This window comes from Leptosomus discolor, chromosome Z (genome assembly GCF_034619465.1).
Source record: "Leptosomus discolor isolate bLepDis1 chromosome Z, bLepDis1.hap2, whole genome shotgun sequence".
Classification (NCBI taxonomy): Eukaryota; Metazoa; Chordata; class Aves; order Leptosomiformes; family Leptosomidae; genus Leptosomus; species Leptosomus discolor.
The window spans coordinates 24,626,708-24,698,462 of NC_141419.1; the positions used below are offsets into that span (position 1 = coordinate 24,626,708).

The 71,755-nt window shown below is 40.3% G+C and overlaps 3 protein-coding genes across 10 annotated transcripts; 1 reads left to right on the forward strand and 2 right to left on the reverse strand.

Annotated features, from left to right (window-relative positions):
- Positions 1-7,061: 7,061 nt before the first annotated feature.
- Positions 7,062-17,005, reverse strand: CDO1 (cysteine dioxygenase type 1). Its single transcript, XM_086479692.1, has 5 exons — positions 16,824-17,005; positions 14,362-14,439; positions 12,202-12,359; positions 9,583-9,752; positions 7,062-7,438 (listed from the first exon to the last, which is right to left on the reverse strand). The coding sequence occupies exons 1-5, from the start codon at positions 17,003-17,005 to the stop codon at positions 7,409-7,411; spliced, it is 618 nt and encodes a 205-aa protein (XP_086335818.1). The 3' UTR covers positions 7,062-7,408.
- Positions 17,006-27,882: 10,877 nt separating this feature from the next.
- Positions 27,883-30,672, reverse strand: ATG12 (autophagy related 12). Its single transcript, XM_086480051.1, is given in 7 exon segments — positions 27,883-27,961; positions 28,321-28,383; positions 29,917-29,984; positions 29,987-30,052; positions 30,214-30,285; positions 30,288-30,330; positions 30,361-30,672. Coding segments are annotated over 7 exon segments (684 nt in total). The 3' UTR covers positions 27,883-27,901.
- Positions 30,665-59,942, forward strand: AP3S1 (adaptor related protein complex 3 subunit sigma 1). 8 transcript variants are annotated; one of them, XM_086479099.1, is made up of 7 exons: positions 30,665-30,739; positions 33,871-33,962; positions 36,400-36,511; positions 43,671-43,742; positions 49,322-49,429; positions 58,664-58,806; positions 59,502-59,942. In XM_086479099.1, exons 1-6 carry the CDS (start codon positions 30,671-30,673, stop codon positions 58,790-58,792), a joined length of 582 nt encoding a protein of 193 aa, XP_086335225.1. In that variant the 5' UTR covers positions 30,665-30,670; the 3' UTR covers positions 58,793-58,806; positions 59,502-59,942. The 8 variants fall into 8 exon arrangements, with proteins under 8 accessions (XP_086335225.1, XP_086335223.1, XP_086335227.1 ...); XM_086479097.1 differs by having other exon boundaries at positions 58,664-59,942; XM_086479101.1 differs by lacking the exons at positions 58,664-58,806; positions 59,502-59,942 and adding an exon at positions 52,414-52,449.
- The last annotated feature ends 11,813 nt before the right edge of the window (positions 59,943-71,755 follow it).

Below are 71,755 nucleotides of genomic sequence, written 5' to 3' on the forward strand. Positions count from 1 at the left end.
CAAATCACCAGCTTCTCCACAGGTGCAAAAAAGGGAATTCCAAAGGCAAGTCAATATTTGGGTCTTGTTTTGTATAGAACTAACTGATTTCCAAAACCCCACCTTTATTTTAGTATGAGTCTATGGAAAGAATTTTCATTTGTTTTGAATCATTTTCAGCTCTGTGGAAAAGACCTGCACAAGTGTTCGGGACTTTCTGATTATGAAAGATGCTTTTATTGAGTGTTATGACTCTGTGATTTCAGAGTTAAAGACTACTACAAAATATCTAGTGTTGATTCCTTTGGGAGGGGCTTTTTCTGTAAAGGAGCAGTTGATATTTCTGGGTCTTAGTTCAACTTTTTCGTCTTACAATAGAAGTGCAAGGTAACTGAATTATAGATGCTCTAGAAGAACATTTACTCTCCCTATATTTTAGCTTTCCATGGAAGATGAAATTTTTTTAGGCAGCAACAGAAGTATAGACTAGCTTAACGGATTGGAAGCTAGTATGGGATTTGCAACACTTTTGTAGAGCTAACTGTCCTGCCTGACAGAGGGTGACCAATTTCACTGTGCTTCAATTACCTTATTATTAAAGAATTTAATATTACTTGCCTGTCACAGGCTTGATACAGTAGGAATAAATATTTTTAGGAGCTCAGATGCTGCAGCAGTTGAAGCTATACAAGTTTCTTATGCATAATTTAGCTCATTTGGTGTGTGAGTGTCTAATTCTCTAACTCCTATAACATACTTCCACAGTCCATGGAGGAATGGCACTAGTGATACCACACCGTATATAAGAAGGCAACAATAATTTACATTCTTGTACCTTATGCATTTCATTTTCATTGAGAACCTTGAATAATTTTCCTGCCTGGTTTAAAAAAGCTTGCAATTGGAATATTGCGCTGCTTTGCAAAATGCCCGAGCCACTGCGTTAACAAAAATTCTGAGTCTGAGGAGTCTGCAGATGACTTAAGCTGTTTTTTCAAGTGCTTTGTGCCAACAGAGCAGGGGCCAGAATTCAGACCATGAACCTTAACCCAATGGTTTTATTTTTCCATGATATCAGAATCCTAAAGTAGGTACAACAAATGAAAGGACCTGCTTAATCTGAGTTTATGTTGCAGTAAAGCAGTGAAGTGAAGTGCAAAAGCAGAGATGTGCTATTTGGTTTAACTAATGCAATGATGTAGGAAGAGGCTTTTCCTCTCACACTTCCTTTTTTGTACAGAGACTCTAATTCTGAATACTCTTGGCCAACATGAAGCACTGGATGTTAAAACTTTTCACTTATAAGTAGCCATGTTCAGGGAGGGCCACAGTTTGAAGTTTCAGGTGATAAATGTAGACAGAATTAAGAACTCAGTCCCAGTAAAGGCTTAAAATAAGAGCCATTGTTTCAACCAATGCTTTTCCAACTTATATTGAATAAAGATCTAGCCAAAAAAAGGTGATAAGGCTTCCTGCAGCCTCTGAGTTTAAACAGGGCTATTTCACATGTTTCCTTTGAAGCGAGATTTTACAAATGCTGTTTTCTTCGCTGTGAATATGCTCAGTAAATATTCTCATACCAGCAATCCCAGGCCCATTCAGAGCCCTAGTTACAACAGAGGAATAGCTATATGCCACAGGTCTGAGTGCCTCCCGGCAGGTTTTTCATTATTTCAGAGAAAGGTTCAAACCATGGCTTCTATAACCATAGGTAACCAGACCTCAAATGAACTTGGTCTTTGCAGCAGCAATAGTCCCTCAGCATTTACAGAGTAGTTCTCTAATCTCCAGAGCTATTCCTCCTCCTCGGGGTTGCCTGTCCTTACACTTAGGACACACGCTTGCAGGGCCATCCTATCCTCTGAGTGAGTGATCAACAGGAGGTCTCTGCACCTAGCACCAAGTACTCACACAGCTGTTTTGCAATTCTCTTAAGGGCAAAGCTTTGTATCTACCTGCAGATAGAAACAAGGGAAGACATTTTTCAGCATACTTATTTGATCAGAGTGCTTATTGCAAACAGGTGACGTGTTGCAGGGGCATCTTTTTCAGCTAGGGAGAGAAGAGAAGGTCTGTTTTTCTGGCTGCTTGTCTCAGAGCTTCCTGAGACAGTGAGTTACAACGAAAATCAAGTACTTTGCATTCATGATGTGATTTAAAAAACAAACAAAAATGAAAAAACAGAGGTACTGAGGGTCTGAATACTGAGTGGGAGCAGAGAACAGGATGTAGCTGTCTTTTGGAGCAGAAGTTTTGCTTTCTGCTCAGGAAACATGTTTTGCTCATGGTAGCTTCATGATTCATATGGATCTCAGGGAAACTGGCCTGATCAGAGTAGCATGTGCCACACAATCCTCTTATGTAGTTTCTCTATGAATTATGAATTAAGGAAGCAGGCTAATGAAGTACCATCCCCTGAGAAATACATTGATTCACATTTAATCATCATGTTTTAAAATGTTCTTCACCACTGCTGGCCATAGGTCAGCCAGCTAGCTAAACTAAACCTGGGAGAGCACAAGGCCCTGAAAGAATATAAATCTAAAACAAACAGCAGGATAGGCATGAAAAATAAAGCAAAAGATGAGCCAGTGAATAGCATATGCACTTCATCTTTGTGGTTCAGAAAAGGATTTTTTTTTTTCTACTGGGAAGTGAAGTGCAAATAGAGTTGATTTTGACACTATGTGTTCCTCTGAACCTACAATGAGACAGGAAGGAGGCATATCTCAGGTGTCAAGAAGTTAGGCTTTAAAAGAAAATAATGTACTTATCTGTCTGTACTGAAGGTTTTTAGTGAATTGGAGAGTAAAAGCAAAGAGGAAACAGGTCTGGAAAAGACATAAAATGTTTCACTATTTGTTGAAAAAACATTTCTTGTGTATCACTCAGGAATGATCAATTAAGTCAGAAGAGTTTGTCTATCCCCATTTTGGGGGTCATTCATCACTGAAGAAATACAGTGTAGTGTAAAGTACCTACAGAATTCAGAGATTTGAGATGTCATTATTGAATAAAATTTCATATGAGCTACAAGTGTCAGAACTAGTCTTGAAGGCCTGTACAATTAGTCTGTGGTGGTTTTGCTTCCTTTAGCAGTCAGAGAGGCTGGAGCTACTGTCCATGCCTGGAATATAAGACTCTGACATTTAAGGACAGCAAAGTCTTTCATGAGTTAAACCTGCAAGAGCAGAATACATAGTATGGTTGAAAAGTTCTAAGCTTCACTCTTGTCTCTGCAGAGTCACTGTAGGCAGGTCACCTCTTTTAACCTTGGGAAGGCTATATTCTTGCAACACAGCTTTCTCTTGGCCAGGAGAGTAGTGTGAAAAAATAACTATAAGGGTTAGCTAGTGAATATCTCACCTTGTATCTACATGGTTTGGGGAAAAATCTTTGTAATGGAAGCAGGGTTACATACAGGGTGGATTTTGATTCTGTTGTGTTCCTCTATACATGAACAATGGAAGAAGATGAATAATGCTCAAACATCAAGAGACTTAACTGTGTGTCACCCAGGCTTAAATAACAAATTGAACTAATTTGTGTATGCCAAGATTTTGTAGTGAGTTAGACAGAAAGTAACTCTAGGCTGTTATTCACAAGAACATTAAGAAATTGTGTTTATGCAGCAAGGGACCCTCTCTGAGCAACCATTCCTGTTAGAGCCTTCAGAGCTCCCACACCTCAGCATGGGTAGAAAAAGAGCTGCTCACCTGCTAGTTATACATACGTGAAGCCCCCCAGAACAAGTCCGGAGTTTCTGTGAATCTAGTCCTCATCAGCCACAGCCGCACAGGCAGGGGTAGCATTTGCATTCCTGGAAGAGTCCCTGTTGTCAGTTTTTCCCTTGTATATGGCACATGCCTTTCCAGGGATTCTTTATTACAGACCCTTCCCATGTAAAACATGTCTGATAAACAACTTCTCTTTTTGCAAAATTTCTAATAGTGACTCTCCAAAGCAAACACTGAACCACCAAACACTTGCAATTTGCTGAATTCATGTAAATATTGCACTTCACTCCATTCTTGGCATTACTTTGCCTCCCTATGTCTTTCTGTCGAAACTTCATCGCTGAAATCTTCGTTAATGCACCAAATCCTAGTTAGTCTGAGTTACTCTTTCTGTTGCCAGCCTGAACGCTTTAGTAGAATTAATGGTTTAGGGCAGTACCTCTTACCACTTAAGGATCTTAGCTGTATCTCAGGTAAACATTAAACTCTCTTCAATTCACAGTGACACTGCTCAATAGCACCATCCCAGATGAAAGCGTATGAAATGCTAAACATCTGTTCATTGCACAATGAAAGCTAATTGTCGGCCTACATCGTATTGCTACCTCATCAGCTGGCCAGTTAGCACTACTACTCCAAAGCTCAAGTACTTTCATATGCCAGAAGGTTTAATACCTTGGCTGTTCAGCCACAATAATGTGCGAATCTATTTTGTTGTTACCGGTTTCTGTTTTAAACCAGCACAGGTTATGTGAACACATTTGTGGAAGCGAAAATGTGACTCTATTTCTCATTATATAGCTTGATATTTATTGATTAAATATTGCTTTCGATATTAGTTTTATGCTTGTGCCATATAGAGCACAAGATGCATAGCTAGTGCTTAGGAAGTAGTAAAGGTGGCAGCTGCGGTATGTGTTTTAAGGACTCTAGACCAAATTAATCATTTCTCTTGAGGTTTCTTGCATTTGTGCCCTTTACATAGGGTAGGCTACCCCCTTACGTTTCTGGTATGGCAGGCATAAGTACCTGGTTAAGTGTCTTGTTCTGAAACTCTGAAATTCCTGTATTATCCTATGCAAGGTATGATATCATGTTTAGTGTATTTGGGACAACTTGGGTAGGTAGTTATTTTCTCTATTTTCTCTGCCTCACTTGCTAGGCATGTGTGTGGCTAACTGGAGTACCGCCCGAGCTTCTGTATCAACGGATCTTGGTACAGCTAGCTGCTGTCATCACTGCTGTGCTTCTTCGCTGTCTCTCTGATCTTTCCAGTTCCCCTGACCCGACTGAACCTGTGATGTATAAGCTATTTGGTTTATCCTTTAATTTTACCTAGTAAGCAAAAGCATGATGAATATGCCATATTTGAAGTTAGTTAAGTGAAACTGATAATTTTCTGTGAGAAAGGGGAGGAGGACAAGAGGCAATGGGTGCAATACATTGTCTTGTATTGAAATACAAGACATTTTGTCTAAATATATGGCTTTGTCACTGTGAGGTGGTCAAACACTGGACGAGTTTGCCCAGGGAGGCTGTGGTGCCTCCATCCTTGGAAATACCCAAAACCCAACTGGACGTAGCCCTAAGCCACCTGCTCTAGGTGACCCTACATGAGCAGGGCAGATGCACTGCCAGTCTCAGCTCATCTCTGGTGCTGTGACACTCTCACAACAGCTTGAGCCATGCCAGATTAAGATGCTCAAGCCCATCTGGCTTGACAAGATTTTTCAGGAATTGGTTCATAGTGGATGGGAAAGAAACATAGAATCATAAAATCATTTAAGTTGGAAAAGACCTTTAAGATCATAGAGTCCAACCATTAACCCAGCACTGTCAAGTCCATCAATAAACCATGTCCCAAAGTGCCACACCTATACGACTTTTAAATACCTCCAGGGATGGTGATTCAACCACTTCCCTGGGCAGCGTGGTCCAATGCTTGACAGTCCTTTCGGTGAAGAAATTTTTCCTAATGTCAAACCTAAACCTCCCCTGGCACAACTTGAGGATATTTCCTCTTGTCCTATCGCTTGTTACTTGGGAGAAGAGAAACATGCTAAACAGTAGGGTACGCTGGAACCCAGAAAACGCACAGGGGATTCTTTATGCCTGTGGTGTCATTGCTCCTAATGCTTCTTCCAGTTTTGGGCTGTGTGTTCCCTTGACCTCTCTTTGGCACAGCCTACAGGTCCACCTCATGCAGAGAGTCCTCATCTACTGCTGATGCTTATCCCTGTTCTTTTGCCTTTAGGCCTTCTTTATCTTTTCATTTTTCTTCTACTCGTTTCATGCCCCCTTTCTTCCCCACCACCTCCATACAAAAAAAAAATTGCAACGCACCTGCTGTTTTCCCACTGGCCTTCAAGGATTTATTTCAGCCCAAGGGCATAGGTGCATTTAAAACCTGCTCAAACATTTTTTGAAAATTTGACACAGCCTTCCTGGAAACAGGGTGTCATAAAGTAAGTATTTTCTGGGATTTTCAATATGGAGGGAAATGTGTGACTCATTTAAAAAAGATACCGTTAAAACTTAAACTGCTGCCTGAGTAACCAGCAGTCACCTACAAGACTAGGAGACTTGCTACACATTCTCTACTTGTCTTATGTTATCAGCTGCATTAAATGGATGGGGTAGCCTCAGTGCAGGCAGCTTTGCTGATTTTCATATATTTAATTAGTGTTAAGATTTTTCAAGGTGGTTCTTTCTTTGTATCTAAATCTGGAGGATAAATCTAAGCATCAGTGAACTCAATGGCATAACTCTCACCGACTTAATTGGGATTGGGATTCTTCTCATGTTTGAAATACTTTGAACTTTTTAAAGCCTTTTCTAATAGTCTGTTACTTGGAAAAAGATTTAGATGTTCATGAGAAACGTGGATTTTGGTAAAGCATGATGAATATTTTAGTTACCAGGAGAAAAAGGCTGAAAATTTGAAATCTGTGCACAAATCCAGTTTTATTTCAGTTACCTTCTTCAGAAGCTATACAGAATACATTGGAAACTGGACATTAGCTGAATTAAGTATGATTAGTCTTATTAAAAACCCAAATCTCTGCCCAATCACTTTTGAAAATCATTGTGCATGAAGCATTTTGTTGCTCCTATTTGAAACAAGATCTGACAAATGAAATTATAAAAAACCAAAAAGTAAAAAATGCACAAAACTATCAAAATGGCCTGGAGCATTAAAACCTAAAAGACTTAATTAAAAAAAAAAAAAAAAACACAACAAAGCTGCTGTTAGTTGTATCTAGTGTACTACACATAGGTACAAGTGACTGGAAGCTTAGAAGTTTATATAGTTATTAATTACATTGAGAGCATACATACGTGTAGGCCTATTAGGTAGTGTCAGATGATGTTTAAAAACCCTATTTCTGATATTCTCAGTGTGGTATCAGAAGTGGAATTAAAAGGAGGCTAGAATCAGAAAACAAACTACTTAATTCTGACAGGAGCCTAAGAAAAGGCATCTAACCTCTGAAGTAGTTTATGGCACTAGTTAGCTTAATGTCCCATAATTGGCATTCGCTCGGGGGAACTGCGGGTGGCCTGGACGCTGCCCTAGTGTACTCCTATGTACAAGGTATAGAAATAGAGGTGGCTGTCTGCCTTAGCCATGCAAGTCTTCTGTCCCTGGTTAAACATTCAGCAGGTCTTATGCAAATGCATGGTGGTGCTTCTCAGTTGTTCTCCTGTGGCACTGCTGTCGCCTAAAAGAGAAGAGAAGAGGTTGCTGTTTTAAGGAAAGAGACAGTCACCACCTACTTCATGTTCACAGTGTGGACCTTTATTCCTGGAGTAGCTCAGCACCCTAAAATACTTAGTACATTTATCTTCAGTACTCCTTGCCAGAGTTTTATAGAGGGCACTGTGCACATGACAAAATCACCCTGAGAAAGCCCACGGCAGAAGGGACAGCTGAGGAGTAATTCCTCCTTTGGGCCATCATCTGTCCCCAATACCCTGCTCTACTTTTGACAGAAAGTCCCTGGAAGACAGGCTACAAAAAGAAATCATCTCCCCCAGCAAAATTTTTGGCAGCAGGAACTGATGTGCTGCGACATCCAAGACAAAATCAGTTTTCCCTCAGTGGATTTTCGCATCGGTATTCTCATGATTTGTACCTGAACCGTGTGAATAGTTACTTCCACAGGCAAGTCCTTGGACATACCACACACTATTTTAATTATTAACTTATATTTAGTTATCTAACTTATTACGTAGTTACTGGAGAGTTAGGTTATTGAGACTTCATCATGGACAGAAGCCACTAGGGATTTACTTGTGTATTTTACCCATGGAGAATTTTAAGACAAAGAGGAAGCACTGAATATGCTTTAGATAGGCAGATCTGCTCACTTATAAAAGATACACAAGTATATATTTGTCTCTTCGTATTTTTAACTTATAACTCTCTGTTTTCCTACGTTGTTCCGAAATCTGGTAGGCAGAAGAAAGTTTCATTTTCCAGTCAGCTTTCCAGAAACCCTCACTGAGACCAGAAGGTTTTTGTAGCGTGAAGTCATTTCAGGCAGCTGGATGGCCCAGACTCACTACCACTTTTCCCCTTACCGGAATTCCATTTAGAGGAATTTGTGAAAGAGACCCAATGATTAAGATTTACCTCTCTCCTGGAAGTTAGATCCAGTTTCCCACAGAATGTAAAAGCACTGCCAGAAGGTTACAGATCAAAAGTAGGAAAATAGTCCAAGTCAAAACACCTAGTCTCACTCGTTAACTTACATACTTCAATGAACACTTAAAACAAAAAGAAAGCAAGCAAACACTGAATTCTTGCATTAACTGTCAACATTTTTCCATGTTAATTTCCCTTTAAAATCTGAAGTATAAATTTGAGTTTACTTTCTCAAGGACATTTCAAACTTGACAAGGTCAAAGTTTGTGTTTCAGCTGTTTCGTAAAGTTGTAATCATGTAATGTGACAAGCTTCAAAGAAATAATTTACATGGTACTTGTCAATTACATGACTTGAACTGGATTTAACTAAGGGCTTACTCTGGGAAACTCCTGAGCACTGAATTTCTGGCTTCAGTGAAAGGTGAAAAGTGTTCTGTATCTAACAAAACCAAACAGTCTTTGAACCTCTACGGCTGAACACCAAGAATCTGTCTTTTCTCCCTGTATTAGTTGTTATGTTTCCCAATGCATCAAAGAGCACTAAAAGGAACCCTGTTAAACTCTCCCAGATGTCCTAGCTTGGTCGCCCAGTATGGATCTTAAGATTCCTTTTCTATCCAAATATAATCTTGTGCCACTGCTCAAGAATGCAGACAGCCAACAGCCTACTCTCACCCTCAGAGAAAGTCCTTCTGTGTCAAAGTTTTGATTTTAAAGAATTAAATTAAAGTCATTAAAGTATTCTTTACAGTAAGCTACAAGGTTTGAAACAACTGACTCGAAATGTGATGCTTTTTGGCAGAACAGTTTAGGCAGGAAATGTTACACATGACTTAAGTTGGACAAAACAATGTAGCTGCTTCACAGTTTTCCATTGACTGGGTGGCATTTACCATCATTTGCTGCCTGAAGATGCTTAGCTAGTAGCAAAATTCTTGTTAATCCTCCTCTCTGCTCCGAACTAATCCCTTGCTGATGAAGGGGAGGCAAGCTACAAAGCAGGGAACTCCACATGAGAGAAGTGCCAGTCGAGTAGTATTTGGAAACAGGTTTTATGCTGGTCCTAGACAGGGATGGCCCAGGAAATACTGGCCGTCCTGCCTGTCCTGGGGCACTGGTGCTCTGCCCTGTACAGGCAAGAGGGCAGCCCCTCATGCCCATCCCCTCTGGGCTCAGAGCCTAGGGCCGGGCGGCGAGCACGTTATCTTGTACTTACGCAGAGAGTCCTCTCTCCAAACTGGCTGTAGAAGGTCATCTTGACTTTGTGCTTGTGTCCAGTCCTCTGATCAAAGGTGTTACAGCTGTCAAAGGGCGGGCTGTACAAATGCAGGCTAACAGCAGTCTCTGTGTGGCTTATGTTCTCCACGCGGTGCAGGCCAATGGAGTCTACACCAGCAAGGGCATGAAACAAGAGATTATGCTAGCAGGAAGATTTAATAAGATCCCAGATGCCTGGAAAAATGCTTTCTAAACTGAAACTCATGAAGAAGCCAGATAGGCATGTCCACACTTTCATGGGCAACCAGCAACTCAGTACAGGGATTTTGACCGCTGTTCTCTAGCACAGATTCCTAAACTCACTGGTAATTCAAAACACCTTATAGCCTTCCACACTTCACATAACTTCTGGACTATCTGCTACAGAATAAAGGCCAATAAAAATCCAGAGAAACTTAAGGAAGGCCATGCTGTCAGTAATTTTCTAGCTATTATTCCCAAAGGACATCAAGGTTATTTACTCTCCTAGGAGATGCTGTTGTTACAGATGCTCCAGAAGCAGCAAGGTTTGTATTTCTAAAAAATTAGCAAGGCATTTTACAGATAATTTTTGTATTGCTAATTCTTAACCCAGTAACAAGAATATCAGTCACATTAAAAGTCAGATATGTGTACTTGGAGCATGGACTTATGGACAGAGACACAGTTGTCTTCTATTGCAGGCATCTGTTTTCTAATTAATCCTTTCAGTTTATTAGTTAGGCTTTTCTTTTGTCTGCTCTTTTGACTAAGGTCACAAATTAGTAGTGACTGGCATACTTCCAGCCTTAACTGAATAGTAAGCATAATTGAACACGTAATAAAACAAGGCACTGTCTGTTGTGTGGCTACTAACAAAGTAATGGCACTTTCTGTGACGGTGGAGTAGAAATCAAAGTACTACATAAAAACTTAAGGTATAAAGAAATACATCCACAAAACAAAATATTTCCATTCTACACTAAAGCACAGTTTTTGAGTTACTTAAAAGAGACCTTGAGTCTAAATTTATGACCCTGTTGTAAAAAACAACTCAGGCCTTTGTAGTTGAATTAATACGTTATATAATACCCAAGACTTAGGTTGTGCATAGAGTACTCTCTTAACTATGATACACTTCAAGTGTAAGCCTTAAGTGTCAGTAACATAGTTTATCTAAATAGAGGATGTAGGGAAAAGAACTCCAACTAAATCTGTGTCTATCTAACGGGAAACTCAAATAAATACTGTTTAGTGTCTTCTAACCTCAAAAATAAAGTACAAGAGCAACCAAGAAGCACGCAATAGAAATACGAAGGTCACTCACTACTGAAGCAGTTAGAGCCATCACCACACTGTCAGTGTTTTCCCTCTACTTGTTTTACCCATTTCTTTTAAACCAAAACATCTGTTATGAAACATGGCAGAGACCCAAACTGCCTCAGCAAATCGGATACCAAATTTGCTTAAAACAACCAAGGAAGTTTTGGATCAGATGCACACAGGGTGCAATTGCTTGCATTGGAAAGAACCACATAGGTAGGAAAACCTGGCTGAGTCTGAGAACCCACATCCCTGGCATAGGAGCATCAGCAGACATGCCAAGCTCCTTCTTGCATGTCCTGTCCTACGGATTTTGTGTTTTCACTCAATGTGGCATACCTTCAACACAGGGCCACAGAGCACTAGCCTTTCATTCCCAACGCCCTCACCCTGGCTTAGTTCACAACACAACATGAGGCTCCCTCCAACTGGGGAGCTCCCAAGCTCAGCCCAAGGTGAGTGCTCCAGCTATTAGCTCATCACATAAAAGGCAGATAGCCCCCTTCTCTGACACTTTGCCTTTGTTCTGCTGAACCCAATGCTGTTCAGCATGATGTGCAATGTCTTACATAGCATCAGAATATGTTACAGCCAGATGGCCACTCGAGGATGGCCTTCCACATAGCAAAAGGTGGTGATAGTTACAGATACGTGTAATGGCATGGATTTAGGTACCCAGTGAGCCTTACTGGTGGACACTCAGCTGTCTCTCAGCACCTGTGGAGTCAGGCATTTTTTTTGGTAGACTGGGTAGACCTGAGCATTTCAATTCTGCTGATGCTGCACTTCAGCACTACAGTATGTTGTTGATTTGGACAAGAAGTAGCACTGAGAATCAAGGCCTCTGCTCCTGGTGGGTCAATTTATTCCATAGACAGCTTTTACATTTTTGACCTAGGAATTTGACCAAAATTATTATTTCTTTGAAAAAAATAGAGGTGTATATAAAAAGTAGAGTATAAACTTTGCTTCCTTTATTTCTCACAAAATACTATTCAAAGTCTGTTTATAAGCAACTTCAGATAGTCATTACGGATACAGTGCTGAAGGCTGCTTAGTCTAGAGGAGATATCCAGCGAATCTAAGTATCAAGCAATAGCTGCAATGTCTTAAGAGTGAGTTAAAAAGACATTTTTTGTTGTTTGTTTTACTGAATGTACAGCTTTGTGCAGAATCTAGAGGTGCCATGTTCTTAAACTCTTCATAAAGCCATTAGTATGATGTTAGGAATAAGACTCATGGATAGGTAGTTGTCAAAACAAGCTTAATAGCTTACCATTAATATAGGCACATTGATTTTCCCTCAAAACTCGTTCTGATTTCTTGGCCATTTCACCATTCCCTTTCTTCTCAGGCCACTCAAACAGAGTCTCCTTTAGATTTCCCTGGAGGATCTTCATAAAGCAGTGTGAATCAGTGTGATCATGGATGCTGCTATATATGTAAAAGGAATAACCAAACTTAGCGTGATACACGTATTTAATTTCAGCACAGCAAACAGGTCAGATGGCATAGCACATTGTATCTGGACACAGCCCAAAAATTAAATGCTATTGCACATGGGTCATGCACAAAAGTCTTAGGAAAAAAACATTTGCTGTGACTAAGGTATACTTACTTAAAACTGCTACTTTAGAAATGCGTTGAGATAAGCTCACATAGAGCAGGACTTGGAGAAGAGTCAGATATTGATCAACCTATGACTTTGCCACAGAGAGATACAAAGGAAGTCTGGAGGAGGGAGGAGGACACACAAATTCTTCAGAACACAAAACCTCTTGTGGGCCAAGAAGGAAAACAACACTTTCCACAGTGGCCCCAGGCAGAGGCTAGTAGAAACCTGCAAGTATACCTGGTATTTGCAGATCCACCATGCTCACTCCCAAAACATGGGAGAAATGAGCTACTTCTGCTTAATTTCTGTGGTCTCTTTACTGCTGGGGTACACAGGCATTTGTTGAAGTAAAAATGCTGTACCTCTCACTCCAATAGTACTAAGTACAAATGGCAACAGTAAGCTGTTAATTTCAGCAGCCTGGCAAGACATGAACAAAACAGTAGGATCCAGTATGATTTCTCTGCTTGCTTGATCTGTCTCCTTGCTCCAAAGCACGTTTTAATTGCTACATTTGGAGACATATGGGCTAGATATATAGTTTAGTTTTGGTGTGGGTTTTTTTTTAAATAAAGGAATAGCTGTCAATAGGTTTAGGACAAAGGGAGAGCTCCCCACTCATCAGGGGTGAGGGAGAAGGGGAAATTTGATCCTCCCAGAAGTACAGTGCTAATGAGCTTCAATCAAAAACATGGTACTTGTACGTTACTGTTTTCAGTAAACAAATGTCATGGTTTCTCACAAACTGAGATGCCAAGAGAGCAGAGCTTGCTTCAGGCACAGAACAGTTCACAAGTACCACATTGTCACGCTCCTTCCACAAGCCATGAGAACAATCTGATCCTCCTCATACAGGAAGCAAAACCAACTTGTGGTCTCAGTCTAGCTCTAGCAAATGCTCATCCAACTCAAACACAATTTGACATAAATTACAGGCTTTGTGGGAATAGCCTGGAAGGAGTAGAGCTGGTGGGCTTGGTTCCTACATCCCTCTGAATATAATGGCATGGCCTCCCCTAAGGAATACTGTAATGTTCAATTGCATGCTCAATTAAAGCAAACAAAAAACTACTCCAGCATCTTCTTAGGTTTTCTATTTATATGCGAGAACAATCAGGCAAAACCTGCAGGTTTTGTTATTTCATGATTTGTTTTAGCCAATATTTTGCAAGAGACCCTCTAAGGGACAGATCCTGCCCTCACATTTGTAGGACTACACAACTCAGTGGTCAGTCTGTGCACACAACTCAGGAGGCCACATCAGCAGCATGGCCCATTTTCAGGGAGGAGATGGGATGCATGAACCTAAAGAAAGACAAATACTCCTGAAAAGGGGCTCCCTCCTCACAGCCTGCAGTCCTAACCCAAATCTACTTTTCTCATCTTGTTACAGAGGCGATATTTAAACACCATGAGAGAACAAAGACTATTTAAACTGCATCAAGTCCTGTTTCTGCAACCAAGTGTTGTATGGGTCTGATGTATGGGACAGGTTGCACAGGGTCTGTTCAACCTGTCCTGCTCACAGGACCTGCTGTACGTCTGGGACTAAAAACTTCGTCTGGCAGAAGGGAAGCTTAGATTTGGTAGAAAACCAGAGCATCTTTAAAAGAGTGCTCTAAAAATGTCCATGAGGTATGAACTTGCAAAAGATACAGCAAATACGCAGGACTGCTATATGAATAGGAGCTCTGCACTTAGTTTCCAGACTCTTTCTGATAGCTATTCACATAGGGATGATATTTTTCTCTTTTTATACGACAATGAAAGATATGGTGGCTTTACATCTGTTTGCTAAACCCATGGACTTTGGATACAAACCTGCCATGCCCTTCACCCCAGCACAAGATCATCAAGTTGAACTTTCCATTTCCATTGTCCACAAGATTTCTTGTATACCTGAAATACAAAGTGTTTGCTTTTTAATGTACTAGTATGCCTATAAAAGACAACACTATACAAACATGTTTACGAGGAAGGTTGTGACATAAAAATCCTTTTTGTTCTTTTTCTTGAAAGCCAAGTTTTACTTGGAAAAAATGAAACTGTATTTTTAAGCTTCTTTTTTTTTGCAAGTTCTTTTTCTGGGAAGAAAAGATGGACACATTTAATATTTTATAATCATATTGCTTTTGAATTACATAGATGATTGGAGCTGGGGAACTGTGAGTCTGAGACTGGAGTGGTAGACAGGATCAAATCCAAATAGTTATTGAATGAAGTCACTTCAGCAGCTGGCTTATAATTAGAAACAGGGGACTGCAATGAAACTAGAAAAATACATGGTTACATTCTTCTGCAGCTCCTTTTCAGATATTCTTGGCTTTCCTTCTGTTACACAGCACCCATTTGTACAAAGCCAAAAGACCCAAAGAAATAAAATGTCAGGCTTTCCATACACGGTCCTCCTACTCTGTTCCCAAAATTTCTATGTCTTGTACTGTAGCATTTGTGTGTGAATAAAACACCTGTGGGGTAACTTCTGCCAGCACCTACTTCTAAACAAAGTTTATCAAAGAGTGACATTTCTGAAAAAGATTTTTTGTGTGCTAACTTATAGGTGGCACAAAATAAGCTTGCTTCTAAAAGGCTTTTTATCGATATGCATGTTCTAGACTGTGATTTGCTCTCAGTGCTTGAAAACACCTTTAATAGCAACATCTTGATGTTTGTTTCCATGTATTCTCCTGCAAGCCACCCCTGGGCTGCCACTCGTCTCATTCTATGGAAAAGTTCACTAGAGAAGCAACTGAGATTTTGTTCTATACATTGCGTTCCATAGTGGGGCTGTTCTGATTTGGGACTGGTGCTTCTAGCTCTTATGGAGCAAGTACCCCTGTGGGACCTTTTCATTTCATTTTAGCTTTAGTCATGGCTATTCACACTTTATTTATTTACTTTGCGAAGTACAGCAAATATTTATGCCGGTGACAGGATGCCTCACTCTCGCCTAAAAGATGCAAGCAGGGGCACAGAGGAAGTGCACTGATGTCAACCGAATGTTTTTTAGTTTCCCCATAATACCAGTTTATTTCACTCAGGATAGGATGCTCATAACGAATTACTTCCAAAGCATAGCTTGTGTATCTACACACTGCCTCTCACTGCATCCATAATTTCTGCATACATTAGGTAGACATATCTTTACTATGATATCAGAACATAAGTAATCAATGATGGCATTTGAACTTTTCAAGTGCTGGTATTTTTGTACAGCAGGTCTGGCTGGCCAGAAAAAAAAACACAAAAAAACAAAAAACCAAAAAAACCCCAAAAGGCTGGCACGCATACTTCTAATGTTAGCACAGTTTGGTTTTCCAGTTCTTAGTTCCCTATGCTGTTACAAATTTCGTGATTTGTTCCGAATGGAAGACAGTCAACGCGAGGTGAAAGGAGGCTAGGAAAAGTCAAGCCATGCTTTCATGATAGCAAGGGTAAAAGGAAAAGTTTTGGGGTTTGGGTTTTTTTTTTGGGTTTTAGTGCTCAAATAAATGAAGTATTGAAATCTAAGACAAGGAAGCCACCAATGGCAGGAATAAGTCAGCCGTTAGCAAAATAGGAGCAACTCAAAACCCTAACAGGTATTTTCCTTCCTCCTTGCAAGCAGCAAAAAGCCTCGATCTCCACACCCCGCAGGAGGAAGGGACTGAGGCGGGGGGTTGCAGACAGCCCCCGACCCACCGGTAAGGCCGGGAATACACGCACCGGCTCCTCTAGACACCCATTTTGGAGAGGTCTGCTCCGTCACACCAGCACGCCGCGCAAACCCCGCGCAACCCACGCGCGGCGGTTTCTGCTGCCGACATGCTTCTTTTGGGCCTTTTTTTTAAAAAAAAAATAAATAAAATTGTTTGTTTATTTGTTTGTTTCAGCAGTTTTCGATGTACTTCGCGGGTTATTCCCGCCGACAGGAGCAGCAGCACCACGACCCAGCGGTCCCCCGGACGCGGTCCGGCCCGCAGGACCGCGTCCGGGGGACCGCCGGTACGGGGCCACCGCCCGCCGGTGCCCGCCGGTGCCGCCATTGGCCGCCGCCGCCCCGCCCGCTCCCCGCCCCCGCCCGGCCCTGCCGCGGGGCACAGCAGTTGTGTCCCCCCCGGGGGGCCTTTACCCTTCGGCCCCCTCCTCGTCGCGCTGCCGGAGGGGCTGTCGTTTGGGTCGGGGGGGGGATGTGTGTGTGTCAAGTGTGGTGTGTCCCGGCGGTCCCCGGTTCTGCCCCGCTTTGCACGGTGACGGGCGCGACGCTGCAGGAGTGGTGTCGCGGCTTGCGGGTTGTTTTGTACCTGTACTGGTCGAATTTGGCGTACTGCTGCCACTCCTCGGGGTTGCTCTCGTACGACTCCATCAGCGCCTGCACTTCCTCCACGCTGACTTTGTCCTCGGCGAATATCCGATGAAGGATGCGGACCAGCTCCTCCAGGCTCCTCGCCTTCCACGTCTCCGTCTGCACCGGCTGCTCCATCATCGCCGCCAGCCGCTACCCCCGCCCGGCCCCCTCCGCCTGCCTTTATGCGCCGGGAGGCACGGCGGGAGCCTACCACCGCCCCGCCGGGCGGAGGGGCCGGGAGGCGGCGGCGGCGGGCGGGCCCGTGGCCAGCCGTGCCCGTCCCCGGGAGCGGGGCCACCGACCCCGGCGGGCGGGGGCAGCCAGAGCCTCGCACCGCCTGCCTCTGCCTCCCCGCCGGGCGCCCTCAGGCCATGGGCGGTGCAGGGCAGGTCTCGCTTTAACGCCTCGGGCCGGCGTCTGGTCTCTCCCTGGTAGCCCCGGCGTAGACGACATGAAGAGAAGAAGCGGCGGCGGCCCCGGCCGCCGGGCCGAAAGCGTCCCTCCTGGCAGCAGCCTCCACGCAGCTCCCCTCTGCCTGCCAGGCCTCTTTGTGCGCCCATCATCATCCCTTTGGGGTAAGGACTGCAGCTCGCAGAGCGTGGCCAGACGCTGCCGCCGTTATTTGTAAGGCAGAGGAAGAAGCTTCCAGGCAGATGAGCTGCAGCAAAGAAGCGTTTTGAGGCTGGCCTTACAAAAATGCATCTATAAGCTTTATTTAAAAGCAAACCAAAACACACCGGTATCTAAGTCACACAGAAAATTGCTGCTGGATGTCACATTAATACAGCCCATGTGGTGAAAGTGCGGTTCCTTGAAAACCGCACACTCTGCAGTCACGTTTAGGGCTGCTGTGTCCATTAGCACTTGGCATGACACCTAGGAACATAATGAATGGGACAAAGGAGGCCAGGCTAAGATGACAGACCATCCTCGTGCTCCTCAGTCTGTCAAACCTATGTGCTGGCTGCAGAGCAAGCAGGTGCCATGCAAGCCACCTTCGTTGCCAGCTCAGCTGTTACTAGGATGTTCATTAGTCATGAATTCTGGCAACAAAATTCACTATGCGTCATAGAATTGTGCTTTAAAAAAAAATCCACCTCTTCTTTCTAAAAAAAGGAGTTCAGCTATTTAGGTCTGCCTGATGATTGTGGGACTGGAAGTAAGCGGATTGGTGGTGTGGTCTGCCGTAGCTCCGAGGCTTAAAGGTGCTCACAATGCTGGCAGCTTGCCATTTCCCTTAGAGACAGTTATGCTGAGGGATTTCTACCGTCCCTGCTTTCTCTTCCCTCTTCCTGACCTGTGCATCAAGCAGGTGTGAGAAAAAGAAGGATTATTAATACAGCAGCTACAACTTGAGAGGCTGGATGCATTTCTTCTTCCACTGCAGTTGGGAATACATTCCCACAGCCTTAAATGGGGCTGGGGTCTAGTGCATTGGAGCGAAAAACGAATGAATGTTCTGAATAGGTGCATCGTCAGGCAACAGTCCAGCATCTCTCCTAGCACGCAGCAAGCAGACCCAACATTATGACTATTTTTTAAACAACTTAAGGTTGTGCGTGAGAGAGAACTGTGATGATTTCAAGCAGACTTTTGGTTTGTTTGTTTGTGGTTTGTTTTTTTTTTTTTCCCTTGAATCCCTAAAATGCAACCCCGGCACTGGTATCAACAACCACTGCACAGTTAAAGAAGAAAACATACAGTCTTCCTGGGAGAACTGAAGGTAACGAACTAACACATCACCTCCCTTGGTAACTTGGTCAAACTCACAGTTAAAAACGAGTGTCTTATTTCTTAACGAAATTTGCCACAGGTCCATTTTAGCTATTGGCTGGCGTCAAAAGATCATATAAGCAAGTAACACTTTTTTCACTGCTTGCTCGAGTATTCCCATATAGGCACCATTAAAACTGCTGTAGGTTGCAAAAAGTTCGAATCAGTGTGAAACACTCTATGCCATTTATTTGAAAGGCAGAATTCACATTATTTCAGAGGTTGTCTGAAATATTGCCCAAAGGAATAATATATCTTACAAGAACCAGTTGTTTTAAGAATCACCAAAATGGGTTGTGAAATGACCAGTGAAATGAGCTTTCAAACTTGTTTTATTCTGATATTCTCAGGATCTAATTTAAATTATTTTCCAGCAGTTAGAATGTCTCTCTGCTTGTTTGTACACCTATGTGTTTGGTGATGTTCTGTTATTTAAATACAGAAAAAAAATTGAATTATGTTTCTCTGTTAATCCCAGAAACCTCAGAACTTTGATTCCTTTGCCACAGTGTTGATGGGATCATTCGTGGTACCTTTAAATACTGCTCGTAAAAGCAAAAGGATATTTTACACCTTCCTCTGTTACAACTACGGGATCAGGCTGGACCTACCTATTGCAGTTTCAAACTGCTGTTGTGTTTGTTTTAGCTCACCTATATTGCTGTACCAATTTGTCAAAGTTTTTTCCTTGGTCATCAAAAACTTAAATTTCTCTAGTAGTAATAGAATATCTTAGACCTTTATTTGCTCCTATTCAAAAGTGTTTACACAGGTTTTAATTTTGAATAATTCAACATTATTTCTTGATCCTGAAAACTTCTATAGGAGTGGACTGCTTGACTGCATGAAAATCACTAGGAACAGTATTTATGGCTCTCCAGCTTGTGTTTTTGGTAATACCCCATTGACAGAAATGGCACAAGGACCTGAGCACATACAGCAGTTAACAGATTCTAGTCTCAGGCACTGAGCATACCTGTCACAGAAAACTAAAAAAACAGAAGACAGACCATTGTAATCCACACAGCATGGGAACAGTCTTTACATTCTCAGTTGTGTTTCTTACAAAGGAGCGTACAGTATTTTACATATTTCTTTTTATTTCTGGAAATCATATATTTATAGCCCTGCAGAAATAAACTATTGCATATATTTTTCAACTGTCCTATTATTATAATAAAATAATATTCAGTCTTGGGAGGCTTTATTCCAACAAGTGTAAGAGATGTTGCAACTTTCAATTCTATAGGAAAAATCTTAGGTCCCTTTCAAGACCAATTACTTAAAGCTTGTTTGAAAAATGAGTCCAAAGTTGAGGCAAATGGGACAGTGATTCACATCTAGGCATCTTACAACGCAGTGTGCAACACTGCAGCTAGTGTTCAGTTCCTCAGGAGTTGGACTGCACCCACGGTAATGGTATCATAGTCACGCATCGAAGGTTAAAAAGCTACAGAAACAGTAATTTTTTATTAGAATTCTACTGTACCAGCATACCTTACAAATGTGGTCTCTCACTCTGTCTTTGGGTAGCCTCAGTTCTCTCAGGCCTTGGCTTTTCATGATTAGCAGGTAGTGCTATATTCCCACGAGATAATTCTGCAAGAATTACACTTTGCTTGTTCCTGTAGTCAGGGTCTTGTTCCCTGATAAATGAGCTATCGAGCTTTGCTTAATGGTGGAGGAGATAGGTAATCACAATTGGTTCTCCTGAATCTGTATGACGCTATGGCATCCGCAGGATGACACATGGATACTTCATACTCACGTGTTCGAACACCACAGTCCCTAAAGTGGATAAGTATTTTTTGGGCTACAGAGAAAGAGCAAGCATGTAGCTTCTGGGAAGAAGTCTAAAGACTTCTCCTGTATTTCACACTATGCAGCCCTTGTGAAAAGCACAGAACCTGAGAGGGTTCACACAGAAAGTGAATCCTTCTTGCATTCTTCATAACTTTATTGAGAGGTAGAGTGGAAACCAGTTCTTCCCAATACCCTGACAGTTAAAACCTTGTCTTGGAAAATGGGAGTTTGGGCTTTAACCACAGAAACTTTACAGACAAATGCCCAACCACTCATCTGTTATCCAAAGGACAGGTGTAAGCACTTCAAGCAATCATTGGACATGACTCCTAACTCCAAGAGAGACTTACTAGCTGAAATGCCTGAGCATACATTGGCACCTCATCTTCTACTGGGATGCAACTCACAGGGTTTTTCTCCTGACTTACTGAAGAAAGTCTTCAGGTAAGATTGGTGGAATTAATGAACTCCAGTGTGGCACTTTGAGTCACATATTGGGTCTGAATATGTAGCTTGGGACCGAAGATTTTCTGATGCATCTTGTCATTCCAAATAAAGATTGTGGGCAAGTCGAAAGTGGGATCCAAGGTGTCTGAACCCCCAGACTGTTGTGGCAAACAACTACACTGTATCTCTTTGGTCTGTTAGCCCAGACAGATAATAGCGCTTCAACCAATAATGAGCATTTACATCTCCTCTTCCAGATACTACGACTTTCACCCCTTTACCAATGGCATTAAGTCCCTGTTCACCTAAGTTTCTCTATGCTTGTAGGGACGGCTTTTAAAAGAGAAAATCTGAATCTGTAGCTGTAGTGCAAGTTTTGAGGCTACGTGACTCAATGAGAATACCTCTCTGAGGAGGCTTGAGAGAATGCTTTGTCACAAAGACTGTAATACAGATAAAAAGTTAATAACCTGTGCCAAGGAAGCTCACCTCACTGAAATACAACACTGTGATGTGTAGTCCCAAAGCATTACAAAATGGGTTACTGCCTTTTCCTTTAAGCTTTGTATGATTTAAGAAGGACTGCATCCCGCATCTGAAAACCTGCAGTGCCTCGGTCTATGACACCTAGTGTTCTGTCTCTTTTATTTCACATGAAGGTCTTTGAACTCTTGGAAGGATACCAATTGCACGGAAGAGACCTTTCTGGTAATAATCAGGAGGAAATGTAAGTAAATGTTTGTTGCAGACGTCACTCAGATTGCCCTGGGAACTACTGACCTGTCAGCCTCACCTCTGTGCCTGGGAAAATCATGGAACGGATCCTCCTAGGTGCCATGCTAAGGACATGGAAGACAGGGTGGTGATTCAAGACAGCAGCTTCACCAAGGGCAAGTCCTGCCTGACCAACCTAATGGCCTTCTGTGGTGGAGCGACTACAGCAGTGGACACAGAAGAGCCACAGATGTCATCTATCTGGTCTTCTGTAAGGCCTTTGATATGGTCCCCCACAACATCCTTCTCTCTAAATTGGAGAGACAAGGATTTGATGAGTGAGCTGTTCGGTGGATGAGGAATTGGTTGGCTGGTCACATCCAGAGGGTAGTGGTCAATGGCTCGATGTCCAGTTGGAGATCAGTGACAAGTGGCATCCCTCAGGGGTCGATATTGGGACCAGTGCTGTTTAATATCGTCATCAATGACATAGACAGTGGGATTGAGTGCACCCTCAGCAAGTTTGCAGATGACACCAAGCTGAGTGGTGCAGTTGACATGCCTGAGGGACATGATGCCATCCAGAGGGCATCACATGTGAACGTCATAAGATTCAACAAGGCCAAGTGCAAGGTTCTGTCCCCGAGTTGGGGCAACCCCCAGTATCAATACAGGTTGGGGGATGGAGGGATTGAGAGCAGCCCCGCTGAGAAGGACTTGAGAGTGCTGGTGGATGAAAAGCTGGACATGAGCCAGCAGTGTGCACTCACAGCTCAGAAAGCCAACCACACCCTGGGCTGCATCAAAAGAAGTATGGCCAGCAGGTCGAGGGAGGGGATTCTCCCCCTCTTCTCTGCTCTGGTGAGACTCCACCTGCAGTACTGCGTCCAGCTTTGGGGCCCTCAGCACAGGAAAGACATGGACTTGTTGGAGTGAGTCCAGAGGAGGGCCACGAAGATGATCAGGGGGCTGGAGCACCTCCCCTACAAGGACAGGCTGAGAGAGTTGGGGCTGTTCAGTCTGGAGAAGAGAAGGCTCTGGAGAGACCTTACAGCAGCCTTCCAGTACTTAAAGGGGGCCTACAGGAAAGGTGGGGTCAATCTTTTTAGCAGGATCTGTTGAGATAGGACAAGGACTAATGATTTCAAACTAAATGAGGGTAGATTTAGATTACATAAAAGGAAGGAATCTTTTACAATGAGGGTGGTAAAACACTAGAACAGCGCCTAGAGGTTGCCCAGGGACATGGTAGAAGCCCCATCCCTGGAAACATTCAAGGTCAGGCTGGATGGGGCTCTGAGCAACCTGATCCAGCTCAAGGTGCCCCTGCTGCCTCCAGGGTGGCTGGACTAGATGGCCTTTAAAGGTCCCTTTCAAGCCAAACTATTCTATGATTCTATTTGGAAGCAATGCACCATCTAAAGCAGCAGTTCCCAAACTCTGATCTGGAAGACCAAGCTAAATGGTTATGGAGGCCTATATCCAAGTGGGATGACTCCTTCTGGGGCTGTGGAGCAGCACTGGAGATGTTTCTCAGTCATATATATAACCTGCAGTCATATATATAACCTGCAAAGTCAGACTGATCCCTCATTACAAAACAGAACCTGCTGCTTGCATAGTGATTCACAAAAAAAGCCTGAGAACAAATCCTATCAAACATAGCTCATGCAGTGAAACATCTTTAGACTACAAAATGCAGAAATGACAGCAACACATAATAAGTCATACCATACATTGACAATACTAACAACTACTAAACAGCATGTGTACTGCTGAAGGAAAAAATAAACCGCACTGAAGAGCTGTGAGGCATTAAACTACACAGCACAGAAAGGACTCTTGGAAGAAATCAGTTTTGTACACTTTCAATGGGAGGTTAGTACACACTGCATGTGTTATAAATAAAATATAAAATATTGACATTTCCCTTGTGAGAAAAACACTTTAAAATAACTTTCTGTTTCTTTCAGTTTGTGGTATTTATACGAGAAAGCTAAAATGCTGGCTAGTCTCTGCACTGACAATATTTACTGTGTAATTTTCTGTTGGGAGCCCTTCTCTTCGTTGAGGTTTCCTGTTTCAGAGCTGAAGACCTCTTAATGTGTGACTGTTCACTAGCCAGAGGTAGCCCCATTCACTACCACCTTTTGAGTCCTGCTCTTCACCCACCGCAAGTAAACCTCCTCATCCAGCAGCTGGACAACTCGTCCAGAAGGATACTGAGGGTCAAAAGTCTTACTAAAACCCAGAGAAACTACATCCACCACCTTCCCTTCATCCGCGAGGTGGGTGACCTTATCGTAGAAGGATATCAAATTAGTTCGGCAGGACTTTCCCTTTGTGAACCCATGTTGACTGGGCCTCATCATAAGAGTATCTTGAGTTGGAAGGGACCCATAAGGATCATCGAGTCCAACTCCCTGCTCCTCGCAGGAGTACCTAAAACTGAACCATATCACTTAAGTGTTGTCCAGATACCCCTTGAACCCGTGGCAGGCCTGGTGCCATGACCGCTTCCCTGGGGAGCCTGATCCAGTGACCGACCACCCTCTCAGTGAAGAACCTTTTCCTAATGTCCAGCCTAAAGTTCCCCTGATGCAGCTTCCTTCCATTTCCTCCTGTCCTGTCGCTGGTCACCAGAGAGAGGAGATCAGCACCTTCCCCTCCACTGCTCCCCTGGAGGAAGTAGAAGACTGCCATGAGGTCACCCTCAGCCTTCTCTTCTCCCAGCTGGGCAAGCCAAGTGACCTCATCTGCTCCTCTTAAGTCTTGCCTGCGAAGCCTTTCACCATCTTGGTTGCCCTCCTCTGGACACGCTCTTCTAGTTTGATGTCCTACTCATATTGAGGCACCCAAAAGTGTGTGCAGTCTTCAAGGGCGGGCCACACCGCTTTAGTGTAGAGTGGGACCTCTACGAGAAGCATGGAGAACTTGGTAAGCAGAGAGGGACCTGGCACTGTGGGTGAGTGCCAGCAGGACTGGATGGGGCTGGAGCCAAATCCCCCCTGCTGATGAGGGGGATGACCCAGCCAGGTGGGAGACTCTCACCCAGGGCTGGCTACTGACCACCCAGGTCCTCCCTGCAAAGCCCAGCATCGCACAGGGAAAGGCAGGCAGCTGGGGAAGGCATCATCCAGCCGCGGGCAGCCCACTCTGATGGCTCCCACCCTGCTCTCCCTCACAGGAGACCTCTGCAAGGCATCAGGACTGGGGAGGGACATGCAGTCACGGGCATGTGTTGCAGGTGTCCAAGCCAGAGCAACAGGGAAATGTAGAAGCTGAAAATAAGTATTTTCTGTTTTCTCCTGATGCCATGGGCCTGCAGGAGAGAAGTCCTGCTGTGACATCACCAGATATACAGCTTAGTAATGTAGTATCTTTGGGTGGTATACACTACTCTTCTAAGTAAGTCTACATTTTTTTTTCCTCTTGTACAGCTCTCTCAGACTTACCTAAAAGGTCAGCCCTTACTTTCATACACTTTTTCCTCCCAATGTAGCAACTGAAGTCACTTAAACTGTATAGTCAACACCTTTGCTCAAGACATACTTAATACAGAGAACATATTACACGTTCTACTTACTTAAGCTTCTGATGCTTCCAATTTACCGGAATTATTCTTTTTGAAGAGATAAATACATACATTTTAAAGCATTTCAGGGTCATCTATGATTTTAGATTTTAAAATATGAGATTTAACATGTCTTTTGCAATTTCTTTTTTTTTTGTAAAGCAAGCAACATGCTGCTCGTCATTTACGTGTTCACCCAATACATTATCTACTTGACATGTTTGCAGTCTAGTCTGTTATTTAAGAATACACACAAGGAAAAGTTTCTGCCACTTAAACAGTCACATCCTGACTCCAGACAGAGAGAGCCCATGGTCCTTAAGGAGTTACCAGAGATAAACAGGCACCAGAGAGAAGGTAGAATACTACAGGGAAAAGTGGCAAAAAGGAGGACTCTCTCCATAAAGAAAGTATAGAAGCTACAGAAGGGATTTATTAGAATTGGAACTGGCAGTCATTAAAAGGAAAGGCACAGAATGAATGCAGCCACTTAGAGCATTCAGAAAACAGAAAGCAAGAGCTGGATCAGGTGAGTAGGGGCCAAGAAATAATTAGTTGGGGTTGGAGAATTCAAAAATGCATGTGGTGAACAAAAGAAATCCAAACCATTACTGTAGGTTTTACGTTACTGGACTACTGCCTTTGAAGGGATCAAGGCAAACAATTTCTTTTTTCTTTTTTTTTTCCTCCCATCTTCAGAGGATAAAAATTATCTATAGATTCAACACAAAGGACAACCTTCTACCATTAGCTGGCAAGATACAATGACCTACAGTCCTCCTTCACCTCGACATCCTAGTGGGTTTGCTGTTTTTTTTTAAAAGCAAAACACAAAACCCCCCAAAAATTGCAAACACACAAACCAATCTTGCATCACTTCTGAAGAGCACATTTGGCATGCATCTGTAGTTTCATTTGTTAAGATCAAATGAGGTGAAAGGCACCAATAGAACATTCTTTAAAGAGAGCCAGACTAGTAGCTTATCTTAGGTAAACATACTGCCACGCAGGAGAACAAACTACTTATATTTGTAAGTCCGGCAAGTGGACACATTACGAAAAAGACTGGGGGGAAAAAGAAAAAGCCTAGGAAAAATTATGCAAATACCTTTGTCCTTGCGTACCCTCTAGCGGCTGTGCAAGGTTACACTGGCGCCACAGTAACCGAGCAGGCAATTTGTTCAAGAAGACGGAATCAGAGCACTTACCTCTGCAATAGGTCTCTTAAATAGGCAAAGATTCATGAGATCAGGGTTCTAAGCAGGCAAATGCATGGATTATTTAAAGTGTTTAAGTTTACAAGCAATTCTGCTTTGTTAGCTTAATCCAATGAATCCACTTAAAAAGTGGTAAAATATATCAGGCTATTCACATAGGAAGCATTCAGGGCGTGTGCCCGTGTTACTGTGCCATATATGCAGGCCACATGCAAACTGCAGCAACATCAGTAAGTTAAGCTCAGTATTAGTTCTCCAGAAGTCCTCTAAGGGTGGAAACAATCTGATACAGCAGAGACCACATAAGAGCCACTTACACATGATACACGAAACAGCAACAAACGGCTCAAGACTATCACACAAGCACGCTTGAAACTAGAACAGGCTGTTTTGCCTGCATGTGCTGAAGAAGTGGATTATGTTAGGGACCAAAACTCATCCAGTGTAAGAACACTCTGCAAGCAAACAGCTAACGTTTAGTTTAGTTCAGTTTAAACAAACATAAAAGATTGTACAGCAGACACTTAAACCCCCCCTCCAATAAGTAACAGCACCGGTCACTACTCCAGGTTCCACATCCTCTGTGGGATGAAAAATAATCCTTATTATTTTAAGACTTAGCAAATGGCTATAAAGCGCATTCTAATTTGCTGATAGAACATGCAGCTGGTGAAACAGGAAAACAACAGCAGCCAAAAGTAGAATATATAGAGTAGGTTTTTACCACCTCACGTCTATTTCTCCATTAACTGAAGATGCAACATTCAATTAACGATGCTAGTCATTAACCAGTGCCAGAACAAACACCTTGGCAACTGCTGAAGTGTTCAGCCTTCAACAAATCACTACACAATCTGGGTGGGAGGAAAGTATTTCTGAGGCCTACCACTGTGCTGTGCCATATAAATGAGGTACTTGCACTATCAACACAATGAAGGCACAGGGTGAAGTAATTAGATTATATACCAATACCTACATATTAATTATGAGGAAAAAAAATCAAAATACTGTCTTGAAACGACACGATATAATGTATATTCAAGACGAAGACTTCATAAAAACTATAACACACATAACAGATGTACAACATGTCAGAAGTAAACCTAATCCCAGGGTGCGTGTACAATAAACCTCCCTTTTAATAAAAAGGCACTTTTATCTTCAGTACAGCATGTAGTGTGACAGAGCTGTCCAGTCAGTCCTCCACACAACTATGAAATATCTTGCCTTCAGATACAGCAACTGAGAACTCAGCAGCAAGCCAGCTGGCTCTACTCTATAGATGGCATATTTTTGCTGTACCTCAGATGCACATCGGAAAAAAATGTACATGATCAGATAGCCTAGGGAGCTTTTCTTCTATACTATTCACCTGCATTGTTTTTATAAATGTACAGTCATAAGCAGAAATGCAAAAATCCTTATTTCTGCGTGTTTACAGGTTAAGAAAGTTAGTCTATTTTCCATTTTTGAAGACAACACCTGAACAACTGTAATGCTTGTCATTCATCCCCATGCCTGAGTTTTGCAATAATGCAGCACGAGCTTGCCATCACTTCCAAAACACTGCAAGAAAAAAAAGCAAAACAAAACAAGAACCATTAGATTGTTCATGAGCTAGCATACACATGAAGCAAAACAACGAAAAAAGTCCCTCACCTGATAACTGTGTCATGGAATATTGTTACTGATAATAAAGCTCTCCATCATAATGGGAGGCATGACAACATACTGCACTGTGAAGGAATGCATTTCCAGAGACTGTATGAAGTCACATCTGTCTAAATCATATCCATACAGATCCATGAATATCAACTACATTACATTAAATGCAAGATGCTAGAGGCAGCAGCATATTGCAAGTGCCAGAAGTGTACTGACAAATTCTAAGCACATTTGGAAAGGATGTTTAAGATGAAAGTCACCTCATAGAGGGTCTCAACCTCTCGGTCTGGAGATGGAGCGAAAGACTGGTTTACATAAATGAACTGCATGAAGAGAAAACAGAAGATGGAGATCTCCTGAAGAGCTCATAGAGGAACCATTTGGCAGCCAGAGGCGAGTAAATCTGTCCTCTGTTCACCATTTGTTTTGCAATCTTTACAGTTCACACTAAAATAGCAGAAATTAAGTGTTTTCACTTCAGTATGGAAGGGCAACATGACTTCCAGGAGTCACTTCTGACTGGCCAACCAGAACAAGCCAAAGCAAGCATGCCAAATTTCTTCTCCTGCAAGTTGACCCATTCATTAGTCTCCCATAAACAGCACAAAGTGAACTTGCTGGTTTAGTTCTTGCTCTTACTTCAAGCATCCAAACCATTCCCACTATTCCAAATTAGAGTAGGAGTCACAGAAATTAGAATTATTTTGTTCTTTTTTAAAGTCATGCTCATTTCCTGCTCCGAATGTAGGATATATATCTATGCATATAGCAGTTAGTTTAGAACATCAAAGAGGGACTTAGGATCTGCAATGCAAGATGGCAATGTGTGGTAGGGTATCCTGTGCTATTTCCAAAGAAGAGTTATAAAATTCCTAGGGCTTTGTTCCTGAAGGATGGCTTTAAGCTTAAACCACACTGTAAGGCTCCACGCTTCTGTATTTTTTTCCTGAGACCACAAGATGGCACTTAATGAAATAAATTGTTGAGAATATCCACAAAGAGTAAAGACCTGAACTATTACTCTTTGAGATATTAAGCCTTGGGAAAAAGAAACCCTTCATGGCTTGCAGGTGAAAGAGGCAGCTAGTGAAACAGTTTATGACTATATGCTTAAATAAGAGCCTCCAGATCAAGAGTAGTGATTTTATCTATACTTTAGCTATCCATTTGACTATTTAATGAGTTGAGCTTTAACTTTGTATCTGAAGTGAAAACTCTCAAGTGTATGTCTGTTAAGAGTTTACTGCTAATTGCAAAATTAGTTCAGTCATATTTCTGAATCTGTTCCATCTCTTCCAAAATTATCAGACCACTGGGGCTTCACAGGAAGGAACACACAAACAATACCGGTAACGTGCTGCCTAACTAGGAACATTTCCAAGCTACCCGTTTTGAAAGACCAATCAGTCCTGAGACAGTAATTAAAGTGTTTGAAAAGTAACTTCTGAAGGAAAGAGCAATATTCAGGAAGTCAACCCCAAACACTTTAGACTTTTTCCCACACATGCCTTCCGTATACCCAAACTCTACAGGTACACTGTGCACACGAACGTTTCTCTGAGCGGCACTGCTGCACAGCACGCACACAGCTCTGCGCGTCAGCATCAGCCGAACGAAATGGAGCCACTGCAAACAGCCCAGGGGTTGGAGCCGAGCGCCCACGCACATCCAAACAGCACCGCTACGGCTCAGCTCCGCTCGGCGTTACACTCAGTTTCACTGGCGCCTCCACGCCCCGTTCCCTGCTCGTCCCGTAGCCCAGGTCCGAACATCCGCCCTGCGAGGCGTGACGGCCCGGAGGCAGGGGGAGCGGAGTCCTCCGCCACGGCAACCTCCGGGCCTCCGCCCGCCCCTACCACCTGCTGGGACGCCATCAGCTTGAGGAACTTCTGGATGACGTCAACGAGGCCCTGGGCGGTCCGGTCCGCTCCACGGCCCACTTCTCGCTTTTCGCGATGGAGGTGCCGCCCCCCGCCTTCAGCAGGACGCCAACTGCAGGGGAGGGGCGCGCGCTGACGCCGACGGCCGCGGACCCGCCCCCCATATCCTCATTGGCCGGAACCACCCGTTCTCGTCGCCGATTGGCCCGCCCACCTGCCCGTCACTGCACAAGCCCACCCGCCCGCCCCGGCGGTGCGTTCTCTCCCCTTTACGTTTCCTTTTCGCGTCGCCGGCGGGCTCCCCAGTGCCCGGCGAGCCGGCCGGACGGGGGGCCGCGTCAGCAGCCCCGCTGCAGCTCCGCCTTCTGGGGTCCCCTCTCCGCCCTCGCTCTAGGGCGAGGCAGGCGCCGGCTCCTCCGCTTCCGCCATGCCGTTCCCCGGACGGCGGAAGTGACGCCACGTGAGGCCGCTCCGCAAGCCGTTTTGTCCCTTGCGGGACGCGGCTTTCCCGTCAGGTGACGGGGAGGAGTGCGTCACGTGCGGCAGGAGCCGTTCCGCTGCTGACGGCTGCGGATCGCCGGCGACGTGGTGCGCGCGACCCGCTGCCGCCACCGCCCCGCCACCGGGGGGAAGGGCGGGAAGGGGTGGGGGGGGGCGGAGGAGCAGGAAGGCAGCGACCCGGAACGCAGCGACCCCGGCGGCCGCCGCCGGCCCCCGCCGCCGCCCCGCCATGATCAAAGCCATCCTCATCTTCAACAACCACGGCAAGCCGCGGCTCTCCAAGTTCTACCAGCGCTATGTACGGGCGGGCGGGGGGCGCTGCGCGGGGCCGGGCTCCCGGGGCGGAGGGCGGGGAAGGGCGGCCCGTCCTCCTGAGAACCCGGGTGATCCCGACGTGCGGGTCCCGAGTGATCCACTGTGGTTGTCACTGGCGGCGGCCCTTGGGTAGTGCCTAAGGCGGGGGAAGGGAGCCTTGTCCAACGGCGGGCTCGGCTGTCCGGGCTCACCTGTGGAAGGAAGCGCTGCTCTGAACTCTGCCGTGCGTTTTAGGCGTCTCCGGTGTAGCGCTGCCCGTCTGCATGCTGTGGCAGAGGTGTTCGAATTGGGAAGATGAGTTTTGAGGGGCTCGTAGCTTCAATAAGCAGAGAGCCTTTTCCCTTGGAAACTTTCAGACTACTATAAAAATACAGTTAACATTAAAAAGAAATGTAATGAAATAGAAAAGTGTATTGTTTTACATGGGAGAAGGTGAGTAGCAAAGCAGCTCTGAAAATGCAGCACAAGCACTTGATCTGAATTAAAAGAAAGTGCAGCTACAGGGAGTTCAGAAGCAATGTGGAACCTTGATTAAATTCAAGGATAGGACATCCTAAGGTGATGCTTTGATCATGTACTGTATTCCCTAGCAAATGGGCTAAGCTCTGCTTGGGCTGACCTTGGGCATTAAAACACAAGAAAACAGTAGTGCTGTTACTTACTTGGGTTTGTGGCTGCTTACTTGCAATTCTCGCTATTACAGAAGCAATTTTTAACTTTATTGGAAGGAATGTGTCTTCTGCATCTCAGAGCAAAAATGATGACTGTGACAGTTCAGTTTGCACTGTCAGCTTTTCATTAAAGGAGTATAACTGATACAGGTCATCGCTATGGATGACTGAATTTGATCCCTTCTCCTTAGAAAGGCAATGTTGAGAAATTCTGTTATATGTTTGTGAACCTGTTTTCTTCTTTCTCATCAGTTCTGGGTTCCCAAACAGATGTTTTTCATTTACCATTTCTAATGTAAAAGTTTAGATGGAATATTCTCACCTACTTATAATGATAAGAGTTCCCCTTGTGTGCATCCCCACTCTGTTCTTGATAACTTCCATTGCAGAGCTACAGTAACTTAATAAAGAAGTTTCTCTTTTTTTCCCTTTTTTTTTTTACCCCCAAGATGAAAGACTTTGGGAAGATATAAAAAAATTTCGTTAATGTATAAAGTTAACTTATATTCTCATTTTCTATTCAAATGTAATTATCTTTTTGTGTCTTCTGTTATTGTTGTGTAATCAAAGTCCTGGGAGGGAGAAGAAGCAGGGCAAGGAGAGGAGTGAATGGCAGGAGGACACCATAATTTCTTGTCAGCTCCACTCTGCTCTGCCACACTCAAAGCTGGAATTAGAACAAATCCTCAATGCTTAAAGTAGAGTAATATGTCTGTGTATATTCCTTGTATTTTTGAAAACATGAATAGCAAATGAAACTAAGAAATTAGGTGGTTAGGTGGTTTCCCTAAACCTTTGTGGCGCACAGAAGCGGGTCAATTGTCCTGATTGTTTTTTTTTGTGTGACTTCAATAAGACAGATTTATTTATGGTCTTTTTGAATACTTTAGTTTTGATTGAACTGGTACTGGAGGTGTATCTGATTTTTTTTTACAAGTGGAAGCATCTCCTGCTTTCTAGAGAGATTAATTTGATCAGATCTGTGAAACGGGTATATGTTTGCTTCCTGATACCAAAACTTATGAAACACCTGTCATTTTTTTCCCTGACACATATGAGAATGGAAAGAGTTTCTACTGCATAAAATGGAAGTTAGTAATATTTTGCAGTTAGGTAGCAATGGAATAATTAATGGCAGTTAAATAGGAAGACATAAGTGGCATGGTTTTATCTTTCAGAATATAGACCTGTGGCTGTAATTTCAAAGTTAAAAATAAATTTCTGAACAACTTTGTGAATAAGGGCAGATTCTGAATACCAGTGTTATTTTAAAAATTCAGTGTCTCAGTTTCTTAAGGAAAAAATAAACATTGTCTCTTTCCTGCTACCATAGAAGATATGGGGGAAGTAACTGAGATAACTGCAGCAGAGTAAGGCAGGCACAATTTGAGGAACACAAACTACAGACATGGAGGAACCTACACTTTCTTGTCCTCTGTTTTATGGAGCAACTTACTTTTGCTGGAGCTTTTTGCTGATGTCTTTGTGGATTCTAGAGGTTTGTTGTAAAATGACACATGAATTTAAGGTGAAGAATGCAAACCGTGCTGATGCTAGGCTTTGTTTGCTTAGCAGTCATGCAAGGTACTGTACTGTTTTAGCTGAAATCAGTTTTAAGATACATGCACCAGTTTTGCTTAGAGTGTTTGTTCAGATAATGGTTTAAAATGCTGACTTATGTGCTTGGACAGGGGCGGGGCTATCTATGCTTGTTAACCTTAGGGTTCTGTGCTATAAAACAAATGCAGGAGTTTAGAGATTGTACGTATTTTTTTTAGCAATGGAAGTACAGACTTGTTAAAATTTATGCACTCTTACAGAAGGGTAGCAAAGGCAAGTGTGCAGGAATAATGGAGCCACAGTGGGGACTCAAGAAGTCTCAAGTGAATTCAGACTCGGAAGTGATGTTTCTGATCTGTTAGAATGAAAGTTAACAGCTTAGGAGAACCTGTTGCTCATGATGCTCTTTTGAAAGAGCTGTGTATTGTGGGATTTTCAGCTTTCCCAAATAACTGAAGCTTTTGAGACATTTTTCCCCCCTGTTCACGGGTGAAAGTAGTTTCCAAACACGTCTGTAGCTTTTCAGTTTACGGTGGAGATACAAAAAATTCAGAATACTTGAGAAGACTTTCTCTTTACTTGAATAAACTATTTTTAGATGTTTGGGGTTTTTTTTAAGAAGTTTCTTAAAAACAATCACTTTTTTCATATTTTTTTTTCTCAGCCATGTATTCTTCTGCAACTTAACTTGTAAAAATGTCTTTTTGTGTTGATATGACAAAACCAATATGCAACATTTTAACAGATTTAGATAGGTAAGATTTAGATTCAGAAGTAGATAGTTTGAGGGTGCTGGTATACTTTGTGTTCAATTTCTTAGCTGTGTGTGCTGTGCATTGTTAATCCGTTTTAGCTTGATAGCAAAATATGTTTTCTTTCATAGAGTGAAGATACGCAGCAACAAATTATCAGAGAAACTTTCCATCTAGTATCGAAACGTGATGAAAATGTCTGTAATTTCCTAGAAGGAGGATTGTAAGTATCAGGTTTGAAATAAATGCCAAATACTTACCTGCTAGCAAATCCTACTGCTGATCGTACTGTAACTTTTTGCACTTGTAATGTAAATGCAATATCACTTGAGGTATTTTAATACACAAAGGGCAGTATCATGTTGCACCAGGTACGCATATTCTTTACTGACTGAAGCATATATATGTATCAAAATGAATTGGGCAACAAAACTAATTTTTTCTAATGCTGTAACTGGCACAGAGCCATATCTATATGTGTTTCAGACACAAGATGGGGAAGAAATAGGCAGGTGATACCTAACCAGTTTCCCTATAATCAAGCTAAAGATTTCTGGTCTCATTTGAAGAGGCGTTGGCATTTGCCATACCCATTGAGAAAATGAAAATGTTTTGTAGCTGGTGCTTTGACTGGAGCTCCTAAAATTTGGGTAGACAGCCTCTGATAATAGGATTCCTCAGCCTTTTTATTAGGGTTCAGGCTTGCTGTATAAACTAAGAGGAAAAAAATAGGTTTTAAATATGCCAACTAATGCAGTTTCAACCAAGATTTTTTTTATTAATATATGTAGAGCAAGGTAGGAGGAAAGCCAGACTTAATGTCTTCTGTCTAGAAGACACACACAAAATATTATTTCTTGAATCATCTCAGTTTTTTTAATGTGGTCTTGCTTTAGTTGAAGAGAAGAAATTCTGAAATGGAAAAGTGTTTTGTTTTGAGATAACAATCATCAAGAGTAAATAGTTTCAAAGCCACCTTCAGGAAAAGGTGTCATAATTCATGGAGTAAGTTCATGATCTCCACTCTGAACATAGAGATTGTCATAGCCTGTTAAATATTATAATTGTGGAAATATTTGGTCACTGAAAGTTAGTGTGTTAATGCTAAATTTTCTGTGTGCAGAGTCATTTAAATGCTTAGCTATACCATGTCAGCTATGATGTCTTTTTCCTGATCAAGGTCGTTACTGGGGTTTTTTTAATTATTTTTTAAACTAAAATTGTTCTTTTTCAACTACTTAACTGGTTGTTCTATCATTAGGTTCTTAGAGATGATTTCAAGCTGGAATCATGCTGGCTTGAATTCTGTAAAAGACAGAAGCCATTTGGAGCCTTTTGAAAAAAAAAAACAGCTGTGCAACGAAAAGAAACTAAGAGAACATAATTCTGCTTTCCTCCTACTGTTCAATTCCAGACTTAGCATTTCAGTATATTTTTTCTCCATTTTTTTTTTTTGTTTTCAGGGCAGGGATCACTTTAAAGTTTGCAATTTACCCAAAGGCCTCAACAACTAATGTATACTAAAGTATTTGAAAGAATTGGGTAAATAAAGCACAAAAGAGGAAACTTTAATTGCCATTTCTTTTTACTTCTACATTTGTTTGTAATATTTTTGTCTGATACGTCTTAAAGGTAGCTCCTGCTCTTCAGGAGCAAAGGATTCCCCCTCCCCCCCACCCCAGCATTAATGCAAGGCAATGTTCTTAAGGAAAAGTGACCTAAAAGATTTCTTGTTCTTTTTATTTATTTACATATTCTCTCCCTACGATAAAGGCAGAAACTAAAGGGATGACCAAACATGTGATTCGGTTCTGGTACAGAATTAAGGGAGAATTACGATGTTTATAGCCAAGTAGGTTCAGGCTACAAAATATTTTAATTTCTATTTGAGCAGGCTTCCTACTGCTCAAAGCAAATGTCAGTGATCTGAAGAACAGCTCTTCTTACGATTTATGTACCTTCTTTGCGAAGGCTGTAGCAGAAGGATGGAAGGAAATGCCTGTTTAGAACTTTCTGTTCTTGTTCAGTAGCTTGATGATTAGTGAGTCAATAAAAATGTAATTGCTTCTGTGACTTCAACATGGCATCGCAAACTACTGGTTATAGTACAGTCTTGTTTCTGAAGATATCAAACATTTTGTAGCACAAGTGTTACATGTTCTTGGTCATTAAGTGGACTGTAAACCTGACTTAGGGCTCTTTCTGTAATCCAAATGCTAGTCTGCTTTATAATTTTCTGGTGATGCTTCTCTGAGAAGGGCAGGGAAGGATTCATAGGCATATGCTCCATTAAATCTGTAACACAGATTAATCCCTGTACAGTGCCCACTAGTGTGTAATGGAAGTGCATTTAATACCCAGTTTTTATGAAACATCATGATCTGTTTGAATTGATTTTAGTAAAAAGGTGCATATGTTGATATCATAATTATCATATGGATAACAGTAACTGTGCTTGTGTGGTAGATGTAACTTGGGCTGTCTTGGTACTTAGTATTCTTCCATTGTAGTTATATCACAAAATAAAAGTTGTGATACAGTTGGATTTGGAAAAGCTTCAGCCAGCCATTAACAATAGGACTACTATTAACTGAAATAACTGTGAGGATTTGCCCAGCTTATCCTGAGATACTAACTTTCCTGTTTTCTTTCCTGTTTAGATTAATAGGTGGATCTGATAACAAGCTAATTTACCGCCACTATGCCACCTTGTATTTTGTCTTCTGTGTGGATTCTTCAGAAAGTGAGCTTGGCATTTTAGACCTCATACAAGTAAGTTTTTTTCACTGCTGTGTTTTTTTTAATAAGTGAAATTCTACTTCTAAGTACCTTAGAATGTACTTAGAAGTACTTTAGTTATATCTTTTTGTGTAATATTTGGAAGTGAAGGTGGCTTTCATAATGTGAACCAACCCGAAGTGCTGAGTATTACTTTCAGATTGTTTGCAGTTTTCTGAACTGTCTTTGAAGAAGTTGTTTCCAAAGTTGATGAGAAAATAAGGAGACTGTTTGGAACATACTGAATAGTCAGCAGCGACTTTTTGCTGCAGCTTTTCAAGGCCTCGTTTTGGCTGCAGGTAGAAATGGTGAAGTTCAAACATTCACTAGACTAATTTAGATTGTGAGAACCTTGATACATAAAGCTCTGTGTGTGTATGTCTGTGCTCTGTGTATGTGTATATATATATGTATTTCACTACAAATATATGATGGATTAACACACCCAAAACCGCTTTGGATGAAACTTTCCTTGTGGCTTATGAGCTTTGGGTCAGATGTACCTTAGAAAATGAGTGGAAATGCTGCCCTGGGCCTGTGTTCTGCACCAGGGGGTGTGGGGTGGTTAAGGAGAGGTGAGGAGAAAGAGAGCTGGGACAGTTTCTTTCTGGGTTTCCATAAGAAAGGCTCGACGACAAAATGGCTTAGTAGGATAACTGTTTAATAAAACGGAGTAAGAAGAGGAATGTAGATAGTAAATCTTACACCCCTTTAGGTGGCGGACATCCCCTGTTTGTGCAGCATCCAGTGGAGCTCAGGTGGATTTTCCCACAGTGTGCTGTGCAGAGTAGATCGTGTTCATGGAGAGAACTCCCTTTTTTGGAGCTTTGAGCTATTATATAATTTCCTCTCAAGACAACAACTCTATTCCTAAAGGATGTTCCCTTGAGAACTTCTTGCTGCACTCTGAGGCACAGGCAAGACCACGCAGGTGGTGTAATCACCAGCAGGGTACCAAGTGCGAGCTGCCTGCAGGCTCCTCTGTTACAGTGTGCTGGCTGAGTTTGTCGTGCAGTCGAGGAGTTTGAGCAGCACAGCACAGGCCTGTGCCTACTCGTGTTGTTACGTGGATCACTAACTCCTAAACGTGCAACAGTCCCTTGGTCAGGATCAATACATTACACTCCTCGGTCCACCTACAGTTTACCTTTCCCAAAGGCATTATGAGTTATAGATTACATTAGTAAGATGCAGGCTTCTCAAGCCCAGTAGGGCAGACGTGGGCTGTTCAAGATCACTAACTCCTCAAATACAATGTGTTCTGCAAGGCTTCCAATACAGCGTGTGTGATTTAAACTGTTAAATGTATCTGTATCAACTCAGCAACAAAAGTAATGTCTGGTAATACACTCTTATGTCAAGAGAACTGACTACACCAGTGATTTTTCAACTTAAAAACTGCACATAAAGAATTTAACTGATGATTGTTGGTGCAGTCAGATGTGGCAAAGAATAGTTTCATGCCACGAAGTGCTGTGTGTCATTACATAAAATGGGTCTTGGAGATATGTATAGAGAGAGATATATATGTATATATGTATGATTCACTTACTGTTAAGCCTTTCAAAAGCTTGCACGTCAGGATAATGAATTTATTACATAAGTAAAATTGTGATATCCTGAGACATGGGCCTGTATCTATTGATTATTTCACTGCAGAAGATACTGTAAGCCTTAAAGGTCTGACAATTCCCTGCAGACTTTTCCTGGTGATAAATAGCTTCTTATAGTCACCTATTAGTGTTCAGAACAGCACTTCAGTGTTTAATGCTTTTCTGGAGAGTAGATCCAAATTGTCTTTCCTAGTGGCTGTGTGGGTAGCAGGGAAGGAAACTCTTTTTCTAAAGGCTTAGGTCATCGTAGGTCGTAGAAACATTCTGCAGTGGTCTTACGTGTTATTAGCAGTTAGTTGTACAGAGTGGCTTAGTCGCTTGTTGCGTAGTGTGTTTTCTTACTTGCAAGTGCTAAAATATTTATGAACTGAGAAAAGAAGCATGTTAATGTTTCATGTGTCTTACGTATGGTTTTCACATAAAGTGGATATTACAGATGCCTTCTGTTTAGTCAGATAGTAAGGTTAGGAAAGACTATCTAGGTCAACCCATCTCATCTGTTATATTTTGCAGCGCCGCTATGCAAATTTGATTAAGATCTTATTTATTATGGTATATTAAAAATGTCACATCAGTAGCTTTCAGTTATTTCCAATTACAGAGTGTAAACAAAAATTTACTTTAAGGTGTTGAAGCAAATTGCTTGAGCTTGCTCTGACCTATATTTATATAGCCCTTAAACTCTCTGAATTAGAGAGATCTTAAACTTTTCTCTAAATTATGTCGCTTCTTGTGCCAGAAGTACTTTGATAGATTTGAATCTTTCTGTTTATGTTTCAGATCTTGCCACTACACCTTGGTGTTTAATTACATGCCAGTATAATTACTTGAAGGAAGCAGAAATAATAGAAATGCTGTTTCTATTTATAGAAATACTTTACTTTTTTTCTGATGGTTTTGTTTGTAAATGCAGTCTCACTGCAGTACCTGCAGCTGTTCACTATTCCTGTTTCTCTAGATCATTTGATTATAGGAGAAAGTATACAGAGATTAATTAAACATTTTTAATTTCCAGTCTGGCTCACAAGAAGGATCTGTTTAATCCTTTTAGCCATAGCAAACAGAAGTAAATGCATCTTACACTGGAAAAGCAGCCTCAGAAAGTTTATTGCTATGTCTCAACCCTGCATGCAACAGACTGGCAGTATATACACACCCATATCTACTCAAGCGAATAAGCTTCGTCTATTTTTTGTTGAGAATTGTTGAACCAGTTTCATATATTTTTGTTTACTATAGTTCAGCGACAACACAGGTGAGAGTAAGCCACCTGGAGTTTGTTGTGAATCATAAATATACTGAATTGTTTAAATAACTAGTTTTGTAGAGGGCCAGTTTGATCTCATGAGAATAATCTGATGAAATGAACCTAGAACTCAGAGTAGCACTTAAGAGTTTTCGATCTTGTAAACTGAATAAATCTATGGCGGATTAGACTATATATGGCAGTCTGCAGTTCTTTTCAGCCTGAAGTTCTTGTAATACTTAAGATACTTCTGTGAAGGTCACTTATATCACCCTTAGGTCAGAGCTGTTTCACAGGCAAGTCTTCTTGGCTTAGGCTTAATGAATGCACTGTTTATGTTGCAAATCAGACTCTCCCTCAGATTTTATACTGTGTTCAAACTAGATGTGTTTGGACACCTTAGGCAAATTCATACTGTTATTTATTGTCCATTTTCTTTCTTTCTTTTTTTTTTTTTTTTTTAAATACAAGGACAAGATTTTGTTTATTGTTTTCGGTTAATTGTATGAGCGATAGGGCAACATCTGTGCTGTGGCTGGTAGGTTTTGGATTCAGTGTAAATTGTGTCATCCCTTGTAGCTATTTCAGGGTCTTCTCCTTAGCCTGTGAAGTGTAAGGTTATAGTGCATGGAAATAAAGTACATAACAAAATATAACTAGCTGTAGACTGCCAAGAGGAAAAATTGAGTGACATTTACAATGGTACCTATGTTCTACACTAGTTGGAGTGTCAAGTAGCATTTGAACAGTCAAAATCAGTGAAGAGAGGACTCTCCATGGGCACACTGAATTAATTTTGTCTTAAGATTTACCATTGCTGTTTAGCCTAGGAAGAAGGATGGGATATTCTTTATATGAGTTACTTCATTTTTCATACCTGCTTTTGTTAGTATTTAACTTTATCTGGCATTAGGTGCATTTAATTGATTAAGTATTCTGATTTTTCTGCTAGTCCTGTTATCTTCGCAATATTAATGTATGTCTTATCCCTTTGTTGTCTTTTTTGCATAATTAAAAATGAGCTCTTTATGGTAAAAGTGTTTTTTTATGTTTTGACACATGGCTGAGTATAGGGAGCCCCTGGCTTGTAAATATCCAATAACAATTTGGTATTTTGGTTCATATACTTTACTCTCCAGGTGTGTATCTGACTTTATTAAAGCATATTTACTACAAAAGAGAGGTGTGGGGATTTTTTTTTTCCTTCTTCCTGTCGACTTGCATAGAGATGTGCATGGGTTCTTCTTTGAACTGTAAAAGATGATGATTTCAAAAACGAAGCACAAGGAGGAGCTAGTAGTTCACTTTACATGCATCCTTATTTTACTGCTATTCGACTCATTTATTAATGTTTCTTTTCCAGTAACATTATAAGGTGTGTTTGAACTGGTGTGTATGTGTGTGTTTCCTGAAACAATTGGTGTGTTTTCTGTTCTGGTTATTTTGATCTACAAGTCTGCAGCTTCTGAAGTAATTACTGAAGTACTTAAATTGTAGCACTGCTTGCCGTCGCGTGCAATTTATTTGACTCTCAACTACAATTATGATGAAAGTGGCTCTAATTTTATTTACTGTATTGATTATTTGAAATCGTCTTAAAATAAGTCAAGGAATGTTAGTGTAAGAAATCTGGTTTACCTTTGCTTTTAAAGACCAATTATTCGCAACGTGTAACTTGTATAACTTGCCAGTGCTGGCATTCCTCTGAGTGAACTCTCCATCACAAGTGGAACATTGAGGAAGTTTCTAAAGTTTTCATGAAAAATCCTTAGTTGGTAAAAAATCTCTCTGAAGAGTACTTAGTGCCAGTTGATTTCCCTTAGATTAAGAACTGTTTGGTGTGCATTACTGGTCATGCGTTGCAAGCGGAGATCTGTGAGTTCATTCAGTGTGTGGTGTTGTCACTGTGTGATGGGTAAATGTTTAAAAGTAACCATTGTAACTATGAATCAAGTGTTGTTATCAGAGAAGCCCTAGTTACTGGAAGACGGTCATAAAAATAAAACTTCTGTGTGGTTGATGTGTGGGCATGTGTACTGCTACTAAATACGTGTATCTGTAGGGGCCTTTTTTGAGTATTTTTGAGTTGGTTTTGGTTTTAACATGTTCCTTTGTTTTCCAAGGAACTAGATGGATGTCAGAGTATGTAAATTTATGTGCAAACTTGGTGATGTATATGAGGAATATTTTATTTTATTTCAAAAATAGTATTAGCTTTTTTAATTAAAACCTTTGGATAAAGGTTACATTTACACTCTATTTCCAATCTTCTTCCTGCAGCTAATATCAAACAGCACTGTTCTTGTAACCACATTCTCCTAAGGTACCAGGAAAGTAAGAGAACATCTCTGCTCATTTGTCTTGCTGCACATAGTTGTGAACTGTGTAGTTTGTTCTGCTTAACCTACAACTCTTTGTTTGCTCACATCCCTCCTTTATAGAAGACTGTTATTATCACAACAGATTAACAACTACCTGAAGAAAAAACCCCGATCTGCTTCGCTTAGCTTCAGTATAATTTAACAGAAACATATTCATTTACTTAGTTGACTGTTGTCGGTGAACCTTACTGTCTTCAGTCTGCCTGTGAAAATGCTCTATGTTTCTAGTTTAAGTTACGAATTGGTATTTTGGTATTAAAGAATAATCCTTGTTCTAAATGCATGGAGCATCAGATGTAGTTTGACTTTAAAATAGAGATTGATGACAGCAAAATGTGATCCTCTTCTCTTTTGTTGTGTAAGCAGGATTTGAGACTGGGAATTCAGATTTAAACTAATCATTCTTTATATGCAAGGTAGACAGCTAGAAATGGCTGATGTCAAGTTGACCCACTTCGCTGGGTCTGCAGATTTAAATATGTATCTATAGAAGCAGGCCTTTTATCCACTTTATTTTTGTCAGGAGAACATGGCTTCTCATTCCTATTTCTCTGGGTCTAGGCAGTTTGAAATCTGGTTCCTCTCGAAGGCTAAGACAGGATTGAAGAGAGAGTCAAAACCAGGTGTTTAACTTATTACATATTGCTGCTTTAGGGTTTGAGTTTAGAATTGCAAAAAAAAAAAATTACGTACAGTAACAACTAAATAATATTAAATGTATATTGTGACAAAATGGCCTTGAAACATATAATACTGAGATTAAATTTTTCCACACAATGCAGTTTATTTACTAGTCATTAATAAAATGATCTGTAAATTCTTACAGAAATTCTTTTTACTTTTGAGGACCCTGATCTCTCAAACTCAAGCATATGTTTAACTTGGAGATCTTGACACATCTTATCTAAGTCAGTAGGAGTTATCCCTTACATAAAGGGAACTATGCTTATACCTCTCTAAGACTGGAGTCTTTGTCAGCAGTCACTGCAAGCACATGGTGATTGACATTCAGGAGCTTTGGGAGTGCAAGTACAGTCTACCTTTTCATTATCTGGCCTGACTGGGGACTGGGGTGTCTTAGTGTACTAAAACTGGTGAACATAAGTCCCAAGGAATCTGTTACAGAAGTACCCAGGGCAGAGTAACTAACATCCAGACCACATGCGGCAGAGATGATCAGTGGCTGGGCTAGAGCCGCTGCTTGGATTTTTCTGCTTTGTGCACTTGCATTCTAGATTCAGGGAGTGGTTATTTCCCTGGGTACAAACTGACGAACTTCTCTAAATTTGCATGGTGGTGTGCCTGACAGGATCAGCAGGTGTGACATTAAGACAGCTACCTTTTCCTTGGTCGATCCTGAATTCAGCAGGTCTAAACCAGGTGAAAGCTGCTGTACTGTTGCTGGAAGCCGTAATGCTGACGAACTTGCATAATGCTGACAGTTTGCATTGCACATGTGTCTCTGTGTGGCAAAGTTAACAGTAGTCTGGTTAACCGGGAGATGCCTGCAGTGTAGCAATTGGTAAAAATAACAAAAATAATGAAAAAAACCCAGCTGATTTTTGCTTAATGATTGAGTTCTAATGAAATGGGAAGAAACACTTTGAATTGAAGCCTAGATGATGTTACTGTTTTTTCAAGATGCAACTATTGTTTAAAACTGTGACTTTTAGCAGAGTTATAGCATAAACTGACTTGTGCATAGTTTTGCCCCCTACAGATAGCATACTGTTGACATAATGTCAATCACATAATTTCTATAGATGCTTTTAATGCCTTAAAATCTGCCCAGTGTTTATTTTCTATATTTGCTTTTGTTAAACCTCACACCTAATGGAACTATTGAGTTTCTGTTAATGTTTGACCTCTGACTCTTTTTTTTTTTTTTTTTTTTTTTTTTTTTCTTTTTGCAGGTGTTTGTGGAAACACTGGACAAATGTTTTGAAAATGTCTGTGAACTGGATTTAATTTTCCATGTAGACAAGGTAATGTGATGAGCTCCTGTGCTCTTTCTTGTCAAGTAAAATGTTTGATTCAAATGGTACTTGCTATTAAACTCTGGTGTGATTCTACTTTTATTGTTAGTGAAATCCAGACAGTTTCTATCTTTATTGTTTTTAAAACTTGAAAGCTATGGTGGAACATGTCTTTCTGAGTAAAAATAAAATAATGTGGGAGATTTGCGTAGTGTTATTGCACATACAGTTGTAAGATTGGAGACATCTGAATATTCTCAGAGTAGGACTTAGTTTCAAGAAGTAATTTGTTCTATTTTGTTTACGATTAGGTGTTACATTACTCAGAACTGACATGGTTACAGAGTTTTCCAGTTAAGGCTGGCAGTTGCCTTTCAAATGCTATGCTTATGTAATTTAAATGCTGTGTGGATCTTTCTCTTCTAAATCTCTATCAGACATTACATCTTTTTTCAAACATTTAGAAACAACCTTGTATTGGTGTAGTACTAGATAATTTGGAGAACAGAGTATGGGAATGAGATAATGTTTCTTATGTGCTGTAACAGATGAGGACTTGGGGTGTCAGGGAGTGTAGTTTGTACAGAAGAGAATTCAGCTTCTCTTTTACAGATCAGCTGTATTAAAAACGAACAAGCCAACAAATTTGCTATAGCTGGAGCAAAACGTTTTCCAGAGGAGAAGGTTTATTTCAGTCTTGTACTGATTACTACTCTGACTACAGGAGTGTAACACTTTCTGATGGAAAAGACGTCACAGAAAGCCATCATAAGCGTCTTTTACAACTAAAATACTAGAATACATTCAGTTGGGATGTAAGGAGATACTTTTATTTTTCTTAATATTTGGGACCTATTGAAATATCCCTGGGAGTATCATAATCTCTTCCAAGAGTTTATTATCTGACCAGAACAGTGAACCCTCCAGAATCACATTGCAGCTTGAAGACAAGAAAATGTTTTTGCCAGATTTTCCTGGGAGAGTATTTTCTTGATGCATTCCTTTTGCACATTTGTTACAGCATGCATTCATGCTTTTAGACAGTGCATGGAACAGAAGTAGGAAGCACTCTTGATTTTTGTAAAACACGTCAAAGTCATTATTACAAAATGGCAATTTCAGTTTTTGAAAAGGTGATGTTCTCAACAGTCTGGTCTCTTTTAGAATATAAATGTAAGAAGTGTAGACTAGATATAAGGAAGACATTTTTTACAATGAGAGTGGTGAAACACCTCGTTGTGGAACAGGCTGCCCAGGGAGGTGGTAGAAGCCCCATCCCTGGAAACATTCAAGGTCAGGTTGGACGGGGCTCTGAGCAACCTGATCCAGCTGAAGATGCCCCTGCTCACTGCAGGGGGATTGGACTAGATGGCCTTGAAAGGTCCTTCCAACCCAAACCATTCTATGATTCCATGTGCCTTCAGTCTTTCACTTAAACACTGTTTTGAAAACGGTTGGAGTGCATTTTGCACTTCATTGCCACTTAATGCTTTTTTTAATTTGGAAATTCTTTTGTTTCTTTTGGAAAATAATTAGTGGAATTTTTGGTTAGAAAAAGTAAAGAAAATAATGTGTATTTTGTTAATTTAAAACATATTTGCAATGAAAAAGAAAATCTAGTTAGTATTAAAAATGTATATCTTGCTACTGCTTATATCTGAGCAAACTTTTGCTAGTACTGTTTTATTCTTATAGTGTATTTAAGAGAAGTGGATAAATGGCTTACAGTATTTACATTATATTATTGGTCGTGGTCATGATTTCCTTTTGTTACAGATTAACAAGTAAAATTAATTTTATTGTTACTTAGAAAGTCATCGTTTTTGGGGCAAGACAAAAAAATGGTTAAGCTACTGTGTCAATCCGTGCTTTATAAGTATTTTTAAATACTGCGTGCTAGAGTTGCATATTGCATACTAAATGTAGGAAGAAATAATTCAGAGAACAGTAAGAAGCATGATCCAAGGTATGGAAGAAGTTGTTGAATATTGAAGACAGTGGAGGCAGAGAAGTAAGAAGTATGTAAAAAAAGGAGTTGAAGGGCCTGAAGAAAATGAACAACTGTGTTTCTCAGAAATAAAGAACAGTTGGATATCAGATAAAAGTTTAGGAAGTAAGTATGAAACAAAGAAAATATATTTTTCATGTCTGATAATTAAATTATGGAATGCCATTTTCCCATTTTATCATAGATACCAAGAATATTATAAGTAGGTTCAAAAGTGATTAGACACATTAGCCAAAAAAAAATTTGACAGGGGCCATAAATACAATAATATAGCAAGAAATAGCAAACAATAATTGTTTCAGGTATCCTTAAGTTGGAGATATTTGAGAGCAGAGAATTTATATCAGGATTAATAGTACTCTTAAGATTTCTTGCATGTAAGTGTCAGCTGGTGAATTTTTGAAATCAGGTAATAAACTAGGTGGATTTTGCCTCTGACTTAATAAAGTTTAATAAATTTTTTTAAGCATGCTTGAGCATAAGTAGAAATTTTAACTTTTTTAAAGCAACTTCCATGATGGCAGATAAAATGTTATGACGTACATCTTGTGTAACATGAAATACTGAGCACGGAACACCAAAATAACTGCTCAGCAGTAATTCATGGTGCTTTAATTTGTACTGTGCACTTAGTACAGGACTTTCTGAGAGCAAAACGCTGATAAAGCAATCCTTTAAAACACCAACAGCTAGAGTAATGAAATAGTTTCTTTATGACTAAAAAGATTAAGGAAGGTATTTTCTTACTGTTTTGATGAAGAATACTAAGACTTCCTCTCTGGGCTTGTGTGCTTTAGAAAACAAAACAAAAATACGTCCGCACTGTTCTTTCTGTCTGTAAAGCTTATTGTAATATTTATAAATCTGCATATACAGTCTCAATGATGAGCTATTTTATTTGTGAGAAGCTATAGTCTCATTGTATTTACTCTCCTTCGTCACTGCATCCATCACAATAAGGATAATGACAATTACTGCCAAAGGCTGGGTGTTCGCACCAGTCATACATGTATACTGCTGTTCTGTACAGTTATGGCATCAGTGCTATAGCTGGCCAGAAACCTGAAGTTTGCCTGCTGCCCTTTTCTGTCTGCAGACAGTATCAGGGATAACTGTGAGTTGCGTGTTAATCTGTAGGTTGCTGGCATGTTGCAGACTTCTTTCAGCACTGACACGAAGGGGAACTGATGCCTTGGTGAGATGCGTACTTTGAACCTGTAAATCAAGTTCTTTGTCTGGGTATCGTGCAGTGGTTCTTGCCTTGTTTCGTTGTTGCAGTTGGGCTACAACCTTACTTTTATAATCGGTGGTCCATGTACTTAAGAAGCCTTTTTATTTTCTTTTTAATTTATAAAATAGTAAACCAGTTCAGATTCTTTGTTCATAGTGTCATAGAATAATTTACACTGGAAGGGACCTCTGATGGCCATGCAGCCTAGTTCCTCTGCTCAAGCTTGGCCACTTCTTGAATTTTTGTCGCTCTTCGTATTATACAAAATGGATCAGATAGGTCGTATCGTAGAGTCGTTCCCTGAACTGTCGTAGATAATGTGCACTTGTTGTAGGGACCTTGCACCACTACTGGTTTAAGGTGAAGTTACCAACTGGGCCTAATAAAGAATGTGATTGTGATTGCAAATCTGTCTACTTCTAAAACACATCTCTTGTACCATCTCCTCCCTGCAGAATTACCAAACCTGATATCGTGTTGATTGGCTTAAACTGTGATTCTGTAACATCTTTAGCCATACATCTTTAAAGTGGCAATCATTATGACCATCACCAGTGGTAGAGATGTACTGTCTTCTAAATGCTGTCAGTGGTTGTTGTTAACTTTTCGATTAAGGAAAAAAAAAAAAGACGTTTTTGTGTCTATTTTAATATTCACTTTATAATGGTTTCCATATTAAAATCTCTGATATTTTCTTTTTCATACTAACAACATCTTAAATCAACTTTTTGTATTTTCAACTTATATTATCAAGCCTTTGATATGAGTAAAATTAAGAATTGCCTGAAAAATCAGAATGTTCTTTCAGGTGATTCTGTTGAATAGATTGTATCTTTCATCTGGTGTCTACAAAGTAATTCTTTACAACTTTGTAACCAAATGTAAATTTATGGAAGACTTTTGGATTTAGTATTTCAGGTATCCCATACAATGTATTTACTAACTCATATTTGTGTACAGCTATAAACTGTTTCTTTATGCTATGAGTGAAAAAGAGTTTTCAGTAAAAAGAAGTAAATATTGCTGACATCTTTCAATGTATTTGTATTGTCAGTGTAGAGTAAGTTAGTGTTAGATTGTCTTTTTTGCTGATTGTGGTGCTAAAAAGTTTTTAAATTCACCTAATAACAAGCCAGGAGAATTAATTCTTCGGCACCAGTTTTATATTATGTTTTTTAGCTTGGTATGTGATGAGGGGCATGTACCAGGAGTAAGAGAGTGGCTCAGTAAGGATTGTTAATCTTTCTCATATTATTTGGTTCTTAAAGCTCTACTCACCAGGAATAGGCAGAGAGAAGAATCTATTTTCAGCCTCTCTAAACACATTCATTGTAAGTTTCTACTGAAGTATAGTAATGATTTATCAGGGAAACAACTCTTCAATTTATTTTTGAGGTATGGTGCAAAACTAGGGAGTATGGTGTTTTTTTTATATATGACTAGCAACTCATGCTTCGACCTGTTTGATTTAGAGATTTACTTCTATTTCCTTGATCCACAGGGAAATTGCAACAATATCAAATCACACAGTGTGTTTATTTAAAAAAATAATGATATATTTATTGTCTTCAGAATTATAATGGGATTACAATATTATACATTACATATTAACACTGGATTTTTACTATAAAGTATGTGGAAGCATGCCTTTTTAAGAAAAAAAATTAATCTTTAGATTAAGTGCAAATACAGACTCTGAAGCAGAGATTCATGAACGAGGACTCGCATCCCCAAATCAGGATTGCAGGGAAGAGGGATATTTAGGCATACTTATTTCATTAATGTCCCTGGCTGGCTTGTGTAGTCCTTCAGTTTGAGTCCTAGATGCTAATCTTCGTCCTAGATGCTGAAAACTCCCTGCTTATGGTGTAGCTCAGGTATGTTAATTCTACTTGTAAGCCTAGTCTTGGTACCCGTGGTGAGTGAGCATCACTATGTTTCTCTTCCTCATAGGTGTAGCTCAAAGTAGGTTTTACACATCTATTTGTGAGCAATTTGTTTCATCTTGAGAACCTGCTCCTTAGAGGTGTTACTACTGTTAATACTAATTAGAATTCTTGTCCATAGTGCTTGGATAGAAAACAGGTACTGAAAGAAAGATGAATGTGAATGTTTCTTCTAGCACTGATAAGCGAAGTGGTATAGATGATGAATTTGTAACAGAACTATGTGGAAAGAAGATACTGGAGAAATGAACATCAAGTTAGGAGCTTTGTTAAATAAATTGCTAACATTAATTAAGTGATTTAGAGAACATATGTGTTCCTCTATTGAGGAATCTAGATATCAACTGTCCAGATGCGTGTGGGACATTTTGCATTTTTAAATTTTCTTTTCATCTTTTTTTAGGTCCATAATATATTGGCTGAAATGGTGATGGGTGGAATGGTTTTGGAGACCAATATGAATGAAATTGTCACTCAGATTGATGCTCAAAATAAACTGGAGAAATCTGAGGTAAGAATGATGCACTGTTTAGTTTCTAAACTAAAAATATGGTTGTAGAAAGTGCATGATGTGTAATGCTGTTTGTCCTTCAGAGCAAACAATATATGGCTGCTTGCTTGTAACGGTAAAAACTCACGATCTGTCATTAGGTTAAGGTGTCCTATCTTTCATCATAAGTAATAATTAGAGTTGCTGCTGATTAGTTTTTGCTATTTGTACCTAATAGCATTGTGCGCTATTGCTATTGAGATACTTCTATGGTTCTCTAAGTTTCTCTTGCACAAAGCATTTTATTTCTAGTGTATTTATTATGCTGCACTAGTGACTATAACACTTAGATTAAATTAGATAAAGAGCGTGTATACAAAGACTCCGTATTCCTGTCTGCTAGTATGTTTCTAGCATCTGAAATAAATGGCAGCATATTTAGTGTCACAATAATACTGCAACACAAAATGATAAATTGCACTGAAATGGACTAGATAGATAGAATTTGAAGCCCGGTTTTAGACCCTTTAAAGTAAATACAAATTCTGCCGTTTTGGTAATCTGAACATTTGATCTTCAGTTGAGTAGATTCGAGTGAGAAAATTATCCTCTGTATATGCTCATAACAGCCTGAGCGAGGGGTACTCAAACAAGTTGTGGGAATTCCTTTTCCATTCAACAATTGTCAAATTTTTGTTCAGGAAAGAAACTTAGAAAGAATTTTAGAATTACTTTAGCTATGACACAGAATACTACTGTTCCTTTAACATCACCAGACATGCTCTGTAAGCCAAAATACTACTAGTACATCTTAGGTAAGTCTGTGATTGATTCTTACTAAGAGTAATTCCACAGAAGAACACATCATCTGATTTTTGAAGCGTAATACGCAAATTTCTAAACAAATCTTTTCTTGAATTAGAGACTATATCTGAAGTTTAAGTCAGCTGAATAGAGTGAAATATTGCAGATGGCATAAATATGCCCTAAATGACATTTTTAGGAGAAGACTTCCTAGTTTTAGCATAAGTGGAACAGAGAGAAATGAATTCTTCATTTTTTTTTGTGGTACAACATATACTGTTCTCCTAATCTGCAATCTCACACTGCACCACCTCAAGTCTCTTAATTGTCTGTTTTGCACAACTTCCAAACTGTATCCAAGAACAGGACAACCCTGTGTGAAAAACAGGAAAAAGCTAGGTATAATATGATACAGTGCCTAGCAATATACATTCAGAAAGATTGTATTGTAAATCATTAAGATATCCAAAATGTTCATTTTAACATTTTTCTCAAACTCAGAAGGAGCCATTGATCACAGAGATGAGTATTTAGAATTATTCTTATAAAATTTTACTATATTTGAATAAATTCTGTATACAGTTATTTTTCTTTATTTGATGGAAAAGTAACCTAGTGGTCCAAGAGCTGAACTTACTGAGCAACTATATTCTACTGTGTATTATCCACAGATCAGTTTTACCTGAAAATGTTTAATTAAGGTATTTATTCTTAATTATGTAAATTATGTTACCAAATCAACTATACATCAGTCCCTGACTAGTCATCTGAAACACATCAATTAACAGCAGCCAGCTGCAATATTTGCTGTTTCCAGTTATTCATCAGTAAGTCATCCCTTCTTTTAAGATGCTTTTAGTATACAGGTAGGTGGTAGAAGATAGAAAAAAACATGTAGAGCTCAGAGCATATGCAAGGCAAATAGCAACTTGTTCCTTTACACTTAGCAACAAATTATAGAAGGTAAAGAAGTAGCAGTAATAAATTTAAACACTTGGTGACTGGGATGGAGTAGAACATGTCACAGTCTGCTCACCACAAATGCTTTTTTTTTTTTTTGTTAGTTCAGTGACTTTCTTTTCAAATGTCACAATTACTGTAATGGTGAGATACTTCACAATATTTGGTAACTATTTCCTCAGATCATTAATCATTTGTTTCATGTATATCCACAGAAATTTCCTGATTGCTATTTCTTTTCCTTTTGTCTTTTTGGTCAAGATTGTAAATCTTTCAACATGTGTTTCCTGAACATGTATTTTCAAGATACAAGCAAATCCAATTCCTATAAATCAAAATCAGTAATAACTTAATAATATTTTTGAATGCTGGTCCCTAAGAAATCAAAACTAGTGGATCTTCTTAGTTTTCTTTAATTTAAAAATATGTAAATTATTTTTAAAATTTAGAAATTATTATTGATATAGTCTGTAGTTCATGGAACTGCCACCTATGCAACAGCACTCTTGCTTTAGTCTGGCTTGTTAGACCTCCGTCATAGTTCTCATGTCCATGAAGTAGCTGCTTGAACGTTAAATTGCTTTTTGTTTTATAGCTGAAATAATGAAGTTAATAAAGTTGTAACTAAGCTACATTTTCAGAAATATTTTAAATTTTGTATTGTGCCCACCTGGCTTCCCTTGATATACAAAATTTAGCCATTTGACCTCAGGTATTTGTTTACTTATGTATTAGGTTTCTAAACAGGCTTTCAGTTAGAATTTAGTGAATGTATTTACTAAAATCACAAATATTTGAGCAAAGTTATTGACTCAAAGAATTTGTTAATGCTTTCAACAGAGATTAATTATTTAAACCACTATGAGGGACTCCCTAGCTTTGATTTCTGTTTCAGCTCTTACATTGCTTGGATGGGCTACAAAGGAAATTCTATTTCTACCCTGAGATGTGTTGTCTTAAATGCATTTCGCTACCTTTCAGTTTAGTGTTTTATCTGTGAATGGATCTATGGTCAATCCTCCTAAAGCTGAAGAATGATCGTTGTGATTAAGGGAGGGAATTTTTGGGAGAGGGGTCAATGGGATTTTATACAGAGCCTCTGGAAGTATTGTAGGTAAAGCTGGGCTACCTTTTCTCTATTTGGAGTGTTCAGCGGTGTGTGATTTAGACTTTTAAGTTGGACCTCATTTTTTCCGAACCTCCTGATCTTTTCTAGCTCTTTCCATTCTTCTCTCTTACAGACCTTTATCTTTCAGTCTCCCAGACAGGAGAGGTAGACAAAGGTATTGCTGACTTTTAGAAAAAATGTACTTTTAACAAAAAGGGAAAGCAAAATGATGTCAAAGGCAATAAATTACGTAGGCCAGACTCAAAAATTATGTGTAAAAATACCCATACTAGTCCTTGTAGCCTACTTTTTGTGCTAGTTTCTTCTTGTAGTTCCCTCATCTTTTTATTGGCTATAGTGTATTTTACTAGCTTTCCATTGACATCATATTTTTTATTTTATTTCTCTTCCTGCATTTTAAAATTTAACTTTTCTTTATATCATTGTTTCAGAAAAAAAGGATTATGAACTTGTGTGAATATTAACAAAAACCCCTGCAAAACTAATCTGAATAAAAATTGAACACACAAATAACAAAATATGATGTGATGACATAATACAAATGACTTCGTTATTGGGAGAATTTTGTACCTGATAATCTAAAATAGGTAATATGAACTCTTTTGCTTCACCATTTAGTATTTCTAAATGAAAACAAAGAACTTTTACCTGTTTGCAAAGAGGAGTTTCAGAACAAGTTTCAGGTGAACAAAATGTTAAAAAAACCCCCAGGAAAACCAACGAACTCAAATAGTGCTATATATACAGAACAAAATTATCAGTGCAATTTGCAAAGCCGAGATAGAAATACCAAAGTTGATCTTTCAAACTGAAGTGTATCAAACATAAAATGAGAAGGGCTGTCAGCATGTACTCAGCTTCAGCTGTACATTTGCTGCCCTTGCAGTCTGAATCACTGGATTTTGCTTTAAGATACCTCGGTAACTGCAGTCATGGAACATGAATATTAACAAGGAACTGAAAAAGGAGGAGGAAAATATATGTTTGAAGTTCAGTTTATGGTCATTGTCCCCCGTCATTTGCTGTTTGAAACATTTAGTTTGGCTCCAGTTTTGGGGTCAGTCGATATTAATTGCAGTACTTCAAAATTCATTTCCACTCATTTTAATTATCTGTGTGTTTTAAATAGCTGGAATCTTAAGCAGATGAAATTTATTTCATTTATTAATAGCTTTGCTCTTTACTTTTTACATGATCTTTTTAGGGTAAAGTAATGTAATACCTTTGAGATTTAACAAATACAATTCTGTAATTGGATTTAGTAGCACTAAGTTGTAAAGTGTTAGCTAAAAGTATTTTTGGGTAGTATGAAATATTTTACCTAAATTTGAACTATGCAATAGCACATGAAGAAAATCAATCAAATGACCTTCCTCTGCCTAATATGTCAACACTTGTAACATATAATCTGTATTTCGTTGTAACAGTAGGGAGCTTGATTTCAGGTTTGGGTTTGTTTTATTTTTATTTCTGCAAGGCTACTTTTCTTTTTCTCTGTTCTGCTCACACATACTCTGTTTTTATTTTTGGGTCTGGCAATGAAAAACAAACAAACAAATAATTAATCATTCCCATCCATTACTCTCTTTGTGATTCAAGTGCTTAAAATTTCTAAGAGTATGTCTTAAGTCTTCTTATCTGTTTGGCCTCATTTTGATATACTTGCAGACTTCATTTTGTTTTTTCTCTAATTATGTTCATTTATTTAACTTCATAAGCAGGGTACATGATCATTCCTTTATATCATGTATTGCATCCTTTCATGATTTCATAACCCTGCTGCTTTGAAGTCATACTTGTTCTGGAAAGAAGCATTGGTGTGAAACAGCAGCAGCAGAGAGGTCCTAGTACCTCAGAAATACTTGGAAAAGGGAGGCTTATTTTGCAAATGGTTAGCCTTCATTATTTTGTTTTCTGGTAGGCTTTACATTTTTATACGTTTATTTTAGTGATAGCTAGCTCTGTATAAAGTTGTTTGTTATGGTGGTTTGAGTATTTTTTTTTTTCTATTTGGATATGCATATTAACTACATTTGTGATGTCCAATACTTTTTCCAAATGATCTGAATTTCTTTTTAAAGAGTAGAACAATATTTCTGGGATCACTTTCGTATAAAGTTATCAGTGGGGCATTATGAGAAAGGGTGATGATGAGAATAAGGGTAATTGATTCCTGTAGTGATAAATAATGACCTTAGTAAACTAACAGCAGCTCATAGTTCTCAGTTGATAGACTAGGACCAGTAGAATAAAAGTTCTGTTGTTAAATATGTCTATTTCAGTCTTTCAAATAGTATTATTGTTTTGCATATGTGGCATTGCTCTTTCACTCTAAAAGTATATGAACATGTTTACAAGCATTTTCTATGGTAACTGAACCTAAAATTTTGATATACAGTGTTTCAACATTAAAGTACAAGCTTCAGTGACAGATGAAATTCAGAATACAAAGCAGGTGTGGCAAAAATGTGATGTACTGGCTTATTGTAATACCAGCTGTATGCAATTTGTACTGTATTTCTGAAATGTCATTAACATGTCTTAAGTTTCATTTTCACTTAAGTCGTTTGCTGGCTGTGACAATTGATCATTCACTGCATGTTCAAAGCTTGCTATGTGTTTTGTTTTGTTTTGTTTTTTCAAGTGAAGCAGTTTTTTCTTTGCACCTCACCAACTTACCTGCTGAATTATTTGGTAAAAAAGACAGTTGAAACTTGTCCAGTTCAATGTTACAGGGATGGCTCTTTTAATCAGGTACCTCTATAAAACTCCTTAAAAGGACACTGAGCTGGAAGTACTTCTTCTAGCATCTTTGTGTTTATAGATACAGTTCACTTTCTGTAAAAGAAATGATAAATAAATGGAAGGACTGCATACTGGTTCACTGTTTGACATGCTAAAAAGGAATGCTAAGACATTCGGGTGTAATAGCATTTGAAATAACGTATTAGTTATCCAGTTTGGGAGTTGAAGTACTTTTCAGTCATTTTATCCATTAGACATTTTTTACGAACTGTTTGCTCTGTCTTAGAAATATTGTATAACTGTACTGTGCTTGATAGAGTTGACATTAATTGTGATAAATAGCGTTCTGCTATGCATATTATATATACATTGAATTACAAACCCACTTAATATAGAGAATTACAGGAGAAAAGAATGTAACAGTTTGAAAATCTCTGCTCCAGCATGTGATAGTGAAAAACAGTCTCGCTGCCAAAAAAAAGAGGTAATCTGAAATTCATAGTACTTTTGTCAAGGGTCTTTGCTGATCCTGGTCCAGAAGGCTCCTCCTGAAATGTGACTCTTGGAAGTCGTGACTGTATAGGAGGGTGGAAGGGCAATGCTCATGTCAGTTGTGGTATTTTAAATAATTCTCAATTATGTCTCCATTGTATCCTATGCCTTTGGGGCGGGAGGCAGGGACTGTAAATCTGTGTAAAGAGGATAGCTGCAGGTAGGTAAAAATAATGAATTATTATTAAAATCAGTTATACTAAAACTTTTATTTGCCCATTAAGACTAAGTAGTTTCCATTAAATTAGAGTGAGGAATCTCCATCCTAGTCACCTAGAAGACATCTCTCTTTTGAATTGCCAGCCATGCCTGTTTGTGTGGACCATGTCCATCACTTAAGATATTTTTCTGGTTTACCATTGTTTCAGTTACAAATTGTATAATTCATTGCTTTTGTTAGTGCTTTATTAGTATTTTCATCTTTTCTATGGAAAACAGTTTACATTGCCCCGCTTCTGGTTTTGCTTAAAGATTTTTTTTCCAATTACTGAATATAGAATTTAAAGGATAGAACCAAATAAAAAGGAAATGCATTTATTGTTTTACCTGATAAAATTTCACTGGTAGTTACTTCTTCATTGCAAATTATTATTTCCAGTTTCTCAAATATAAAAGGACAGTGTTGAGCAGCTTCGTATCTTCTGCACTTTTTTTTTAATAAATAACAAATTACAGTGTCTAATACAGTTCCTTTAAGATACTGCAGATTCAGGGATGCAGATTTTGGGTACTTGCATTTCTTAATACTACTGGTGTTAGTTCTAGGTTTTCCCCTTCATGAAGGTATTGCAATTGAAACAGCTTCTGAAGTAAATGACCTAATAGACTTGGTGATGTTAAGGGAAACCAAGGAAGAAGAGGCTTTGAAAATACTTTTTGCACCTTTTTATTTTTACTGAGTCTGTATGTCTGAGAACCAGTTATTTGGATTATGTCAGGGCCAAAGTGAGGGCAAATCATTTGGTTGCATTGGAGATTTGAGATTTCCTGTGCTTTATCCTTTACCCCGACACGCCTTTCCCAACTTTGGCATGTCTCATAGATGAGTGTTTGGCAGAGGGGATGTTATAACAGACAACTTAGGGCTTTCTGGTCTCTGTTCCTGGTATTGGGAATCCTCCTGTGACTAAAATACAGGGATTTATGATGCTTTAGCGTTTCCACATGATATAAAAGGGTTAGTTCAAAATCTGAAAATTTAATCGGTTTCATTTTGACTGTGGGTTATGTTTTTGAAGGGAGAAGGAGAACAGTAGGTAGGATTTTGTGTGGAAATCTTATGTTAATTTGGCATTACTTTTGTTTGTTATAAGAGAGTAGTAAAAGGGAGAAAATTTTTTTTTGGGACAGCCTTCAAAAATTGGAGTTGTTATCTGGGAAATGTATGGTGTGTCTGCCTCCTTTTGTGCAGGAGTGCAGGTGTACTCCTCAGTAGTTACACCCTGTAACTGCAGTGAATTTCAGGGAAGATCAAGAATCTGAAAAGGTTGTACTTTGAGCAGTAGTTACCTACCAACACTGTTTAATAATCAAATATGACACAAACTTTTCCAGAAGTTTTTTGTGTTTTGTTTTGCTGTGTTTCTTGCTCCGAATTATGTTATCTGCAAATGCACTGGTTTCTTCAGTCTTTGACACTCTTGTAAAGACAGACCTTCCATTTCTACAGGTTTAGTCTTGTTTAACCAGTTCTTAGCATGTTGCTTTGTTTCTTGTGGATTGCTCCTTTTTACTGGGCCTGCAAGATGCCACATTGTAAAACTGTAGTAGTTCTGAAAATCACTTTCTGGTTTGTATTTTTAATCCTACTTTTAAAACATCAAACTAAAAAGTTACTTTTTTACATATTCACAGAATTGCGAATATAATGTCTTTTTTTGCAATTAAGAGCTCTATTTTTAAAATCTTCCAGGCTTCTTTTTTTCCAACAAGAACAAAAATTATTTTTACACTTTCGTGGCAAGCCTGAACTAAAACCACACAGCTAATTCTGAACACACATAGAGAATCTGAACTTTTAGGAGGAACATTTCCATACTTAAAATGAACAGTGTCTTTTTCTACACAGCGTTAAAAATACAGTAACAACTTAATACTGTTAATAGACCTTAAAATAATAAGATTTTGAAGAGTTGTTCTTCAGAAGCAATAGGGAAAGGTCATGTTCTTCATGTCTTCAGAGCTCTGAGCTGTAAATCACCTTTGTTATTGGCAGTTATTTTATCTAAAAGGCAAAACTGAATGGAAGTAATAAATGAACTTACATCTGTATTGTAAAACTTGCATATTGATACAGAAAGACTCTGTCTTTAAGTGAAGAGAGACTGCGTACAGTAAAGGACTTTAATACAAAATAGGTACTTCGGTGCTTATTTGGCGTAACCAGGTGGTTATGTAATGTTCCAGTGTGCCCAGGGGCTGCAGATATGTTAGCATATAATTAGAACTGTGGCACAACAGCTTTCTCCAGTTGGTCTATAGAAATGATCTCTCTCTGCATGCTCTTTATCACCCACAAATGCAAGGTGTTTATCCTTTTCATCTTGGGGTAAGCCACCTTGAAATCCTTTATATATATATGTGTATATATATATATATATATATATTCATTTAGATAAGTAATATGGTTCAACTGACATTCAGTAGCTTGTTACTTTGAGGTTACAGGTTCAGAATATGTAACCTCAATGTTAGTCAACTGTGAACCATGTGAACTTTTAGAGTAAGTACAAAACAAATCAGCACCTTGAACTTCAAATACCTCAAGACTGTTCTAGAACCTACACATTACCATGCTTGGATAAGCCTCCTATTCCTCCCTGCATACTTTTCCATCAAGTTGACATTACATGTTTTACCATATAAAAAGGAATGTGTGAACTGTTTTCTCTTTCTGGTTTAATATTTCCAAATAACCCATTTCATTCCAAACACAATTACCATCTGGTCTTTCTAATTGTGTAACCATGGAAATACTTGAAAAGTTAGTTGTCTGTGTATATTGCTAGTGAATCTTCATGTGACCAACTTTGCCTGACTTGCATTTTTCCTCACTTTATACACAGGCTGGTTTAGCAGGAGCTCCAGCCCGGGCTGTTTCAGCTGTAAAGAATATGAATCTGCCAGAGATCCCAAGAAATATTAATATTGGTGACATCAGTATAAAAGTGCCAAACCTGCCCTCTTTTAAATAACATGGCCACTCCAGGTAAAACCAAGGAAGAAATGTAATAGAGATTTACCGCATAATTGTTTACTAAATAAATGACATGTCTAACTTTTACTATTTGGATAAAACTCAAGGTACTGTATAGACATAATTCAAAAAATCAGTGTGTGGAGTTGAATGTTGCTTTTGTCTTGTTTGTGAAATTAAAGGAAATGGGTAGTTCCAGTGTGACTTTTAAATTACATTCCTATGCCCTTGTAAGGCATATCACTGTGTCCCGGCTGCTGCAGTATTTTGGGAAAGTATTTAAGATGTTATTTACTTTGTATAACCTATAATGCTGAGTTTTTTGTATAGTCAATAAGGTCTATAATTAGTGCATACCTTAACTGCGTTTGTCATGATAATTTAAGACTTAAGTGCAAATGTTGCATGAAAACAGTAAACTCTTGTTTTGTTTAAATAAAATCATAACAAACTGGACTTCTAAATACCCGTTTGTCTGAAATCTACTCTTTGTAATAAATCATGCTATTTTCTATTCATGAAGCCAATTGACTATATATAAATACTGTTGTAGCAAGCACTAATGTTGTAGTTTAATCTCTGAAGGAATTACACTGGGGTGTTGTTGAACATATTGGCTCTTTACATTTCTCACAAAAGCTGTTCATTATTATTCTGAAAGAAAAACTGCCTTTACTGAAGTTCCAATGCCTTCTGTTTACATGTAGATGTTGAGAAGATACTTGCACAATCTGATAGACTTTCCCTGATGGTCTGACTTTGTTTTGTGAAAAATGGTCTCTGCAGTTGCTGTGTTCTGAGAAGTACAAAATGGGCTGAGGAGATTGGGCAGCTCAGAACTGTAAATGTGAGTGTATCAAGAAATATGATAAAGGCACTCTGGAAAGATAAATGAGGATACTTTAATAGGGCCTCTGTGCCTGGTGACAGTTGTGATTCTCTGCTTCGAGAATTAGATTCATGAATATTGTTAAGACCTCAGAAAATCTATCACCTCTGTGTAAGTTGCTCAGCTCTTAAACTCTTCTGTGATTTAAAAAAAAATAAAAGGGGATAGTGATTGTTTTTTATAATCATGCTTTTAAGCTCTGTGTGATGTACAAGTCTGTTTAAATGAATAATAAAAATATCATTGGGATATTTAAAAATTCCCGTGAAGTTGTCTTCTCCAAAAAAGTGTGCAGTGAATACTCTATGAAAATACAATAATAGTGTATCAAGGACAACACATTTCACTAGTCTGAGAGGTGCTGTGTTACTTCAGAAATTTGGATTTGATGTAAACCAAGCATTCTTTTCCTTTGAGTTGAACGTTAAGACATACCCCATAGCATAAACTTGGAATCACATCACATTCTGTGTTTGATCTATAGTAACTATTGTTGATCCCTTTTGAGAGCATTTGACAGAAACAAAGAGGAATTACTTTTGAAGTAGAAAATCTGATACAGTTAAAGGAATTTTATTGTATTTCTTGGGGAGGGAAAGAAACTTCATGTATATTGTTCATATTATATTTAATAAGCATCAAGTGACACTATTTTATAAATGCTTTTGAAAACAGAATTGCCCTCTCCATAGTTCTTGAAAAGAATATTTATTCTTCTAAATTCACTTTCTTGGTTTGAGGGCTCAGGAAATTTCAAGTGGAGTTTAAGCAGAAAACTGCCACTTTCTCATTTCCACTGAAGAAACTGAGGGAATGAAACATGCAGCTTTTTTCTTCCCTATGAAGTACAGTGTTCTTTAGTATTCCCAAGTTAGACAGCTTAGCTAGTACAAATCTAGAATTGTTATAATTTCACCTGTTTTTGCCAACTTTTGTTTTTCTGCTTAATGCATAGACCATGACATTCCAAATAAAGAACTTGAAAACTTTCTGCAGTGTTCCCCCTGTGAGGATTTAGTTAGTGCTACTGCCGAAGGATAAATAGGAAATTTTGAGGCATTTGGTACTCTGACCTACATAGAGTTTTTCTGGCTGTTTGTGAAAGGAGCTCACAATTTAAGAAATTCTCCCAAGTCCTCAATTTTTTTGTCTCACTGGTTCATTTTCAGATTTGTAAGCTTATACAGTAAAAACATTTTTTCATTCCTCACAGATATTTTCTGGGTTTATTTGCATCAAACATTTTTCCAAATCCTTAGCAAAAACATGTCTGAAATGAATCTCGATATGAAGCATATTTCAGATTAATTTCTCACCTCTTATCTGTTAATAGCCAAGCTTTCATTCATTTTAGTGAACTAGGTCTAGCTCTTAACAATTACACTTTTTTTTTTTTTTTTCTTAAAGCTTTGGGTTGTGTTTTTTTTAGCTTTGTGTTTTGCATTGCTGTTGTTTATACTATCTTTCCCCTACCTGACAATGTGGCTTCTGCCAGAAAGGATTCTTCTCTGGACAGCTCTTCCACTGCACTAGACTTTTCAAGAAGCTTCTCTGTTTCTGACTGGCCAGCAAATACTGAATATAAGGCTGTGACTAACAACTGGAGCTTCCTTACTCAGAAAATCTTTGTATGTGAAGAAATTCTTTATCAGATTTTCACAGTAAAATTGCACTCCTTTCAAAGAGAAATTATCTCTCGCATACAGTAGAGATACTGTACAGAAAGCCAGAATGGTAGTATTTTTTTTCTTGAATAAAAACAGATGGTATGGCAATGTGGGCTTCCTCAAGGTAGCTGAACCTGTCTGTTTGCCACCCCTTTACCAGAGGAGTGTCTCTAGCTTGCCAAGGGAGATGTTATCCATGTCATTTGACACTGACAGGCCTTAAACTAAAACCAGTCAGAGGAGATGGGATACTTGATCAATAGAAATGGTGGAAATGATGTTGTTACTCTTGGCCTTCTAGGGGCTGCCTTGTGTTGCAGGTATTCAGAGGTTTTCCACGATGCTGGTCTGCTTGTATTCATTACCTTCATGAGAATGATGTCCCTTTTGAATTCTTTCTCCTATTTCACCGGTCTCCTCTTAACTACTGCTTAGGATTTAAAATGAAAATAAACTGTGGGCTGTAAATGATTAAGCTCTTGATTATAAATTTAAATGTTTTTAATGCTTTGTAACTGCAGGAAAAAAAAACAAACCTTCATATATATGTCTATCTGTGTGTGTGTATATATGTGTAAAAACCACATCAGTCTTTTGCACTAGCTGTTGTTAAAAAGGAGGAGGGATCATCCAGAGTCATCCTTTAGCTGCAGAAGCCAGGCAACTAATTTGCAATACGCCAGCTCTATAGGATCTGCCTTTTAAGTGACATTCATCAGGGTGACAGCATGTGTAAATGAATCACTGAAAGCCATTTTTCCTAACTCTGGGCATTTCTTAGAACTGCAAATGAAATTTTATTAAACAGTAGCTGAGACTATTTGGTACTTATGCATCTGAGACACCACCTCATGTTGTTTTCCCACATTAGGTTTTCTTTCCTATTCAGTTCAGTTCCTCTGCTAGTGAAATTCTCTGAGGAGAAACCTTTTCATGTGATCAAAGCAATTTAACTGTAGTATTATTTGTACTACTTTTGATAGTCCTTGATAAATCATGCAAAGAAATCATTTTAAGGAGACTGCGTAACATTAATAATACAAATTAGTGATTAAGGCTTCAGGATGTCTTAACTAATCTATTTTTCCTGCATTTCCCCACACCACCTGTTTTTCTATTGTCAGTAAGTGGCTGTTATCAAGGTTGTTACATGTCCCAATCCCAAATTCCACCAGATAAGAATTTTCCACATTTGTTTATATTCTGGGGATGCAGGGTAAAGTGCCCTCACAGAGGAAGCTTGAGGCTTGGGTGTAGTGGCTGTTCAGATTGCTGTCTCCAAACTGTGACTGTCTCATTAAGAATGATGCCTTTCAAATTCAGAGATATTTACTGTGAAACTTAGTAATGGGGAGAAGATTAAGTCTGACAGCTTGTGAGAGCAACTGCTAGTTCTGGCAAGTAATTACTTTGTCTTTGAGGAGAAATATTCTTTTCTGGGATACAGGCTCCCTCTCAAGTGTTGGGACGAAAGCTCTTAGAAGTGTTTTCCATTCAGAAGCCAAAGACTTTCTCTGAAGGCCCATGTGGAGCAGACGAATTATTTTCTTCCTTCTTGCAGGGTGGATTCTTCCAAAAGAAAAGGAGAAAGGGGAGAAAGGATTAAAGTTCCACAAAGTGAATGGGCATTCCCAGCTGCCTCCATAGACTTGAAACAGAGCAGCTACTTTTCACACTGGGGCAGGGGCAATGAGTAGTGCTGAAAAAAAAATCTTGACTCTTTCTCACTAAAAGAGAAGTATCTCATATTAGAATAAGCTGAGAGTGCTATCTGCAGTATTGCCCAGAGAAGCTGTGGCTGCCCCCTCCCTGGCAGTGTTCAAGGCCAGGCTGGATGGGGGTTTGAGCAACGGGGTCTAGTGGAAGGTGTACCTGCCCATGGCAGCGGGGTTGGAACTAGATGGTCTTTGAGGTCACTTCCAACCCAAACCAGTCTGTGATTGACAGCACAGACTACAGGAACTGTGTCAACGAACTCTCCTCCCTGAATAGTGAAGCACTGTTTTGAATATATTTGGGGAGGAGGGAGTATTTCACAAGTGTATGCAAAATTCTTCCTCTTGAACGGATGCCACTGCTGCTTTGATTTATTCTGCTTGACAGGAATGGATGGAGGGACGTGTCACCTGTTGCAAGGGAGAAACAGGTTCAAGCCAGAAACTGAAATTGGCACTGCCTTCCTGAGACCTTTTCCTTCTAGTAGCATGTTCCAATAAATGCTAAAATTAGTTTTGCTTAGGCCTGTGCTGACAACAGAATGGGAACTTGCTGATGTTCTAAGGATTACCTCCTAAAGCTCCTTCATACTGAATTATAATATATGCAGGGCATAAAATACTGAAGGAAATGGAAATTAGAATGTCACAAATCAAATCATTGTCTGTTTTTAACTTAAAGAAAAACAGAGCCTAAGTCTTGCGCAAAATATACTTCTCAACTTCTGCACAGAGTATTCAGCGTTTTATTAGGAGCAAGGAACACAGCTAAGTACTGCCAAAAGTGACTAAAGGTGAACAGTTAATTTGAAAAAAAAAATAAATCTTGTTATTTACTTCTATGATTATCATAACAAATTGTAAATCTCTCTTCATTTAAGGACATGATGTGCCCTGCAGTTTTTCGTGTTCGATGTTTACCCCAAAATGCTCGGTGAGCTCAGGTAATGTTATTACCTCCATTCCATGGATGGAAACGCAAAGGTAGTCACAGTGCAATGTCAGTTTAGCAGCCAGATTTCTTGTCTGCAGAAGTTTTGGCCTTGTGGTGCATTAGGAGTTCTGTTACAGTGTGGTCTGACTGGGGAGGAATCAGAGGTTGAGACATCCCCTCTTTGTGCAGACGGAGTATGCCTGTGGCTGGAGTGCGAGAGGCATTTCAGTTGATCCATTATCCATCATGAGGCAGAGCGACAGGCACGCTTGTGCCATATGCCACTGCTTTCCTGCCCAGTTTGGCTCTTCTGAAACTCAGTAGCAAACACAGGCTTCAAGTGTCCCTTTCTGGGCTGGCTCTGCAGTCCAGCCGGTGGACAGGACTGTATTGGGAACAGAGCAAATCCCCCTCCAGATTCTCTCTGAACAGGACTGTAAACATCTCACCAGAGCTGGAGTTGAAAGCAGGTCTGTAATGGTGACTGTGAGCTGCTTGGATGGGTGAGTGTATGGTCTCCCCGTTACCTTCTGGCTTTCACAGTCCAATCTATGCACTTCTGATACAATTTTCAGCAGTCAGCCAGCCGAGTTGCTGTGGGATACAAGTTGAATTTGACAGCTTCAAATGTTTGCACAGTACCTGCATGATCAGTAGTCTGTGTGTGCATCTAAGAAAATTTTGCCTTTGGTGTAGCCTTGGTAAGTAGCACCCACATCTTCACCAAAGGTGCATCCCAACAAGTTTGACCAAGCAGTCTGCAAAAGTGTACAGAAAGAAGCAAAACTGGAATGTTCTCTGTTTTTAAAATAGTCTTTATAATAATCTGTTGTGCTGATGTGTGTCAGAATAGCAAAGATCTTTCATGATTCAAGCAGCCACCGTGTTCCCAAGTGAGGTGCTCTTTTACTTGATGACAGAAATTGTTTGGGTCACCGTAGGACAGAACTCACGGTATTGTTCCTGGCATCTCGCATGTTGTAGGTTAGCCTGCCTAGGTCTCTGTACAAAGTCTGCTTCACCAGGGAGGGCTGGCTTTGTTTTGCTGGGGGGGGGGGGGGGGTGTCTTTTCAGGAGAGGTATCACCACAGATACATCCAGCAAAGTCCAGCAGGGCACATCCTGGCTGCTGTCCCTCTGCAAAGTGTGTGCTCATTCAAGATGTGATTCCCCTGGCTATATATAGAATATGTTGCTGTATAGAAATATGTTAATACAGGCATCTGCATCCTGGGTCAGGTTTCCCCTGCTGACTTAAAAACAATGACCGATAAACATTGGTTAGGGACAAGCTGTGGTCATGGTGGAGACAAAGGAGGGAGAAAGTTAAAATGAGAGCCTCTTCCAGTGGGTAACATGAGTTTGTAGTATGGGACCGGTTGTCTGAGGAAGCGTCATGAGGTGTTACAGTTCTCCTAGGTGGTATGAGGTTATGCAAAAGGCCTGAATTGCAGCTCTCCAGCAAGAGGTGCTATCACTTAGCTGATCTTCAAGAAAAAAAAACAAGAGCAGGTAGGAACAGCCAGAGTAATTTGCAATTTAGAGTCATCCAGGAAACCTGTAGCAAGCTAAGAAACAGTTAGTGCCTGTGCTTCTCCTCCTGGCATCAGTGCAACAGATTCCAAAAGCCTGAAAATATCACCCCATCAAATGAGCCTCCTTGACCCTGGAACTTTCAGTTCTTAGGAATCTGTTATAGACCATTTTAAGTAGTTTAATACTACTATAGTATATTTTTAGTTTAAGTTAGATTGCAGTTTGCTAAAATGCTCATATCCAAGCATTGTGGGCTAGCACAACAGAAATTAGAGCTTTCCTGGCTGTTTCCCCTCCCAGCTTCTTGTGCACCCCCAGCCTGCTCACTGACAGCAAACTGACAAAAAGCCTTGACATTGCGTAAGCACTTCTCAGCAAGATCTGAAACATGAGTGTGCCATGTACACTGTTTTGGTCACAAGTCCAAAATGTAGCACAATACAGAATCACAGAATCACACAGAACATTAGGGGTTGGAAGGGTCCTTGAAGGATCATCTGGTCCAACCCCCCCTGCCAGAGCAGGACCACCTAGAGTAGGTCACAAAGGAATGTGTCCAGGTGGGTTTTGAATGTCTCTAGAGAAGGAGACTCCACAACCTCTCTGGGCAGCCTGTTCCAGGGCTCTACCACCCTCACAGGGAAAAAGATTTTCCTTATGTTAATGTGGAACCTCCTGTGCTCCAGCTTGCACTCATTGCCCCTTGTCCTGTCATTGGACATCACCGAGAAGAGCCCGGCTCCATCCTCCTGACACTCGCCCTTTATGTATTTATAAACATTCATGAGGTCATACCTCAGTGTCCTCCAAGCTAAAGAGACCCAGCTCCCTCAGCCTTTCATCATCAGGGAGATGTTCCACCCCCTTAATCACCTTTGTGGCTCTGCACTGGACTCTTTCAAGCAGTTCCCTGTCCTTCTTGAACTGAGGGGCCCAGAACTGGACACACTATTCCAGAGGCGGTCTCACCAGGGCAGAGTAGAGGGGGAGGAGAACCTCTCTCGACCTACTGACCACAGCCCTTCTAATACACCCCAGGATGCCATTGGCCTTCTTGGCCACGAGGGCACCTTGCTGGCTCATGGCCGTCCTGCTGTCCACCAGGACCCCCAGGTCCCTTTCCCCTACACTGCTCTTTAACAGCTCAGTCCCCAGCCTATACTGGTACATGGGGTTGCTCTTTCCCAGATGCAAGACCCTACACTTGCCCTTGTTGTATTTCATTAAATTTCTCCCCTCCCAGCTCTCCAGCCTGTCCAGGTCTCGCTGAATGGCAGCACAGCCTTCTGGTGTGTCAGCCACTCCTCCCAGTTTTGTGTCATCAGCAAACTGGCTGACAGTGCCCTCTGTTCCCTCATCCAGGTTGTTGACGAATATATTGAATAGTACTGGTCCCAGTACCGACCCCTGAGGGACTCCACTAGATACGGGCCGCCAACTAGACTCTGTCCCATTGACCACAACTCTCTGATTTCTTTCCTTCAACCAATTTACGATCCACCTCACTACCCGATCATCCAGACCACACTTCCTCAGTTTAGCTGTGAGGAGACAGTGTCAAATGCTTTACTGAAATCAAGATAAACCACATCCACTGCACTGCCATCCTCTGTTCACCTGGTTATGTCTTCATAAAAGGCTATCAGGTTGGTCAAACATGACTTCCCCTTGGTGAAGCCATGTTGACAGCTCCTACTGACCCTCTTATCCTTGATATGCCTAGAGACAGCACCAAGGATAAGTTGTTCCATCACCTTTCCAAGAATGGAGGTGAGGCTGACCGGTCTGTAGTTACCTGGGTCCTCCTTCTTGCCCTTTTTGAAGACTGGAGTGACATTTGCTTTCCTCCAGTCCTCAGGCACCTCACCTGTTCCCCACGACTTACCCAAGATGATGGAGAGTGGTCTAGCAATGGTTTCCACCAGCTCCCTCAGCACCCACGGGTGCATCCCATCAGGGTGAATCAATTTATGTATCTCCAGATTGCTTAATTGATCCCTAACCCAGTCCTCATCAACCATGTCAAACTTCTCCTTTATCCTGACTACCTCAGAGATCTCTGTCAGTAGGACACCCGCCCTACAGGAACTCTGCCTTCTTTGTGTCCTCTGTCACCAGGGCACCTGCCTCATTCAACAGTGGGCCTACATTGCCTCTGGTGTTACTTTTGTCTGCAATGTAGTTCAAGTAGTCCTTTCTGTTGTCCTTGACTTCCCTTGCAAGGCTTAACTCCAAGTAGGCCTTAGTTTTCCTAGTTGCCTCCCTACACCCTCTGACGACAGTCTTATATTCCTCCCAAGTGGCCATCCCCTCCTTCCAAGATCTATAGACTCTCTTCTTCCACGTGAGTTTGCCTGTCAGTTCCCTGTTTAACCATGTGGGTCTCCTGGTTCCCTTTCTTGATTTCCTACCTGCTGGGATGCTCAATCTTGAGCTTGGAAAAAGTGGTCCTTGAATATAAACCAACTATCTTGGGCCCCTTTACCTTCTACTATGCTGTCCCATGGGATTTCCCCTAGCAATTGCTTGAAAAGGCCAAGGTTGGGCCTGCTGAAGCCCAGGGTTGTGATCCTGCTCAGTGTTCTGTTCCTACCGCACAAGAGGTGTATTTAACAGTTTGGCTGTTACGTGTTCCTGTCTGAGTTTGACTGTAATGGCATGTAACATCCACTCACTGATGTGCACTGGGGCACTTATACCTGTTCTTAGGAGGACATGCTTGTGGAAGTTCAAATGCCTCTCCTTGTCATTCCCACTGACCTTCCTCATTGTTGTTTAGCAATGAAATTACAAATAGCTGTTCAAATATGTTGGGAGGATCACACCATTTGAAAGGGCTAGAATTGCTAATAGAGATGAGAAGGGTTTTAAGTGAGTTTTCAAAGTGAAGGCACACGCTTCCTGCCCGGCTAATCGTGTGGATTGTATTTCCGTTAGCTGGAGACGGCACCGTTAGCGCCAAGCCTGGATTCATTAGAAGAGCTAAGGGATCTGCAGACTGATGAGCCATGCAATGCATGGCATTGCTTCTTGTGTTTCAGTCATGCAATTGACCTTCCTTCCCATTTCTTTCGAGTTTGGATGGGGACTGCACACAGCCCCATGATGCTGAGAGCCCTACAAGGGCTGAGGATGTGCTGCTGTGGCTTCAGGCTGCAGATCCAACCCACAGTGGATGGCAAAAGCAGAGCTGTGTCTGGACAGTAGTAGGGAGGCTGAATACAGGATGTTTCAAGTTAGGGAGAACAGTAAAGAAAAGAGAGACAGTCCATCACCACAAGTAATGCTGCCAGTGGCTTTCAACTTATTTAGTCTTTTTATTACATTTAAACATCATGCCAAAGGTTTGAGAATTTCAGTGGCTATTGCTAAGCCACCGTCCATCATATTTGAGAAGTCGTGGCAGTCTGATGAAGTTCCTGCCAACTGGAAAAGGGGAAACATAACCCCCATATTTAAAAGGGAAAAAAAGAAGACCTGGTGAATTACAGGCCAGTCAGTCTCACCTCTGTGCCCGGCAAGATCGTGGAGCAGATCCTCCTGGAAAATATGTTAGGGAACATGGAAAAGAAGGAGGTGATTGGTGACAGCCAACATGGCTTCACTAAGGGCAAATCCTGCCTGACCAATTTGGTGAACTTCTACAATGGGGTTACAGCGATAGTAGATAATGGAAAAACAACCGACATCACCTTCCTGGACTTGTGTAAGGCATTCGACACTGTCCTACATGACATCCTTGTCTCTAAACTGGAGAGACATGGATTTGATTGATGGACCACTCGGTGGATCAGGAATTGGCTAAATGGTAGCACCCAAAGAGTCACAGTCAACAGCTCAATGTCTGAGTGGAGACCAAGGATGAGTGGTGTTCCTCAAGGGTCGATATTGGACTGGTGCTGTCTAACATATTTGTCCATGACATGGACAGTGGGATCAAGTGCACCCTCAGCAAGTTTGCCAGTGACACTGAGCTGTGTGGTGTGGTGGACACAGTGGAGGGAAGGGAGGCCATCCAGACAGGCTGGAGAGGTGGGCCTGTGCAAACCTCATGAAGTTCAACAAGGCCAAGTACAAGGTCCTGGGGCAGTCCCAAGCACAGATACAGGCTGGGCAATGAGTGGATCAAGAGCAACCCTGCAGAGACGGACTTGGGGGTGCTGGTGGATGAAAAACTGAATATGAGCCAGTGATGTGCGCTCACAGCCCAGAAAGCCAATCGCATCCTGGGCTGCATCAAAAGAAGCATGGGCAGAACGTTGAGGGGAGCGATTCTCACCCTCCCACTCTGCACGAGCAGGTACAGAGGAGAGCCATGAAGATGACCAGGGGGCTGGAGCGCCTCCCCTACGAGGACATGCTGAGAGAGTTGGGATTGTTCAGCCTGGAGAATAGAAGGATCCAGGGAGACCTTCTAGCGGCCTTTCAGTACTTGAAGGGGGCCTATGGGAAAGGTGGGGAGGGACTGTTTATTAGGGCAGGTAGTGATAGGACAAGGGGTAACAGTTTGAAACTGAAAGAGGGCAGATTTAGATTAGCTATTGGAAAGAAGTTCTTTCCCATGAGGGTGGTGAGCCACTAGAACAGGTTGCCCAGAGAAGCTGTGGCTGCCGCCTCCCTGGCAGGGCTCAAGGCCAGGCTGGATGGGGGTTTGAGCAACCTGGTCTAGTGGGAGGTGTCCCTGCCCATGGCAGGGGGGTTGGAACTAGATGGTCTTCAAGGTGCCTTCCAATGCAAACCATTCTATGATTCTATAACTAATAACCAAAGACCTGCTTCAGCACAGGGCCAGTGCAAACATATTATGATTTTTGTTTTTCCCAAGTTAATTATTACACCATATATTTCCTTTGCCTTAACAAAATTGTTCTCTTTTCCCCTCCCTAGAGTTTCTGGGTTTCAGTATAAAAAAATCTATCCCTTGCTTCAGAATTTTTGCAGAGATCTTACTCTTCTTTGTAAAGGTATAGTGGATGAGAGTTTTGGGGAGGCAGTTCAAGTGGAGCATTGGTTTATCGGTAGTCTGATGGACAGCAAGGGTTCACAGCTTCATGTTTAGGCGGATCCTCTAATCCACTGGCTCTGAGAGCTCTGGAGCTGCAGACTCCCTTTTTAGCTGGAGAGGCAACTGTTAACTCCAGGTTTTCTGCGTGAGGGGCCATTTAGCTTCTTTGCTTGGAATCAGGCAAGAGTCTGTTTTTGACAAAATACATTAATTTAGTGGATTCAAAGGAAAGAATAGAAAACTTTGGGATGGGAGTAGAAACTGAAAAAGGGAGGGTTTTTGGCAAGGAGAGAATGGGAGTTGAGGACAGTTTGGGAAAATCATTTGAAAGAGAGGTGGTGGAGAAAGTTATGGGAAGGAGGACAGGCACACTGAGGGCACATGAAGAAATCTCTGAAGAAAAAAACAGAAAGGTGACTCACAAATGTAGGATGAGAGAGAAAGAATCAAGATGCTACTGGAAGACTCTGCTGCACAGGGTGAAGTTTGCTGGAGGACTGCCAGATGAGAAAATCAGGAAGGCCTATGACTCCTGCAGAGCCATTTGACTGGTTAAACGATATGGATCCTATCTAGCCACTGGGGAGGACCATGGAGGAAATTTTTTCTTCTGACTACTCTGGAATGTCTTCTCCAGGTGGACAGACTTTTCCACCATAAATGAAATCTTAATACCAAACCCACATTTATTCTATTTTGCGAACACAGTAATGATCCAGAATCAAATCAATTTTATTCATGCTAGAGGATTTGCATGAGTTATACTAGAATTATTTGCCAAAGCATACAGGTCCAAATGAGAGCTGTAAAACTTTTTGGGCTTGAAGTGAATACATAAAAGTTGTGTTGTTTTTATTAGTGCATTGTTTTGGCTTAAACTTACAGTTAAATATTGTTCCATGTGCCTTTCTGGTTATGGAATTGTTTGGGTGGAGGGACTAGCAGAGAAAGGAATGTGAATCAAGGAAGGGATCTAGGGCTTACTGCTGATGCTTATTGAGGAAAATGGGATCAGAGTTCTGCCGCAAATTCATTAACTTGTGACATTTCTAAGCTAGTGTGTAGGAGTGGGCTTGGGGCGGGGGGTAGATAGATAAAAGTGCAATAATTTGTTTTCCTACTTCTTCTCTAAACTCTTTTTCTAACCATGAAAAGGTACTTTGTCCAAGCTGAATAAACCATAATCTTAGTTACATAGCAGGTCTGCCAAGATAA

Excerpts from the sequence above, each read along its gene's own strand:
- CDO1 (XM_086479692.1), bottom strand. The coding sequence starts at position 17,005 with ATGATGGAGCAGCCGGTGCAGACGGAGACGTGGAAGGCGAGGAGCCTG. Across the intron at positions 14,440-16,823 it reads GCCAAATTCGACCAGTACAG|GTATACAAGAAATCTTGTGG; the intron begins GTACAAAACAAC and ends TTTGTATTTCAG. Across the intron at positions 12,360-14,361 it reads TGGGGTGAAGGGCATGGCAG|CAGCATCCATGATCACACTG; the intron begins GTTTGTATCCAA and ends TTACATATATAG.
- AP3S1 (XM_086479097.1), top strand. The coding sequence starts at position 30,671 with ATGATCAAAGCCATCCTCATCTTCAACAACCACGGCAAGCCGCGGCTC. Across the intron at positions 30,740-33,870 it reads CCAAGTTCTACCAGCGCTAT|AGTGAAGATACGCAGCAACA; the intron begins GTACGGGCGGGC and ends TTTCTTTCATAG. Across the intron at positions 36,512-43,670 it reads GCATTTTAGACCTCATACAA|GTGTTTGTGGAAACACTGGA; the intron begins GTAAGTTTTTTT and ends TTCTTTTTGCAG.